The 70,453-nt window shown below is 50.0% G+C and overlaps 1 protein-coding gene across 5 annotated transcripts; it reads right to left on the bottom strand.

Moving 5' to 3' along the window:
• Positions 1-15,280: 15,280 nt before the first annotated feature.
• On the bottom strand, positions 15,281-50,610 carry HERPUD2 (HERPUD family member 2). Of its 5 annotated transcripts, XM_068152763.1 has the most exons (9): positions 50,414-50,610; positions 38,993-39,070; positions 34,606-34,719; positions 30,713-30,864; positions 23,401-23,487; positions 22,528-22,650; positions 20,910-21,233; positions 18,653-18,770; positions 15,281-16,428 (listed from the first exon to the last, which is right to left on the bottom strand). In XM_068152763.1, exons 1-9 carry the CDS (start codon positions 50,558-50,560, stop codon positions 16,267-16,269), a joined length of 1,305 nt encoding a protein of 434 aa, XP_068008864.1. In that variant the 5' UTR covers positions 50,561-50,610; the 3' UTR covers positions 15,281-16,266. The 5 variants fall into 5 exon arrangements, with proteins under 5 accessions (XP_068008864.1, XP_068008860.1, XP_068008861.1 ...); XM_068152759.1 differs by lacking the exon at positions 23,401-23,487 and having other exon boundaries at positions 22,528-22,647; XM_068152760.1 differs by lacking the exon at positions 23,401-23,487 and having other exon boundaries at positions 22,528-22,647; positions 34,606-34,716.
• Positions 50,611-70,453: the final 19,843 nt, after the last annotated feature.

The raw sequence follows: 70,453 nt of genomic DNA, 5'->3' as shown, positions 1-70,453 counted from the left end.
CATTGCCTCTTGTTCTGTCCCTAATTACCTGTGAGAAGAGACCAGCAGCAGCCTCTCCACAATGTCCTTTCAGGGAGTTGTAGACAGCAATGAGGTCTCCTCTCAGCCTTCTCTTTTCCAAACTAACCATCCCCAGCTCCTTCAGTTGCTCTTCATCAGATTTATTCTCCAGGCCCTTCCCAGCTTCCTTGCCCTCCTCTGCCCTGGCTCCAGCCCCTCCACATCTCTCTTGTGTTGAGGTGCCCCAAACTGGACACAATACTCCAGGTGTGGCCTCCCCAGAGCTGAGTGCCAGGGGACAATTCCCTCCCTGCTCCTGCTGGACACAGCATTGCTGATCCCAGCCAGGATGCCATTACACCAGTGCAGGAGAAGCAGAAAGGCCAAGGCAGCTCCTACTCACTCTGCTGTGAGAGACCTTAGGGGACTAAGTTTGGCAGGACAGAAGAGAAGCCACTGATCACAGCCTGGTGCTGATGGATGCAGAGTGCTGAACTCTGGCCAGACCCCCAGGAGGGGCACTGGGTCATTTCAGTGGCAGCCAACTCCCCCCACAGAAAGCCATCTAGATTCCCATTTGGCCCAGACCTTGTGTTTTCAGGGCTCAAATTGATGCCCACGTTTAATGCAGGAACACTGGAGCTGGGATGCCATTTGTGTTTGTGCTTCTAATAGCTACCTAGAAAATATTAGACAATGCCAATAAAAGGAAAAGCTCTCCCTGCCTCTCTCCTGAAACTCCTCTTCAGCATAACCCAATTTTCCAAGTCACTTAGAGGCCTTAAAATGAAATGAAATCCTAATGATGGTGCTGCCATGAATAATTAATTGTAGCAGCACAATCTCTCAAGCAAAATCCATTCTCATTAGATTAGAGGGTTTCTCAAGACCCACGAGTTCATTATGGCATTTTTACATCCTCCTTGTCTCTTGCATTCCTTTGTCTTCCCTCATCTCTGTCTTTTCTCGTTTGTGTCCCAGACCCCACAGCCTCAGCAGCTTCCAGTGCAGCCTATGGCATTCAACAAGTCCAAGTGCCAGGAGCTGCACTTTGGCCACAGCAACCCCATGCAGAGCTACAGGCTGGGGTCAGAGTGGCTGAGAGCTGCCAAACAGAGAGGGACCTGGGTGTGCTGATCGACAGCTGCCTAAACATGAGCCAGCAGTGTGCCCAGGTGGCCAAGAAGGCCAATGGCATCCTGGCCTGTATTAGGAATAGTGTGGCCAGCAGGAGCAGGGAAATCATTGTGCCCCTGTACTCTGCATTGGTTAGGCCTCACCTTGAGTGCTGTGTCCAGTTCTGGGCCCCTCAGTTGAGGAAGGACATTGAGACACTTGAATGTGTCCAGAGAAGGGCAACAAGGCTGGGGAGAGGCCTTGAGCACAAGCCCTATGAGGAGAGGCTGAGGGAGCTGGGGTTGTTTAGCCTGCAGAAGAGGAGGCTCAGGGGTGACCTCATTGCCCTCTACAACTACCTGAAGGGAGGTTGTAGCCAGGAAGAGGTTGGTCTCTTCTCCCATGCAACCAGCAGCAGAACAAGAGGACACAGTCTCAAGCTGTGCCAGGGGAAGTTTAGGCTGGAGGTGAGGGGAAAGTTCTTCACTGAGAGAGTCATTCGTCATTGGAATGGGCTGCCCAGGGAGGTGGTGGAGTCGCCGTCCCTGGAGGTGTTCAAGAGGGGATTGGACGTGGCACTTGGTGCCATGGTCTAGTCATGAGGTCTGTGGTGACAGGTTGGACTCAATGATCTTTGAGATCTCTGATACTGTGATACTGTGATACAATTTCCTGGTCTTGTTCCTTGGTGGACTTCTCAAACTGGCTTGCCCTGGAAATAATCCCCCTTGACCTTCTGCAAACAGAGAAGGTGGTGTGAGGGACTACTGTACTGTACTTCGGCCCCACTTTGGCCTGGGGAAGAGAGCTGCCCACAGCCTGGCACACAGGGGCTGGAGTGCAGTTGTCTGTAGCCCATGGGCAGCCCCACAGACCAAGAGCTTGTTTGGAAGGAACCACAGAAAACATCCTGCTGGAAGAGACCTCCAAGATCATCCTGTCCCACCTTCCACCCAGCACTGAAGGCTCAACAGCAAAGCATGTCACAGAATCACAGGATGGTAGAGGCTGGGAGGGACTTTTGAGGGTGTCAGGGAGGGATAGCACTGGGGGGAATGGAGCAAAACTAGAAATGGGTAGATTGAGATTGGATGTTAGGAAGAAGTTGTTCCCCATGAGGGTGGTGAGAGACTGGCACAGGTTGCCCAGGGAGGTGGTGGAAGCCTCATCCCTGGAGGCTTTTGCAGCCAGGCTGGATGTGGCTGTGAGCAAGCTGCTGTAGTGTGAGGTGTCCCTGGCCATGGCAGGGGGGTTGGAACTGGCTGATCCTTGAGGTTCCTTCCAACCCTTACAGCTCTGTGATTCTAATAACCACAGGAACTGCTCTGTCTACCAGCATTTGGGTAGGCAGAACTTTCAAGACACTCAGAGCTGCATTTACCCAAAGAAACTATTTTGAAGTACAATGGGAGCCACTCAGAGTATGCTCAATAATAGACTTTGCCACAAGAAGTAAAACTTCTGGCCAGACATGACCTAATTTAAAGTGTTGGCATCTAATGCATGTTTTTTCCCCCTGAGCCTCTGACAGTCCAGGCCCACCCAGTGGCTTTTCTTCTTTTGACAGTGACAGTGGTGTAAGGAATGAGAGCTCCCTGAAGTCCCTGCAGCAACTATCATTAGCATTTTGGAAGATGCATGCAAATAAACCCCAGATCACCAAGTGTCTTGGGGAATCTAATTGGCTTTTTCACAGGGACAAGCACTCCATGCAGTGCTGAGGGAGGACAGATTCCAGGTCTGATCTTTCCCCTGCACCTCTCACACGTGCCCTGTGGTTTCAGTGGCATGTGGCATTGCCAAGCCACTTTGGATGCTTCCTCACAGACTGCAGACCCTGCAAGCACAGGGTTACAGGGTGGTGGATCAGAGAACTGAAACAGACCTCTGCCCTCCCATGGGATTCCTCCAGCACCATCCTACATCCACTTGTGGTCTCCATAGAATCATAGAATTGTTAGGGTTGGAAGGGACCTCAAGGATCAGCCAGTTCCAACCCCCCTGCCATGGGCAGGGACACCTCACACTGCAGCAGGTTCCCCACCACTCTTCTTGGGAACTTACCACTTCTATAGTTAAAAATCTTCTTCTGGCCAAGATGTACTCATTGGAGCCTATGTCCATTGCACTTCAGGACAGTTTTGTCCTCTATACCAAAGAGTTCATCTTCCTGTCAGAGTTTCTCCCCTTGATGTATTCATAGGCAGCATTTCTCCTTTCTCAGATTTTCCTCTTCTCCTTTTCTCTTCCTCTTCCTCATGGTCACCCAAGGGTCTCTTCCCTCCACGCCCTCCCTCCCCTGAGGTGAAAATGAGGGACTGGAACTCTACACAGCACTGCACATGACCAACTGTGGAGTTAATAACTCCTTCCCTTCTGCCAGTACCTCCTTGGAGATACCTTAAGACATTAGACTCATAACTACTTTTCTCCTGCTTACTTTGCACCTATGACTCCCTTGTGAACCTCTGATCATCCCATACAGAATCATGGAATCACAGAATGGTTTGGGTTGGAAGGGACCTTTAAAGATCACCTGCAATGAGCAGAGACATAACACAATACAGAATCACAGAAAGATTGAGGATGGAACAGACCCTCAGCATCACCAAGGCCAACCCAGAACCCTACTCTACAAGGCTCACCCCTAAACCATCTCCCCAGGCACCACATCCAAACCACCTTGAAACACAGCCAGGCTTGGTGACCCCACCACCTCCCTGGGCAGCTCATTCCAATCTCTGACCACTCTTGCCATGAAAAAAATGTTCCCTGCTGTCCAATCTGAACCTACTCAGTGGCAGCTTGAGGCCATTGCCTCTTGTTCACAGTATCACAGTATCACCAAGGTTGTAAGAGACTTGTTCTGTCACTAATTACCTGTGAGAAGAGACCAGCAGCAGCCTCTCCACAATGTCCTTTCAGGGAGTTGTAGACAGCAATGAGATCTCCTCTCAGCCTCCTCTTTTCCAAACTAACCATCCCCAGCTCCTTCAGTTGCTCTTCATCAGATTTATTCAGTTTATTTATTCCAGTTCTGGAGCCCCTATTACAAGAGGGATCTGGAGGTGCTAGAAGGTGTCGAGAGAAGGGTCATGAGGATGATCAGAGGGCTGGAGCTGCTCTCCTATGAGGACAGACTGAAGGAGTTGGGGCTGTTCAGTCTGCAGAAGAGAAGGCTCCCAGGTGACCTCATTGTGGCCTTTCAGTATCTGGAGGGGGCTACAAGAAGGCTGGGGAAGGACTTCTCAGGATCTCAGGTAGTGATAGGACTAGGGGGAGTGGAATGAAGCTGGAGGTGGGGAGATTCAGGCTGGATGTGAGGAGGAGGTTCTTCCCCATGAGAGTGGTGAAGCCCTGGAATGTGTTGTCCAGGGAGGTGGTTGGGGCCCTGTCCCTGGAGGTGTTTAAGCCCAGGCTGGACGAGGCTCTGGCCAGGCTGATGTAGTGTGGGGTGTCCCTGGCCATGGCAGGGGGGTTGGAACTAGCTGATCCTTGTGGTCCCTTCCAACCCTGACTGCTACTATGATACTATGATTATTCCCCTTCACCAGCTGTGTTGCCCTCCCCTGCTATCCACCTCCTTTGCTGTTTCCAAGGGCTATGTTCTTGCTTACTAGACGCAATTCTTGTTACTCAACACCAATTTCCTCACCTAGCTCCTTGCCCTGCTGCATTCTCACCAGCTCAGCCCCTGCTGAAGCCCATCACCACTCCCTTTGTGCCGCTGAGGCCTCACCGCTTCATGTCAGGATCAGATTTCGCTCGCACCCCAGAGCCTGGCCACAGACGTGCTCTGGCTGGCAGGATGCTAACCACAAGGCACAGCCTACCCCTGAAAGAGCCCAGGGGAAAGGGCTGCTACCCCATTATCGCCTGGCTGCCCATCCATCTTTAAAACACTGCTAGTTTTTATGAAAGATCATTCAGTGCACTATTCAATATGATTTTGGAGGGTCTTTCTTTTGCCCTAAAGCCTGTTTAGAAACAAGTCTCCAGCCCTGTAATCCCCCTGTCAGCAAAGCTTCCTGTTATCTCCTCTTTAGCTTTTGTATTCTTCCCTATCTTATCCATCTAAACTGATAAATTCCCTCAGAGGGCTATAAAATCTGCTCTGCCAGACATGATGCTTCATGTTCCAGTTGTTTCTGCACTCCCTTCTAAAGCTTTTGTCCTTCAGCCAAAGTGGAGAGAGGTTTGGCACTTTTGATGTCAGCAGCTCCAAGGCTCCGGTAAAGCCCTGAGCTTGTCAGTCCCCCTTTGCAAGGGGAGGGAAGGGAAGGGAAGGGAAGGGAAGGGAAGGGAAGGGAAGGGAAGGGAAGGGAAGGGAAGGGAAGGGAAGGGAAGGGAAGGGAAGGGAAGGGAAGGGAAGGGAAGGGAAGGGAAGGGAAGGGAAGGGAAGGGAAGGGAAGGGAAGGGAAGGGAAGGGAAGGGAAGGGAAGATGAGATTAATCAGGTTGGAAAAGACCTCAAAGATCATCAAGTCCAACCTGTCACCCAACACCATCTAATCAACTGAACCTCTCTAATTTTTTTCCTACATGTCCTAGCAACATCCTTAAACATTTCATGGTTCCTGCTATCAGCATTTGCTTTCCTGAAATAAAGCCAGGCAGAAAGAGACCTGGGGATACTGCTTGATGGCAATGGAAGGCTGAACATGAGCCTGCAGTGTGCTCAGGTGGACAAGAAGGCCAATGCCATCCCGGCCTGCATCAGGATCAGTGCTGCCAGCAGGGGCAGGGAGGTCATTCTGCCCCTGTACACTGCACTGGTTAGGCCACACCTCGAGTACTGTGTCCAGTTCTGGGCCCCTCAGTTTAGGAAGGAGGTTGACTTGCTGGAGTGTGTCCAGAGAAGGGCAACAAGGTTGGTGAAGGGCTTGGAACACAAGCCCTATGAGGAGAGGCTGAGGGAGCTGGGGTTGCTTAGCCTGGAGAAGAGGAGGCTCAGGGGAGACCTTCTTGCTCTCTACAACTACCTGAAGGGAGGTTGTGGACAGGCAGAGGTTATGAAACCAGAGTTCTCCCCCTGTCTCCAAATCTGCTCACTCTGCTTGTGGTTTATGGGATGGGTTCCAGCCTACAAAAACTTTCTGAATGTGAATGCTAAGTGCATGAGTACCTTTTATGCTGTGTTATGCAGCCTTTTGTACTGGAATTAGGCCTGATCCTGCTCTGTGCTTGCTTATCAGAGAAGACCTTTCATTTAAATAATTGTCCCCCAGAGTCTGTCCCAAGAGAGTAGAAACAAACATGACAGGTGGGGCTTGGTGTCCTCCCCCAGGCAACCAGCACCAGAACAAGAGGACACAGTCTCAAGCTGTGCCAGGGGAGGTTTAGGCTGGAGGTTAGGAAGAAATTCTACACAGAGAGTGACTGCCCATTGGAATGTGCTGCCCAGGGATAAATATTTAATCCCATGTGGGACCACTCTTAACCCTTTTTGTTTCTCCATCATCTGTCATACAATGAGCACAGAATTACAATTACTTTTGGCCTTGTTCATCTTCCCTGAGCAGTTCTCCTCTCTGAACACCTGATTTTCTTCTATGAGCTCTGTTCCCAAAGTGCATTTGCAATCCCACTTTGTTCCTTCACCAGTAATTCTTCTTCCTCTGAAGCAATGTTAGTTACACAGCTGTGCTAATGCCCTGCTGGCCTTGGCTCTACACATTCTTTCTATTAAATCAAAGTGCTTGTAGAATCACACATTCCTCTGCACAGAGGCAGTCTTCTGTCCAGTAACTGGCAGATTCCTTCACCAGTTATTAGTCTAATAGGAGTCATCAGTCCTGCAGACTCATCCTGCAGCAGCAGCAGCAAGGATGTCAGCAAAGAACTGGTTAGCAAAACCAAACCAACCCAAAATACAGTCTGGGTCATTTCCCTGACTGGGCTCCCCTGACTCTGCTCTCACCAGAATTACTGCTTAGAGATTTCTGTCTGTCAGCCTCAGTGTTCCTTTATCAGCCACTGTACCCCCTGGATCTCATTTTCCTCCACCAAGCCCCCCAGGTCCTGCTCTCACAGGTGACTCACTGGTGCTGACAGGTTACTCACTGGTAACTCTTCCAACCAGCTACCACAGTGTGTCTAAACACCTTCAGGCCACCAGCAGGCCAGCACTAGCTTGCTTTGCTCAGCCATCTCTACAGTCACAAGGACTCCTCCTGCCCCAGGTTTGGCACCTCACCACCTCCTTCTGCAGGCCACCTCCACCATTACCCCAGGAGCCATCTTTTGTTCTCTTGCTTTGACTTAAATAACAAAGTGCAGCATCCTCACACCAACTTCATGGTTCTGGCTTCTGGGCTCCCCTGCTCTCTACTGGTTTGTCTTTTGGAGAGGTCAGCTCTGAACTATCACTGACACCCAGGAACTGATCACAGAATCACAATCCCAGCATGTAGGGGGTTGGAAGGGACCTCCAGAGATCACCCAGTACAGAGCCAAGGCAGGATCACCTAAGGCAGGCTGCACCAGAACATATGCAGGAAGGTTTTGAAAGTCTCCAGAGGAGACTCCACAAGCTCTCTGGGCAGCCTGTTCCAGGGCTCTGGCACCCTCACCATACAGAAGTGTCTCCTTGTGTTGAGGTGGAGCCTCCTGTGGCCCAGCTTGTATCCATTGTTCCTTGTCCTGTCACTGGGCACCACCAACAAGAGCCTGACGCCTTCATCCTGACACCCACCCCTCAGATATTGATAGACATTGATCAGATCCCCTCTCAGCCAGCTCCTCTCCAAACTAAACAGCCCCAGGGCTCTCAGTCTCTCAGTATCACAGTATCACCAAGGTTGGAAGAGACCTCGAGGATCATCAAGTCCAACCTGTCACCACAGACCTCATGACTAGACCATGGCACCAAGTGCCACGTCCAATCTCCTCTTGAACACCTCCAGGGATGGTGACTCCACCACCTCCCAGGGCAGCACATTCCAATGGTGAATGACTCTCTTGCTGGGAAGAACTTTCTCCTCACCTCCAGCCTAAACTTCCCCTGGCACAGCTTGAGACTGTGTCCTCTTGTTCTGGTGCTGGTTGCATGGGAGAAGAGACCAACCCCTTCCTGGCTACAACCGCCTTTTAGGTAGTTGTAGAGATCAATGAGGTCCCCCCTGAGCCTCCTCTTCTCCAGGCTAAACAACCCCAGCTCCCTCAGCCTCTCCTCACAGGGCTGTGCTCCAGACCCCTCCCCAGCCTCGTTGCCCTTCTCTGGACACCTTCAAGTCTCTCAATGTCCTTCTTAAATTGAGTAGCCCAGAACTGGACACAGGACTCAAGGTGTGGCCTAACCAGTGCTGAGCAAAGGGCAGAATGACTTCCCTGCTCCTGCTGGCCACACTGTTCCTGATGCAGGCCAGGATGCCATTGGCCTTCTTGGCCACCTGGGCACACTCTATTCACAGATCCTCATAGATCTTCATTGGACTCTCTCCAGCAGGTCTCTGTCTCTCTTGAACTGGGGAGCCCAAAACTGGACACAGGATTGCAGCTGTGGTCTCACCAGGGCAGAGCAGAGGGGGAGAAGAACCTCCCTAGCCCTGCTGGCCTTGCTGCACCCCAGGACACCATTGACTCTCTTGGCCCCAAGGGCACATTGGTGTCCCATGGAGAACTTGCTGTCCACTAAGGCTCATTCAGTGGAGTTTAAGGACTCACAATTCCTCTTCCATGCAGCAGATTCCACCACCACATGTTGAGTAGTGGCTGTAGCAGCCTAAATAGGAAGCCCATGAGTACTCCTGTAGCTGAGTGTGAGTGCACATGTGTCTGTGTGAGCACAGAGTGAGTCACTTTGTTATCCCTACAGGGAAGGTCACTGCAGCTATTCCATTACACCGGGCAAAGAAGCCATTAGTGTAGCCATTCAAATCCAAACCAAATTGATTTTCCAGATGATCATTATCCACCTTTGCAATTACAATTCTTTTTTTCCCCCTCAGAAATGGGAAATTCTGCCCAGGCAGAAAGGCAGTGCAATATTTAGAGTTTTCTGTTAAACTCAGGGGAAAAAAAACCCATCGAGATAATTCACCCTTAACGTTCCTTGACCCAATTCCTTTGTCTTTTAGCATCACAGGGGGGCCAGAGAATATTAAGTGGCATCATCTGTGATGTGGATACCAAGGCAACAAGGCTTCCAGTTTAAGGACATTTGTGCTCTAATATATCTGATTTAAAAACTGACCTGTGATTGTGGCTTGAGTATCCTTTGTGCCTTTGGGACACTGAAGACCCCCAGTGACAGGCAAGAGAAAGATGCTCCTCAAGAAACACAGAAACAGAGATTAAGCTGGTGGTTTATAGAAGGGCACAGCCCTGTGAGGAGAGGCTGAGGGAGCTGGGGTTGCTTAGCCTGGAGAAGAGGAGGCTCAGGGGAGACCTTATTGCCCTCTACAACTACCTGAAGGGAGGTTGTAGCCAGGAAGGGGTTGGTCTCTTCTCCCAGGCAACCAGCACCAGAACAAGAGGACACAGTCTCAAGCTGTGCCAGGGGAGGTTTAGGCTGGATGTCAGGAAGAAATTCTTCCCAGCAAGAGAGATTGTCCCTTGGAATGTGCTGCCCAGGGAGGTGGTGGAGTTGCCATCATTGGAGGTGTTTAGGAGGAGACTGGATGGGGTGCTTGGTGCCATGGCTGGGTTGATGAGATGGTGTTGGGTGATAGGTTGGACTCAATGATCTCAGGTCTCTTCCAACCTGTTTAGTTCTGTGATTCTGTGATCTTATGGGAAGTGCTTTCAGAACCTCCCTCTCCATGAGGGGCATTTCCTATTGCCAAATTCTTGACACAGTGAAAACCCATTGGCAAGGCCACTCTTCAAGCTGACACAGAACTGCCAGGAAAGGATAAAAGGGCAAAGGGAGAAGCAGAGATTTCTTTTTTTCCAAGTGATCATTCAGTGCTTTCACTGCATCACAAAAGGCCAACTACCCAGCAGAGCTTTTCAGCAGCAGCTCTGAATGCACAAAAGGGGCCTGGATATTTGTCCACATCAACAGAGAGGCTCTAGAAGCCTGATGAAGCACTGAGCTAGCCCAAGAGAAGTCACCTTGGGGGAATGGAATGGAATGGAATGGAATGGAATGGAATGGAATGGAATGGAATGGAAATGAAAGATAGCCATTGACATCAGAGACTCATGGGATGGTTTGGGTTGGAAGGGACCTGTAAAGGTGAGTGAAGTTCAAATGAACTGTTTTCTTGGGCCTTGCAGTTAAACCTGCAAGTGAAGCTTGAATAAATTGAGCCTTGCAGCTCAGTTTTTCATTACAAGCAGCTTTGATGCCTTGAGGCCAGGGCTTCCCATAGTGCAAGCAGGCCTGAATCCACTCAGCTCACTGACTGGCTTCATAAGAGCACACACATCAGATCAGGAAGAGGGACAACAGCTTTAGGGTTCTGCCTATGTTTTACTCATATATGTTTACCTTGAATTTCAAACCAGCAGCTCATTCCAATCCCTGACCACTCTTGCCATGAAAAAATTGTTCCTCATGTCCAGTCTGAACCTACCCAGTGGCAGCTTGAGGCCATTGCCTCTTGTTCTGGCACTAATTACCTGTGAGAAGGGACCAGCAGCAGCCTCTCCACAATGTCCTTTCAGGGAGTTGCAGACAGCAATGAGGTCTCCTCTCAGCCTCCTCTCTCCCAAACTAACCATCCCCAGCTCCTTCAGTTGCTCTTCATCAGATTTATTCTTCAGGCCTTTCACAGCTTCCTTGCCCTCCTCTGCCCTGGCTCCAGCCCCTCCACATCTCTCTTGTGTTGAGGTGCCCAAACCTGGACACAATACTCCAGGTGTGGCCTCCCCAGAGCTGAGTGCCAGGGGACAATCCCCTCCCTGCTCCTGCTGGACACAGCATTGCTGATCCCAGCCAGGATGCCTTTGGCTTTCTTGGCCACCTGGGCACACTGCTGGCTCCTATTCAGCTGCTTGTCCATTAGCACCCCCAGGTCCTTTTCTGCCAGCAGCTTTCAGCCACACTGCCCCAAGCCTGTAGCATTGCTTGGGGTTGTTGTGACCCAAGTGCAGGACCTGGCACTTGGCCTTGTTGAAGCTCCTCCTGGTAATGTTGGCCATGGATCCAATCTGTCCAAGTCCCTCTGTAAAGCTTCGTTATCCTCATGAATATCAACACTGCACCTAACTTGGTGTCACCTCTGAACTTGCTGCTGCCACACTCTGTGTCTTCATCAAGGACATCAATAAAGATGTTAAACAGAAGTGGTCCCAACACTGAGCCCTGAGGAACACCTCTTGTGCCTGGCCACCAGGACTCGCATATTGCACTCCCAGATCTCTGCAGTTGCTGTCACCTCACTCTGTAAAGGACCTCAGAAGCCCTCTGTCAGTGGCTGTAAGGATTCCAGCTCTCACCAGAGAAACCACTGGCAAAGCAGCTTTAAGATGGCATCAGCTGCCCTCCACCAGCAGCAGCTGGGAAAATTTATTCCGATGTTTTAAGACAAATATTTGCTTCAGCAATTAAAACAAAAGAAAACCTTGCTTGGAGGAATCATAGCTCCTAGCTGTTTGCTAGGAAGAGCCATGCTGCCTTTTGCATTTATAATTAATAGCAGGATGATGAAGAGATCTCAAGACCAAGCCAGGCATGAGCATCTTAATGAATGGTGTTTGTGCTGTAATTTACATGTTGCATCCAATCCTTGCAGCCACGGGGGGATGAAAAATGTGGAAAATCAACAGTGTTGGAAAACCAGCAGGCAAGCCCAGAGACTGATGATCCCCCCAGCTCCCCGAGCCAGCCCTGGGTCACATCATCTGGAGGCTGGTTCTTTTCAGCCGGATGAAGACAGCAGGGTGCCTCACTCGTTACACGCAGCAGCGCTTCCCCAAGCCAGCAGCCTCACCACATGCATCTGAGTGTCAGAATTGCTGGGGAGCAGGCAAGCTACAGGCAGGCAGGGCTGTGTGAAGACAGCCTTGCATGTGAAAGCCCTTGAGCCAGAAGAGATACAACAATGGGAGTCATTCCACATCTCCCTTGTGATACTTCACCCACTTATCTCAAGCAGGAGGACTCAGACCTTTTAGCGGTGGTGGAGTGGTGAATCTTCACGCCGTCTGCAAGAACTTGTTCCTGCTGAGGGTGCTGCAGGAAGGAGGCTTTGGGTTTGTGAGAATTGTTCAGGGGAAAGGTGCCCAGCCTTTCCTGAAAGGTATTTTGCCTGCTGCTAGCAGAGATCATAGAATCACAGCACATTTTGAGTAGGAAGGGACCTTTAAAGGTCTTCTAGTCCAGCCCCTCTTCAGTGAGCAGGGACATCTGCAACTAGGTCAGGTTGCTCAGAGCCTCATCCAACCTCACCTGGAACCTTTCCAGGGATGCTGCTGCTGCCACCTTTCTGGGCAAGCTGGGCCCATGTGTCCCCGCTCTCAGAGAGAAGAGGTTCTTTCTTATGTCTAGTTTGCATCCCCCCCTTTTAGTTTAAAACCATCACCCTTTGTCCTATTGCACCAGGCCCTGGCAACAGGACTCTCCCCATCTCTCTTACAGCCCTGTTCCCTGCAACACCTAAGTGCTGTGTAAGGCAAACCCTTCGTTAGCAGCCTTCGAAAGGGCAGGGAAGCATAGCAGAAAGTCCCCCAGCATGGTAGAGGCAGAAAGAAAGCCCTTTTCACACACATAACTCCCACTTAGGCACCAGAAGCGAAGCGGGGCCAGCCCTCGAGGCAGCGGGCACGGCTCTGGCAGCCGGCGCATCACGGCCCCGACGCCAGCAGGCAGCCCGGGCGGGCGCCGCGCTGGGACTGGGTGGCGGCGCCACCTAGCGGGCCGATGGAGCAGCGCCGCCTGCCGGCGCCGTGCACAGCGGGGGACGCGGAGTCCTGGCCCCGCCCGAACCCCCGTCACAAGTGTCGTGCTGTCTTAATTTGCCGGTTACTCACTTCCTTCATTATCTCTAATTAGCTAATTAGAGCATCGAGTTGCTCATCGGCTACACGAAGGGCTCGTTGCTGTTCACCGCATCGTTTTCTGCCGGCTGGAGCCCCTTACACCAACACAAGGCAATTGTTTTCCCAAGGTGTTTGCTTCTCTTGCAGCATCACCTGTTTCATGCTGCTCAATTCTACACCTGAATTCCTCTTAAAAAAACCCCAAACTATAAAGCAAACATCTTTTTCACCAAGCTCTTGTCTTTTTTCATGAAGGAAAAAACAAGGAGTTCCAGACCTGTCAGCTGGACCTCAGTGCCAGGCAAGACCATGGAACAGGTCATCTTGAGTGCAATCACACAGCACTTACAGGATGGCCAAGGGATCAGGCCCAGCCAGCATGGATTTAGGAAGGGCAGGTCCTGCCTCACCAACCTGATCTCCTTCTATGATCAGGTGACTGCCTGGTGGCTGTGGGGCAGGCTGTGGATGTGGTCTGCCTGGACTTCAGCAAGGCCTTTGACACTGTCCCCAACAGCAAACTCCTGGCCAAGCTGTCAGCTCATGGCTTGGACGGCAGCACTCTGAGCTGGGTTAGGAACTGTCTGGAGGGCTGAGCCGAGAGTGGTGGTGAATGGTGCCACATCCTGCTGGTGGCCAGTCACCAGTAGTGTGCCCCAAGGATCAGTGCTGGGCCCCATCCTGTTCAATATCTTTACTGATGACCTGGACAAGGGGGTTGAGTCCATCTTCAGTAAGTTTGCAGATGACACCAAGCTGGGGATAGGAGTTGATCTGTTAAAGGGTAGGAGAGCTCTGCAGAGGGACCTTGACAGGCTGCACAGATGGGCAGAGTCCAACAGGAAGAGAATTAAGTGCCAGGTTCTATGCTTTGGCCACAACAACCCCATGCAGTGCTACAGGCTGGGGTCAGAGTGGCTGGAGAGTGGCCAGGCAGAGAGGGACCTGGGGGTGCTGGTTGATAGTAAGCTGAACATGAGCCTGCAGTGTGCCCAGGTGGCAAGAAGGCCAATGGCATCCTGGCCTGCATCAGGAACAGTGTGGCCAGCAGGAGCAGGGAGGTCATTCTGCCCTGTGCTCAGCACTGGTCAGGCCACACCTTGAATACTGTGTCCAGTTCTGGGCCACTCAATTTAAGAAGGACATTGAGACACTTGAATGTGTACAGAGCAGGGCAACAAAGCTGGGGAGGGGTCTGGAGCACAGCCCTATGAGGAGAGGCTGAGGGAGCTGGGGTTGCTTAGCCTGGAGAAGAGGAGGCTCAGGGGAGACTTGTCTGACTCAGGACAGACTTGCACATAAGAGTTATAACTCAAAAAACTTTCTATTTAAGCTGTTTAAATTAAAGCTGTTCATAGTTTTCCCCATTTGAGAGTCAATTTTCAGTAAGGAAGGCCTAGAAACCCTGACACATTTCAGAGTATAAACCTCCCCCCACAAAAAATAAGTTTGGGAACTTTATTCCATATTTTAAGCAGTCTGATGTGACAAAGCAAACAATAAACCTGGAGCTCTCTTTTCAGACCTATTTAAGAGCTTTGCTTTGTACCTGGAAAGCTGTCCTGCAGCAAGGGACCTGGGGGTTCTAACCAATGAGCAGCTGAGTATGAGCCAGCAGTGTGCCAAGGTGGCAAAAAAACCCAGCAGCACCCTGGCTTGTAAGCAGAAGGGCAGAGATTATCCCCCTCTGCTCAGCACTGGTCAGGCCACACCTTGAGTCCTGTGTCCAGTTCTGGGCCACTCAATTTAAGAAGGACATTGAGATACTTGAATGTGACCAGAGAAGGGCAATGAGGCTGGGGAGGGGTCTGGAGCACAGCCCTGTGAGGAGAGGCTGAGGGAGCTGGGGTTGCTTAGCCTGGAGAAGAGGAGGCTCAGGGGAGACCTTATTGCTCTCTACACCTCCCTGAAGGGAGGTGGAGCTGGGGGGGTTGGTCTCTTCTCCCAGGCACCCAGCACCAGAACAAGAGGACACAGCCCCAAGCTGTGCCAGGGGAGGTTTGGGCTGGATGTTAGGAAGAAATTCTTCCCAGCAAGAGAGATTGGCCATCGGAATGTGCTGCCCAGGGAGGTGGTCACCATCCCTGGAGGTGTTTAGGAAGAGCCTGGATAAGGCACTTGGTGCCATGGTTTAGCTGATGAGATGGTGTTGGGTGATAGCTTGGACTTGGTGATCTCTGAGGTCTTTTCCAACCTGGTTAGTTCTGTATTCTGCAGACACACCACTTCAGTCATCATGGGTTATGCCACCACAATAACTTTATTCCACTCCAATCAATCATCTCTTGTCCTTAATGATGCACTGCTGAGTTGCTGGCATTCACGTGTGCAGATCAACATCCCAAAGAGTGCCCAGAACAGTTTTTATTAAAAACAAAACCCAAACCAATGTATCTGTGGGGTTTTTTTTTTCCCCCAGTACAGCTATATGTGTCTTAAAAAGTACTGTATGTATCAAACAGTTAAGGTTTATCCCATCACTGTCAATTGTCTTTGAAGAGCTGTCAAACATGTCCAGCTTTAATGAACCTCAGGAATAGAATCAAGCAAAAGCTTTGAGCTTTCTAAAGGTAGGAGGAGAGGCTTAGGTATTGTGTGGCATGAAGGCAAGGTGCCCTGAACAGGTAAGCTTTGTGTTTACAGTATTCTTTCAGGAAATGAGAGGAAGTCCAAACCCCAAGGGATAATTCAGAGCCAACAGGAGATACATTATTGAGAGGAAGAGGGAGCGTTTGGAGAGGTGTCAACATTCATCTTTTCAACAGCTCTTGAAAGAGGTAATGGTGCAGATTAAGTACAAGCCTTTTAGCCTCAGTGTAATACACACCTGAAGCCAGCAAAAGGGAAAAAACACTCAAGCATGGAAGACCAATCTCTTGCCGTTGGAATTCTTCAGAAAAAGAGGAATAGTAAAAACCAAAGAAAAAAGAAAGCATTTAGTAGTCCACTTGTGCTTAAAAGAGTCGAGGCATGAGAAAGCCGGGGGGGAAAGAAAAAAGGGGGGGAGAATTACACATCCTTTTTGTACACCATGATCAAAATAAAAAGCTAACATTAGAAAACTTCCAGAAATTGCACTGTATTTCAAACACTCCCGAGGAACCTGCTCCCGAGGAACCTGCTCCCGAGGAACCTGCTCCCGAGGAACCTGCTCCCGAGGAACCTGCTCCCCCTTCGCCGCCGGCCTGCTGAGGCTGCCTGCCGCCACAGCTCCTCCTCCGCTTCAATTGCCGACCTGCGGAGGCCCCTCGGGGATGAGGGAGGTGAAGAAGGTTGTGATGAAGGACCAAGCAGAAGCCATGAATCCAGGCTGCTGCTCTGTGTTGGCATCGTCGCCGGCATCTTCCCCGCTGTCTTCGTCAAGCCCCTCGTCCATCAGCCGCTCCTTTAAAGAGAGAAACGGAAGCAGTTCAGCCGCGGCGGCGCCGAGCTCCGACAGTAAGGCCACCAGCAGTGATCTTCCTACAGGGAGTGACTCCTCTTGAAACAACCTTCCTGAGGGAAACTAGCAGGAAGAAAGTCTGTCACAGAAGTAGAGACAATCAGACTGGGAAAATAAAGGATTTAAGTAGCAGGCAACCAGCACCAGAACAAGAGGACACAGCCTCAAGCTGTGCCAGGGGAGGTTCAGGCTGGATGGTAGGAAGGTGGTCTTCCCAGCAAGAGATTGGCCATTGCAATGTGTTGCCCAGAGAGGTGGTGGAGTCACCATCCCTGGAGGCAGAATAGGAAAGGAAGAGGAATAGGAAAGGAAGAGGAATAGGAAAGGAAGAGGAATAGGAAAGGAAGAGGAATAGGAAAGGAAGAGGAATAGGAAAGGAAGAGGAATAGGAAAGGAAGAGGAATAGGAAAGGAAGAGGAATAGGAAAGGAAGAGGAATAGGAAAGGAAGAGGAATAGGAAAGGAAGAGGAATAGGAAAGGAAGAGGAATAGGAAAGGAAGAGGAATAGGAAAGGAAGAGGAATAGGAAAGGAAGAGGAATAGGAAAGGAAGAGGAATAGGAAAGGAAGAGGAATAGGAAAGGAAGAGGAATAGGAAAGGAAGAGGAATAGGAAAGGAAGAGGAATAGGAAAGGAAGAGGAATAGGAAAGGAAGAGGAATAGGAAAGGAAGAGGAATAGGAAAGGAAGAGGAATAGGAAAGGAAGAGGAATAGGAAAGGAAGAGGAATAGGAAAGGAAGAGGAATAGGAAAGGAAGAGGAATAGGAAAGGAAGAGGAATAGGAAAGGAAGAGGAATAGGAAAGGAAGAGGAATAGGAAAGGAAGAGGAATAGGAAAGGAAGAGGAATAGGAAAGGAAGAGGAATAGGAAAGGAAGAGGAATAGGAAAGGAAGAGGAATAGGAAAGGAAGAGGAATAGGAAAGGAAGAGGAATAGGAAAGGAAGAGGAATAGGAAAGGAAGAGGAATAGGAAAGGAAGAGGAATAGGAAAGGAAGAGGAATAGGAAAGGAAGAGGAATAGGAAAGGAAGAGGAATAGGAAAGGAAGAGGAATAGGAAAGGAAGAGGAATAGGAAAGGAAGAGGAATAGGAAAGGAAGAGGAATAGGAAAGGAAGAGGAATAGGAAAGGAAGAGGAATAGGAAAGGAAGAGGAATAGGAAAGGAAGAGGAATAGGAAAGGAAGAGGAATAGGAAAGGAAGAGGAATAGGAAAGGAAGAGGAATAGGAAAGGAAGAGGAATAGGAAAGGAAGAGGAATAGGAAAGGAAGAGGAATAGGAAAGGAAGAGGAATAGGAAAGGAAGAGGAATAGGAAAGGAAGAGGAATAGGAAAGGAAGAGGAATAGGAAAGGAAGAGGAATAGGAAAGGAAGAGGAATAGGAAAGGAAGAGGAATAGGAAAGGAAGAGGAATAGGAAAGGAAGAGGAATAGGAAAGGAAGAGGAATAGGAAAGGAAGAGGAATAGGAAAGGAAGAGGAATAGGAAAGGAAGAGGAATAGGAAAGGAAGAGGAATAGGAAAGGAAGAGGAATAGGAAAGGAAGAGGAATAGGAAAGGAAGAGGAATAGGAAAGGAAGAGGAATAGGAAAGGAAGAGGAATAGGAAAGGAAGAGGAATAGGAAAGGAAGAGGAATAGGAAAGGAAGAGGAATAGGAAAGGAAGAGGAATAGGAAAGGAAGAGGAATAGGAAAGGAAGAGGAATAGGAAAGGAAGAGGAATAGGAAAGGAAGAGGAATAGGAAAGGAAGAGGAATAGGAAAGGAAGAGGAATAGGAAAGGAAGAGGAATAGGAATAGACCAGACCAGACTGGAAGAGACTTTCAAGGTCATCCTGTCCAACCTATCATCCCACACCACCTAATCAACTAAACCATGGCACCAAGCACCCTATCAAGTCTCCTCCTGAACACCTCCAGTGATGGCGACCCCACCACCTGGCTGAGGCACTTGGTGCCATGGTTTAGTTGATGAGATGGTGTTGGGTGATAGGTTGGACTCAGTGATCCCTGAGGTCTTTTCCAACTTGGTTAGTTTCATTCTATTCTGAGGACCACAGTGAAAGCTTTTTGTTTGGTTAAAAGACTGCATCTGATAGGAGCTGACTTGGGGTCCAGGCATTGCAGTAGACACAACAGCATACAGGAAGCTCAGCAGACAGCTCTGCTCCTCCTCACCATCTCCTCCAGATCAGCATTATTTGCATGTTGCCCATCCCGGTGGTTCACTTCCGCGTTGTTGGCCGCCTGCTGCTGGCCTCCCTCTTGCCTGAAGGGGAACCATCCAGCCTGGTGCCTACAAAACACAACGGAATAGCTGAAAACCCTTCTGAAAGGAACAACAAGGATTTCCTGCTACTGCAGGGAGTTCTACTCAGCTCTGGGGAGGCCACACCTGGAGTATTGTGGCCAGTTTTGGGCACCTCAGTACAAGAGAGATGTGGAGGGGCTGGAGCCAGGGCAGAGAAGGGCAAGGAAGCTGGGAAGGGCCTGGAGAATAAATCTGATGAAGAGCAACTGAAGGAGCTGGGGATGGTTAGTGTGGCAAAGAGGAGGCTGAGAGGAGACCTCATTGCTGTCTACAACTCCCTGAAAGGACATTGTGGAGAGGCTGCTGCTGGTCTCTTCTCACAGGTAATTAGTGACAGAACAAGAGGCAATGGCCTCAAGCTGCCACTGGGTAGGGTTAGGCTGGACAGTAGGAAACCTTTTTTCATGGCAAGAGTGGTCAGGGATTGGAATGAGCTGCCCAGGGAGGTGGTGGAGTCCCCAAGCCTGGCTGCGTTTCAAGGTGTTTTGGATGTGGTGCTTGGGGCTCTGGTTTAGGGGTGAGCCTTGTAGGGTAGGGTTGTGGGTTGGCCTTGGTGATGCTGAGGGTCTGTTCCAACCTGAATGTTTCTGTGATTCAGTGAAGTGCTTTCAAATGAATGAAGCTACACTGCCTGGCTTGGCTTTGATGGCTGGGTTAAGAAGGGTCTTGCTAAGAGCTGTTCTGTGAGTTTCCCAAGTGCTGTTCACAGCCTCCTGTTCCACCAGATGAGTAATCTACCAGAAGTAAGCAATTAAATAAGTGGAATACTTTTTTAGGGCGTCTTCCCCACTTAGAAGCTCTTTAATTGGATTAATTTTCAAAGGTAGCCTTAATTTTGTCATAGTTTCAAGCTGACTTTCTGTGGGGAAACAAAAGAAAGAAAGAATTCAAACTTCAACCAAGGCTTGGACCACAGTCCACTGTACACTAAACAAGCCTCTCCTGTGTTTTTCAGTGCCTATATTCTGATTCCAGGCATCCCTATTCTGCCTCAGCTGTTGCATTTGGCTGATTTTTCAGTTTAAATGGATTATAAACTAGCACACACTCTACAGAGCAGATTCACAGGTGGCATTGTGTTGGGAGGGACCCTCAAAGGTCAGCAGGGACACCTCCACCTAGAGCAGGCTGCCCAGGCCCACTTCCTGTCTCATCTTGAATGTCTCAGGGCCTCAACCACATCCCTGGGCAACCTGTTACAGTATTTTACCACTCTCACTGTAAAGAGCTTCTGCTGATGTCCAACCTAAACCTACCCTGCTCCAGTTTCAAACCACTGCCCCTTGCCCTATAGCAATAGGCCCTTCTAAACAGTCCCTCCCCAGCCTTCCCCTTCAGATATTGCAATGTAGTTAACCGACCTCCCCAGAGCCTTCTCCTCTCCAGGCTAAACAGCCCCAACTCTCTCAGCTCACCTTCATGGGAGAGGTGGCCCAGCCCTCTGACCATCTTTGTGGGGCTACAAGTATGCTGGGGAGGAACATTTTAGGGTGTTGGGTAGTAACAGGACTAGAGGGAATGGATCCAAACTAGAGGAGAGCAGATTTAGATTAGATGTTAGGAAGAAGTTCTTCCCCATGAGGGTGGTGAGACACTGGCACAGCTTGCCCAGGGAGGTGGTGGAAACCTCATCCCTGGAGGCTTTAAGGAGGACCCACCCTAAAAATCTCCATTCCAGAGAAAAAGAGTTGGCAAATTCCTGCAGAGCTCTCTAGTGCATGTTGAAGAGCACTGCTTATTGGTGACTAAGATGGAGAAATAGGTGTGGTTGACCAGTGAGTGGTCTTGCCTGTTTGTATCCCCCTGTGATGTTCTGCAGCTTAAAATGGGAGACGTTGCTCAGAAGATTCAGATTGGATGTTAGGAAGAAGTTCTTCCCCAGGAGGGTGGTGAGAGACTGGCACAGCTTGCCCAGGGAGGTGGTGGAAGCCTCACCCCTGGAGGTTTTGAAGGCCAGGCTGGATGTGGCTCTGGGCAACCTGATCTAGGGGAAAGTGTCCCTGCCCGTGGCAGGGGGGCTGGAACTGGATGATCCTTGGGGTCCCTTCCAACCCTGACACAACTCTGTGATCATGTGGACCCACTCCAGCAGGTGTGGGAGCTGTCCTCCAGTGCTGTACTCACAAATAAACCAGCAGCATGGCTCCCATGACCATGACAAAGCGACTGAAGGAAGAATAGAAGTACACAATGCTGAGGAGGATTGCAGCCCTGGAGAAGGTGTACATCCAGTCCAGCCAGTCCCGGTTGAAGTCCTCTTCATTCACTACTGGGCCACCCTGTGCATTCATCTGAACATTGGGGTTCACAGGCCTGTTCTCCTGCACAGCTACATTGGGTGCTGCTGCAGGCTCGTTTGCAGGAGCACGCTCTGAATTCACAGCCTGGCCAACTGCAGACCTCACTGGCTCGGTGCTGGCAGTCACTTGGGCTGAAACAGCAGCTTGGCTGAAAGAAAAACCAAAGGGAGCAGAAAATTAGTTACTCAAAAGGAAAACAACCCCATTGTGGCAGTTCAGGCTGAGTGCCACCTCTTCCTGCCACATGAGTTACACTTCTGGTGTCCCGAGGGTCCAACCCAGGAGGTAGACACAGGAAGCTGCATATTGCATATCCATGATATCCTGCACCCTATAAATCCATCTGCAAAGTCATTCTCTTCCTCTTTCCTCCCTCTCTGCTCCCATGGGAGATGCTCCCTATCAGGTAATGCTGAGGGAGTTATCTCAAGGCCTCTCAGGCCTAATGGCAGGAGGAGAATGAGGGGGAGTCTCAGACCTGGCCAGCCTGAGACCAGCCTAGCAGTGGGGGGGGGGGGGGGGGGGGGAAGAAAGAGCCCTGGGGGTTTTTGGGTACACCTTCAGGTAGGGAGAAGGGAAGTGTTGGGGACCTTTGAGTATGCTAGAAGGGACTGTGTATGCTTTGGGGTACCTTTATCACTGTGCTTATAGTTTCTGTAAAACACTAACTGCTTTTCCATGTAAACTTCCCATCACTTCTGCAATCCATTTGGGTGATGAGTGTCATTCTTTTGCCCCTCTCAGGGGCAACAGAGAATCTGTCTGGCCCCAAACCAGGACACCCATGCACTAAAATTTCTAAGCCAATTCTTGTCTTCTTTTCTACACAAAGAAAAACAAAGTTTCATGTGCACAACATGTCAAACCCCCTCCATTTTCCCTGAAATCTCTACTTGTTAATACATTTAGCCTGCAGAAGAGGAGGCTCAGGGGAGACCTCATTGCTCTCTCCAACTGCCTGAAGGGAGGCTGTAGCCAGGTGGGGGTTGGTCTCTTCTCCCAGGCAACCAGCACCAGAACAAGAGGACACAGTCTCAAACTGTGCCAGGGGAGGTTTAGGCTGGAGGTGAGGAGAAAGTTCTTCCCAGCAAGAGAGACTGGCCATTGGAATGTGCTGCCCAGGGAGGTGGTGGAGTCACCATCCCTGGAGATGTTCAAAAAGGGACTGGATGTGGCACTTGGAGCCTTGGTTTAGTTAGTCAGGAAGTGCTGGGTGAGAGGTTGGACTTGATGACCTCTGAAGTCTTCTCCAACCTTACTGATTCTATGATTCATTCCAATCCAAAACTGGGTTTCACCGCTTGCTGGGTAAAACTGGGTGCAAGAGAGCACAGCCAGACAAAACAAACTCAGACATTTGGAGCCTGCAAACAACATTTAAGCTTTTAACACCTTCCTTTCCTTAGTGGAACCCAGTGCTACCTAAGATAATGCAGACTTACTATTGCATGTAGTACTGACGTGCATACACCTGTTGCCACCAGATCATCTGTAAGGGGCTGAATGCAGGGTACACAGAAAATCCAGCAGGAACACCTTGGCCTGGAAACTGGTTCCCTATACTGCTCAAAAGAAACAGAAAGAGATGGAAAGAGTTGTCAGAGTTGTACAATGCAACATTAGGACGAGCATTAAAAAGAAAAAGGCAACAAACAAGCAGCACTTTTCCACTCATTCTGTCCCCCTACAACAAGGCACTGAAGTAACACTGAAACGTGGAGTGAGATGATCCAACCCACTCCAAAACAATCCACTCTGTTCTCATACAAGGAATTATTTCCACAGGAAGAGGATGTGTCTTTAGTTGGTTTACTTCCCCCCCCACCCCCCAACTTATTTGCCACTAACTGCATCTCTGAGACCAAACCATGCTGAAAAGCTTCCAAAGTTCTACACAGCTGTGGAAATTTTCCCCCTTCCCCCCCCCCCCCCCCAAATTCCTTTTAAGTTCAGAGGTTAAGTTCAGCACCCTTAAAGGTGCTGCAAAGGGAAAATGTACTCTCTAGTGCAGCTTTCTTTTAGAAGCAGTGCCACTGAACATGCCACTGTGGTCTGAGACAGCAAATTACCCGGAGCAAAGACAACAAATTCATCTTTCAGACACAGCTTCCAGATTATTCACTGAATTATTTACTCCTAATTATGATTTACTAAGTTATTTACTCCTCCCCAGCCCCTCCAGTATTTTGAGCATTAAGTGATTCTCCTCCCTGGGGGCTTTTAACTTTGGCTCACATGCAAGGGATTCATCAAGCTCCTCTGCAGAGGTGTTAGGTTTGGGTTTGTCTGCTTTTAAACTTCTTAGCCTCTCTTACCTCCTAGAGCATATAGCATGTTTTGGCAAGATTTCCAACTCTTTCCCCAAAGCTTTGGATGTAGGGAACTGTAGTAAACCAGGACATCTTTCAGGACAGCATGACAGTACAAAGCATGAAGGAAAAGTTTATTCAGACTGCAGGCAGCAAAAGCTGAGACTGCTGTAATTGTACTGCAGACTACACCTGTCCCCTAAGTAAGGCACTCCCTGCAAAGATATCACCAAGAGATTTCATTAGTCTACCAGGCATTCAGATATAAAAGACATGCCCAGAAAGAAAGATGGGAGGAAGACATTAAAATCCTTTCTTTCCCCCACTTGTTCCACATGAGTGTTTCACTGCAATTCTGGATCAGAGCCTGCCATGCAACTCCATGCCCTCTGCTAACATTGTTTGTGTTTGTGTTTAGCCAGAACCTGGTTTGACAGTAGGTTGGGGGTGGGGGGAAAACCACAACACAAACAGAACCCCAGCAAGCCCACAAGAGCTACTTTCCAGATGCCACACACACACACCCCCTGTGATGAACACAAGCAATACTCCAGATGTCTTTCCATAGTCACAGCCCTGTTGTTGCCACTTATTTATCCATCATGAACAGGTGGGAACAGCAAAGCTGTCGAGCTGCTAGTGAAAAACATCAATCACGCTTCTACCTTGATGGCTCCAAGCTTTAAGAATGTGTTTTGCTAGCCCCTGGCCTGGCAAACACTTGGGAGTTATAAATAGGACTCTATAAAAGGTTTGACCCTCAAAAGGTAAAGATGAATCAATTATTGAGCAGGGGTATTGTTAAGTACTGCACTGTGACCAATCACAGAATTGTCAGGGTTGCAAGGGACCCCAAGGATCATCTAGTCCCAAACCCCCTGCCATGGGCAGGGAACACTCAGACTAGATTGGGTTGCCCAGAGCCACATGCAGCCCGGCCTTCAAAACCTCCAGGGGTGAGGCTTCCACCATCTCCCTGGGCAACCTGTGCCAGTCTCTCACCACCCTCATGGCGAACAACTTCTTCCTAATATCCAATCTGAGTCTACTGAGCAATCACTGGAGGTGTTTAGGAAGAGCCTGGCTGAGGCACTTGGTGCCATGGTTTAGTTGATTAGATGGTGCTGGGTGACAGGTTGGACTTGATGATCTCGAGGCTCTCTTCCAACCTGGTTAATTCTATTCAATGTCTCCATTTTAAGCAGCAGAACATCACAGGGGGATACAAACAGGCAAGACCACTCACTGGTCAACCACACCTGTTTCTCCATCTCAGTCACCAATAAGCAGGGCTCCTCAAAACTTGCCCCAGAGAGCTCTGCAGGAATTTGCCAACTCTTTTTCTCTGGAATGGAGACTATTAGGGTGGGTCCTCGTGAAAACTGAGCTAAACAACAGTCGAGAGGCACCAGGCTAACAGCTCTCCCTCACAGCTACGTCTTCAGAGGCCCCAGGCTGACAGCTCTCCCTCACAGCTATGTCTTTCAGAAACATTGCAGGATTTGAGCCTCTGTTTTCTTTCAAACCCGTTTGATAGTTGCTGTCTTGCTGTCTTCAAGCAGAATAGGAGGCTAAGAAGCCAGTCACTCAAGGCAAACCACAAAAGACCTCAGTTATGTCAGGTTCTTCCCTTTCTCATTCAAATATTTCAGTGGTTGCTTTTCCTTTGTTTCCCCCCCTCCCCCTCCCCCTTTACCAACGTTTTCTTCTTTTTCTTTTTGAGCAGCACAACTTAACTCTTCCAGATCTGACTTAATAATGAGAAAAAGCAGACATCAACATTCAAGAACTGGCTTCTGGTTTCAAATACCAACTGGCACAGCAGTGTTTTGTTTGCTCTTTGAAAAAAAAAGATCAAAATGAGGCAGATGTTGTCAAGTTTACAGCCACTAGAGCTGCCAGGATATTAAATTAGCTTATGAAAGTCAGGAACAACTCTAAAGAGCAAGTAGAATTCCCCCAGAGAAACTCTTCCCAGCAAAGCTGTTAGAAGAACAGGAAAGCTGCATGTGCCTTCTCCTCATCTTTTATCCAAAGGGAGGAGAAAGAGGTAGGGAGTGCAGTATTGCAACAGCACAAGAGCAGAGGAGCAAATCAGACACACACAGGCATTCCACAAGTGGAGAACAAAACAGAGCAGACAGTAGGAAAAAAGCTCAGGTAAGTCAGAAACCAGTTTAAGAGGTAGTTGCAGAATATTCTTCAAAGCAAGAGGCAGAAGTAGCTGGAAAGCTCAGCTGCTTTCTTGGATCTATGGAAGACACTTAAAAGAAGCTCACTGGGATTCAGCTTAAAGGCAAGGTCCAGACTAGTGCCCACACCAAGATCCTGCTCACCACTAGTGGAAAGATAAGGCTTTACATCCAGTCTCTCATCCTCACAACTGACAAGAGTTGCGGCTGCTTAATGACCTTGACCCCCAGAGACATCCCACTCAGTGTTTGTCTCCTAGGAGCCTGGGTTATCAGCTTCAGGTGATACTTCAATGTCCTCCACTGTGTTATTTGCTGCTTAAACAAAAAGGAAAGAAGAACTATAGTGAGGAGAGGCTGCTGCTGAGGCAGGGGATTTATGTGCTGGAACATAACTGCACACTGTCAGCATGCCATTTGGTTGTTCCCTTCCAAACGTGACTCTGTACACAACACCGAAACACTCACTAGATGGGCTGCCCACACTTGACAAATCACCTGGCTGCCTTGATGGTTTGTGCCTGTTTACTGCTTCCCAGCACTCCCCAGTCTGCAAGGCAAGTCATTTCAGGACTGAGCCCAGCTGTTCTGGCTGTACCTGCCTTGCACAGCGGGGCCCCGACCCACGACTAAACCCACAGGAGCAAACAATGCTGTGCTTTGCTCTCCACAGCAAGACAAACTTGGGGGAGATTTAAGCCACCTGTCCAGCCCCACCTCAAGTCCAGACTTTTACAAAACAGCACTTACAAAAAGCTCAAAAGCAACAGAAAGTTTTCAGTGGCTTTCTCTGTAACGTCTGAGCAGCCTGCATTAGCTGTTTTCCCAAAGACCATCCAACTCACAGCCTGAAGCTCTGTGCCAGGAACTGAAAACTCACCAAAACCACCAGTCAATCACCTGACCTTCGTGGTGCTTATTTGTACAAGTGACTTCACTCATCAAAAGGTTGCAAAAGGCTCAAAAACAGCATGCTGGAAGGTGTCCAGAGAAGGGCCACAAGGATGAGCAGAGGGCTGGAGCACCTCTCCTGTGAGGACAGACTGAAGGAGTTGGGGCTGTTCAGTCTGGAGAAGAGAAGGCTCAAAGGTGACCTCATTGTGGCCTTCCAGTATCTGAAGGAGGCCTACAGGAAGGCTGGGGAAGGACTTCTCAGGATCTCAGGTAGTGATAGGACTAGGGGGAATGGAATGAAGCTAGAGGTGGGGAGATTCAGGCTAGATGTGAGGAGGAGGTTCTTCCCCATGAGAGTGGTGAAGCCCTGGAATGGGTTGTCCAGGGAGGTGGTCGAGGCCCTGTCCCTGGAGGTGTTTAAGCCCAGGCTGGATGAGGCTCTGGCCAGGCTGATCTAGTGTGGGGTGTCCCTGTCCATGGCAGGGGGGTTGGAACTAGATGATCCTTGGGGTCCCTTCCAACTCTGAATGAAACTATGAAACATTTTCAAGCATCTGGAGGCCTCTCCCCATCAGCAGAGCCTGCAGCTCAATGCACAGCTGGAACAAAAGTGTTAGGTCATGAAACTAAGCCCCAAATTTCAGCTCTGAATCTTCATTGTCCCTAACAAGTCTCAGTCTGGGTGTGAATTACATGAAAGCCAAGATTTCACTGCCCTAAATGATGTTTAAGAGAGCAGCTAGGAAACAGAAGGCATTTCTTACTGCTGGAACAGAAGCAGCAGTGCCCTGAAGCAAAAAAAACCAGATGCATCTGAGATTACTGAAAGCATTATAAAGGGTTTTTCACAGCCTGCAGGCTACAGCACTCACTGGCACAGACTATTTGCAGTTAAGCAGAGCCAGTGTCCAGCAGCATGCAAGGAGAAGTTAAGGTAAATCTTTATGTTCCATTAAATTACTTACACACACACACAAAAAAAAAAACCCTAAGCTTATTTAGGGTTCATTTCTTTTGCTATTTCTGTTCAGATCAAGAATGCACTTATGAAACAGATCTCCAGCCACTTCCTCTCACTCCAGTGCTGTTTGCACCACAGAATGCTCTTGGATCCCCAGCTGCATTCCTTTTGGATTACACTAGCACTGAAAGATGTTATTTAGATGCATGGCTAATGCACCTTAGTCACAAGTGGGTGACCAAATTCTCTTCAGTTAAGATGGAAAACCCTGGATTATGGGCAGTGTTGATGTCAGGGTCTCAGCACCTCTTTCAGTTTACACATCTACTCCTCTCAACCCATTAAAAAGAGACACAGAGTAACTTTAAAACATGAAACTACTGCCTTTATTTCAAGCACAGCAATGCCTTCCAAGCTGACATTTTCTACTCTAATTATTTCAGGCAAAAGACTGAACAAATGGCTCTGGGGCCCTTTTGAAGGCCAGAGCCTACTAACTGACCACACATACTGACAAACACCTCACCCTGAGTATGATAGAATAGACCAGACCAGACCAGGTTGGAAAAGAACTCAGAGATCATCAAATCCAACCTATCACCCAACACCTCCTGACTAACTAAACCATGGCTTCAAGTGCCACATCCAAGCCTTCTTTGAACACCTCCAGTGGTGGTGACTCCACCACCTCCCTGGGCAGCACATTCCAATGACCAATCCCTCTTGCTGGGAAGGATTTCTTCCTCACCTCCAGCCTAAACCTCCTCTGGCACAGCTTGGGATTGTGTCCTCTTGTTCTGGTGCTGCTTGCCTGGGAGAAGAGACCAACCCCCACCTGGCTACAACCTCCCTTCAGGGAGTTGTAGAGAGCAAGAAGGTCTCCCCTGAGCCTCCTCTTCTCCAGGCTAAGCAACCCCAGCTCCCTCAGCCTCTCCTCACAGGGCTGTGCTCCAGACCCCTCCCCAGCTTTGTTGCCCTGGACTCAATCCCCTCATCCAGATCATCAATAAAGATATTGAACAGGATGGGGCCCAGCACTGATCCCTGGGGCAGAGCACTAGTGCCTGGCTGCCAGCTGGATGTTCACCTGAAAAAGATCACAATTTCTGACTGAGTTAAGCTACACACCACACAATAACCTGCTTCCAGAGATTCATTTACATGACACCAAGCAGCAGTCATTACAGCCATCCTAGTGTCCCGTGGCTTTGTCAGAAAGGCTAAGCATAACCACTTCTGCAAAGATAGACAGCTGGCCTGCAGAGCTGGCAGAAGGAGCCAGGGAGCTGCACAGTTTCCCTATGTTCCATGAGCAGATAGTTGGAACTCTCCTCAGCAGCCTGGATCCCCACAAGTCCATGGGACCAGATGGGATCCATCCTAGGGTGCTGAGAGAGCTGGCAGAGGAGCTGGCCAAGCTGCTCTCCATCATTTTTCAGCATGACTGGCTCACTGGAGAGGTCCCAGAGGACTGGAAGCTGGCTAACATTGTTCCCATCCACAAGAAGGGCTGGTTGGATGAGCCAGGGAATGATAGGCCTGTCAGCCTGACCTCAGTGCCAGGCAAGATCATGGAACAGGTCATCTTGAGTGCAATCACACAGCACTGACAGGATGACCAAGGGATCAGGCTCAGCCAGCATGGATTTAGGAAGGGCAGGTCCTGCCTGACCAACCTGATCTCCTTCTATGATCAGGTGACTGCCTGGTGGCTGTGGGGCAGGCTGTGGATGTAGTCTACCTGGACTTCAGCAAGGCCTTTGACACCATCCCCCACAGCAAACTGCTGGCTAAGCTGTCAGCCCATGGCTTGGACAGCAGCACTCTGTGCTGGGTTAGGAACTGGCTGGAGGGCTGAGACCAGAGAGTGGTGGTGAAAGGTGCCACATCCAGCTGGAGGCCAGTCACTAGTGGTGTGCCCCAGGGATCAGTGCTGGGCCCCATCCTCTTTAACATCTTCATTGATGATCTGGATGAGGGCATTGAGTCCATCTTCAGTAAGTTTGCAGATGACACCAAGCTGGGGGCAGGAGTTGATCTGCTGGAGGGTAGAGAGGCTCTGCAGAGAGACCTCGACAGGCTGGACAGATGGGCAGAGTCCAAGGGCAGGAGATTGAACACATCCAAGTGCCAAGTTCTGCACATTGGCCACAACAACCCCATGCAGTGCTACAGGCTGGGGTCAGAGTTGCTGGAGAGCAGCCAGGCAGAGGGACCTGGGGGTGCTGGTCAATGGTAGGCTGAACATGAGCCTGCAGTGTGCCCAGGCAGCCAGGAAGGCCAATGGCATCCTGGCCTGCATCAGGAACAGTGTGGCCAGCAGGAGCAGGGAGGTCATTCTGCCCCTGTACACTGCACTGGTTAGGCCACACCTCGAGTCCTGTGTCCAGTTCTGGGCCCCTCAGTTTAGGAAGGAGGTTGACTTGCTGGAAGGTGTCCAGAGAAGGGCAACAAAGCTGGGGAGGGGTCTGGAGCACAGCCCTGTGAGGAGAGGCTGAGGGAGCTGGGGTTGCTTAGCCTGGAGAAGAGGAGGCTCAGGGGAGACCTTATTGACCTGAAGGGAGGTTGTAGCCAGGTGGGGGTTGGTCTCTTCTCCCAGGCAAACAGCAGCAGAACAAGAGGACACAGTCTCAAGCTGTGCCAGGGGAGGTTTAGGCTGGAGGTGAGGAGAAAGTTCTTCCCAGCAAGAGAGATTGGCCATTGGAATGTGCAGCCCAGGGAGGTGGTGGAGTCACCACCACTGGAGGTGTTTAAGAGGAGACTGGATGAGGCACTTGGTGCCATGGTCTGGTTAATTAGGTGGTGTTGGGTAAGAGGTTGGACTGGATGATCTCAAAGGTCTTTTCCAACCTGGTTAATTCTATTCTACTGCTGAATCCAACAAGGAGAAGTGAAGAGCTGCATCTCTTCTATGTCAAAACCATCAGACTCTGGTTAATAGTCTCGTGTTGACTGCAATAAAGGATAGAAAACACACCCAGAAGCAATAATTTTATCAGTTACATTCCTAACTTCATCAATATTACATCTGCACCTATCAACAGAAAATTGAGGACAGAAAGCATGAACAATAAAACCACAGCCTGAAGGGGAGCTCCAAGAGCACCTAACTGATTGACTCCTGGCTAAAACAATCAATACTGATATGAAAGATGTTTCTGATGCTTCAGTTTAGCCAGCCAAATCATTTTGCAGATGGTGAAACAAACACAGCTACAGCTGAACATTCAAAGCACTTTAAAGAGCTGAGAATTGCTTCCATCTCACTTACCCTTGCATTACATAAGGGAACTGGTGGCTCGGTATGGGATTGCTTTGTGCTTGGGGAGGATTCCGATGCCTCACTCCATCTGTACTACTGCTCAGAGGGGCAGAGGAAGCTTCTTGGGTTGGGGGGGAGGCAGCAGCTGATCCAGAACGGTCCTTAAAAAGAAATACAGTTGAGACAGTTGAGGTTGGGGCATCCTTTTGCCACAGTTACAAGACTCACCAAGTGGGTCAGAGAAAGCTCTGTGCTTCAACGTTTTGGCTCAAGTTTCATTGGAATGGAATGGAAGGGAAGGGAATGGAAGGGAGCAGGTTGGAAGAGACCTTTGAGATCATCACGTCCAACCTATCATCCAACACCACCTAATCAACTAACCCATGGCACCAAGCACCCTATCAAGTCTCCTCCCGAACACCTCCAGTGATGGTGACTCCACCACCTCCCCAGGCAGCACATTCCAATGGGCAATCACTCTCTTTGTATAGAACTTCTTCCTAACCTCCAGCCTGAACCTCCCCTGGCACAGCTTGAGACTGTGTCCTCTTGTTCTGGTGCTCCTTGCCTGGGAGAAGAGACCAACATCCACCTGTCCACAACCTCCCTTCAGGTAGTTGTAAAGAGCAATAAGATCTCCCCTGAGCCTCCTCTTCTCCAGGCTAAGCAACCCCAGCTCCCTCAGCCTCTCCTCACAGGGCTGTGCTCCAGACCCCTCCCCAGCTTTGTTGCCCTTCCCTGGACACCTTCCAACAAGTCAACATCTTTCCTAAACTGAGGGGCCCAGAACTGGACACAGGACTCAAGGTGTGGCCTAACCAGTGCAGTGTACAGGGGCAGAATGACCTCCCTGCTCCTGCTGCCCACACTCTTCCTGATGCAGGCCAGGATGCCATTGGCCCTCTTGGCTGCCTGGGCACACTGCAGGCTCATGTTCAGCCTACCATCCACCAGTACCCCCAGGTCCCTCTCTGCCTGGCTGCTCTCCAGCCACTCTGACCCCAGCCTGTAGCACTGCATGGGGTTGCTGTGGCCAATGTGCAGAACCCAGCACTTGGGTGTGTTCAATCTCATGCCCTTGGACTCTGCCCATCTGTCCAGCCTGTTGATGGGCAGAATCCAACGGCATGAGATTGAACACATCCACAGAAGAATATCCATATAAGAATGTCAGCACCAGGCAAGTCTTGGAGTTTTACTGCTTCTAGGAAGCCTCTAGTGAAAATAACAATTCAAAATGGCACTCAGCTGCCCCTGTGAGAAGAGTGAAGACTCAAGAGAGGTCCCAGAGAAAACCTAGTCCCCCCCCAGGTGACTGGGAATCCAAGTTTCAAAAAGCTGAACCAAACCAAACACTTCACCTAAAGAATGTTTAACAGCAGCAGAAATTCTAGCAGAAATTCTGTTAACACAAGTAACTTGAACCTCAGGACATGACTTTGTACTCAGACACAACAGTGCCTGCAGTGGCCCAAAATCATAGTAGTATCATAGAATCAGTCAGGGTTGGAAGGGACCACAAGGATCATCCAGTTCCAACCCCCCTGCCATGGGCAGGGACACCCCACACTAGATCAGCCTGGCCAGAGCCTCATCCAGCCTGGGCTTAAACACCTCCAGGGACAGGGCCTCAACCACCTCCCTGGACAACCCATTCCAGGGCTTCACCACTCTCATGGGGAAGAACCTCCTCCTCACCTCCAGCCTGAATCTCCCCACCTCCAGCTTCATTCCATTCCCCCTAGTCCTATCACTACCTGAGATCCTGAGAAGTCCCTCCCCAGCCTTCCTATAGGCCCCCTTCAGATGCTGGAAGGCCACAATGAGGTCACCTCGGAGCCTTCTCTTCTCCAGACTGAACAGCCCCAACTCCTTCAGTCTGTCCTCATAGGAGAGGTGCTCCAGCCCTCTGATCATCCTTGTGGCCCTTCTCTGGACACCTTCCAGCACCTCTACATCCCTCTTGTAATAGGGGCTCCAGAACTGGAGGCAGTACTCCAGGTGGGGTCTCACCAGAGCTGAGTAGAGGGGGAGGATCACCTCCCTTGACCTGCTGGCCACACTTCTCCTGATGCAGCCCAGGATCTGATTGGCTTTGCGGGCTGCAAGTGCACACTGAGAGCTCATGTTGAGCTTTTTGTCCACCAGCACCCCCAAGTCTCTCTCCTCAGGGCTGCTTTCCAGCCAGTCACTGCCCAGCCTGGATTTGTGCCTGGGATCGCCTCGACCCAAAAATGCCACTCCACTACCTTTGTCTTCAGTTTCCTCTCCTACTCATCCTCTTCACTGTGCCAGCTGCCCAATTCAAACTGCTGTGCCCACTGCTGGGAAGGTTTGGGGCAGGAATAGGATAGTAGCGAGGAACTGCTTGGGCTCCCAGCAGCACACCTACCAGGAGCGTGTCAGACTGCTTTCCAAGATCAATACTTCACCCTGGAAGCAGGACAACAGCTGGCTCTCCTCCACTGTTTATCACCGTAACAAGACTGCAATTTGGCCCTGGAGATGCATTATGTTAATGTTTTAGTGAGTCCCCAAATCCTGTTGCTAAACATTACTGTAGTGCTGATGCAGTCGAAATCCTCAACTTCCACAGCTCAGGAAGTGAGGAGGTGCAATTACTTAAAGACATCCAGATCCCATTTCTCCTACAAAGGAAAACAAGAAAAATTTCTCTCTAGAGAATGGGGGGAAAGGGGGAGAAGAAGAAAAACCAAATGGAAAACAAAAAGGCCATTCAAGCTTTGGCCTCAGGCTGTTTCCGTCGAAGTATTATGAACTTAACACCCTGCATACTGACTCCTTCCATGGTCATTAAGAGTCATTTAAAGGCAACAGTTACATCTGATCTACATAACAATACAAAGCAGGGCTCCTCTCCCTGTCCTGCTTGCAAACAGAGGTATAAATACAGCCTGTGAAGAGACAATGTAATGCCTGTCCACTCTCTACTACTGCTTCAACTGCTCCCATTTCTGATTGCCACACAGCAGTCTGGAACAGCACCCCAGCAACAGCAGAATGAAGACAGATAGCTTGATACTGGAAGGTTATTTCCCCTGTGCTGATAATCAACACCCCCTGCTGAAAAGCACCTACATTAGGACTGTTTACATTCCTTTCTGACTAACCTGCCAGGGTTGCTTAGTGATAACTGCCAGCTCCGGCAAAAGCCAAGAGAATGACAGCCATGAAGACCAAATGACAGCCATGAAGACCAAATGCACAGAAGCATGCACTTGCACTTCTGTGGGAACACCAAGGACTGCATCATTTCTGGAGGATCTGAAGAGGGGAAGGCTCAGAACACCCTAAACCAGCTGTTCACATAATGTTCTTACCTAAGGAAACTTTTAATGTAGCTTCTACTTCTGTCTCTCAGACACTGTGACTGTCTTGAAGCTACCATCTAAGCACTGGCCAATTCCAGCCAAAGGAGAAGGAGCACTGGCCAAGCTCCACCTGCCTGTCTCCCAAGGGCACTCATTTGAGTAGTCTCTCTGCAGCAGTACAAGTTTGCACAAAGGAAAATCAGAGCCTCGTTGCTAAAGAACAATCCCAACATGTTGCTCAAACTGCTGCTCAAAGACCCAGGGAGATGTAGGGAAAAGGGAATTTGGGACAGTGTTAGAAAGAACAGCTTAGAAAGAGTGGTGCTTTATCACCTAATAAACATAACTGTGCTACACTTTGGGGGGGAAATACATCATCTTGGTTTAAATAAAGCTCCACCCTTAAATAATCCAATCTAATGGCACGAAGCCGTGCAGCACGCTCTCCTTTCACCACACTATTTCAGAGACACCTTTTTAGAGTGAAAGAGAACTTTCAGGAAGGCTTCCTCAGTGCAGAAGAAAGGTGTGTCCTGTGCATGATAAAAAAAAAAACCCAAAACCACTCACTGAGCTACTGCTGGAGGTTGCAGCTCCGTGGCCTTCTCTGCTGGTGCTGGGTTTTGGAGAACTCGGGGGTGTCCGAGAGGTACAGACCAGATGAACCATGTGATACTCATCCTGCTGAAAGTGAGAGACATGGAAGTGCTAAAGTCACAGCAGTTGAGAGATTTAGAAGCAAAACCAAATTAAAACCCACCCCTGTCTTTAAGAATCCACTTTCTAAGTGGCACTGACAATCAGTAAAGGCACACTGGACAAAACAGAGAGACCACAAAGCCAAACCTGAGCCCAGCACAAGAGAAAAATCTCTTGGTTCACAGTTAATGTTTTCTTAGCAGCTGGCCACAATCACATATTGAATGCTCATTTAATTCCAGTCTTCCCCAGACCTGCAGTTAGAGCAGGACCAATGGAAGACCACACAGAGAAACAGCAAACAGCATTACCACAAGCTTTAAACTTCTCTTTTGGAAGCATCTCAAACCTTTCCCAGGACTCAGTTGCCCTTAAGTTAAAAGTGTGCATTGAGCTCTGATGAAGAGCAGTATTTCCCCTGTACTCAGCACTAGTTAGGCCACACCTTGAGTCCTGTGTCCAGTTCTGGGCTCCTCAATTTCAGCAGGACATTGAGACACTTGAACATGCCCAGAGAAGGGCAACAAAGCTGGGGAGGGGTCTGGAGCACAGCCCTGGGAGGAGAGGCTGAGGGAGCTGGGGTTGCTTAGCCTGGAGAAGAGGAGGCTCAGGGGAGACCTTCTTGCTCTCTACAACTCCCTGAAGGGAGGTTGTAGCCAGGTGGGGGTTGGTCTCTTCTCCCAGGCAAGCAGCACCAGAACAAGAGGACACAGTCTCAAGCTGCACCAGGGGAGGTTTAGGCTGGAGGTGAGGAGAAAGTTCTTCACTGAGAGTCATTGGGATGTGCTGCCCAGGGAGGTGGTGGAGTCACCATCCCTGGAGGGGTTCAAGAGGGGACTGGATGTGGCACTTGGTGCCATGACCTAGTCATGAGATGTTGGGTGAGAGGTTAGACTTTATGATCTCTGAGGTCTCTTCCAACCTTGGTGGTACTGCAACAGGGATGGTTTTGACTGTGTATTCAAATTGCACACCCAATAACCAACTTTGGATCAAGCAGAGCCATAAAAAACACATAGCAGAATCTGTCCTCTTCTGAAATCAGTGTGGTGCAGTTTTTAATAAGAAGGCATTTGGATACATTAGGTTTGAGGGTTGTTTTTTCATCAACTATTAAAACCCCAAACCAAACAACAAAACCACCACACACATTTACTCACTTTCAAGTTTGACTCACTGGGAACAAAGAAAATTGGGTACTTGGGCACCATACAATATTGCTAGCATAGCCTATCCACATCCACATTCATTCCAGTTCCTCTGCACAGACCAGTTGCTAGCCACTCACTGTTCCATGAGGGACAACTTAGCAGCCAGGGGCAGTGAGCAAGGATCAGAGAGCACTGAATGCAGCCATCAGCACTCTGACCACATCAAAACCTTTTAACCATCTTCCTTGAGAAGAATCTCATGCCACTCAGAAAGGCAAAGGAAGCTGGGCATGCAGCTTGCAAAGCTTTACTCAGAGTGACAGTTCATGGTAATGTATTTCTTCCCAGCAAGAGAGATTGGCCATTGGAATGTGCTGCCCAGGGAGGTGGTGGAGTCACCATCCCTGGAGGTGTTAAGAGGGGACTGGAGGAGGTACTTGGTGCCATGGTTGAGTTGATGAGATGGTGTTGGGTGACAGGTTGGACTGGTTGATCTCTAAGGTCTTTTCCAACCTGCTTAATTCTATTCTATTTGTATCTGTGTTAGGCATCACTATGCTTGAAGAGTGGCACAACTTCCAGCCTCCAGGTATTTGGTATTGGTGAAATGACACTGCTTAGTATCAAAGAGCAAGTATCATTAAAACTGCACTGAGAGACAGCCAACTCTCAAGTAATATCAGAAATTGCTAGCTAATCAAGTAGGGAGAACGTGGCACAGAAGGAGACTGAACTGAAAAACAATCCTGCCCTTTTTCTTTCCCCCCAAAAAAGCTCCTGAAGACTTGAACATAAACTTCTCTCCTTCCAAACACCAAGTTTAGAACTTAGTGCTAAGACTGATGAGAGTGTTTCTGAAGTCACTACATCTAATGAACTAAGGCCTATAGCTACTAAAACGCCTCTGAAGTCACTGCCCCTGCACACTGAAGGCAGACACCACTTGGCAGAATTTCTCCTCTAGCACACAAGCATGGCTTGAAAGTGTGTGCCTTAGACCTCTCCTGCTGTAAGCAGGTCATGGGAATGTAAGGGATTCAGGCTTCACTTTGTCCTCAAAAAGCAGAGCCAAGCTTTGAGGTAAGTTACACAAGCATTTTAATGAACTTTTAAGTGGCAGAGGCCGTAAGCCTGGCTGGCAACATTCCAGCTCCAGTGGGCTAGTAAACCTAGACACTGTAAGTATTTTGGTAAGCAATTAAACCCAATGGAGTAAGTCTGTTTCAGAACTAATACTACAAAGTAACAGCAGTGTTTGGCTGCTCAAGCAACTACGCAAGATTCCCCTGTCCTGGCTTCTCCATACAACACTGAACTTCAGCTGCCCACAATCACTAAATCCTCTCCTTTAGAGACTTAGCTCTCAACATTAAGATGTAGCCTATCCACTCTTGCAGCCTTTAACCTCATTTTTACCTCAACAGGTATCATGACCAAGACCCAGGTACTCCATGAGAGAATTGGCCTATTTCCTAAGACAAAAAGCCTGCAGAGCTGTTTAAGGACCTAAAGTATTTTCCAACTAGTTACTGAGGCAGCCTGGTCTGGTTAGAAAGAGTTATAGTATCATAGTAGCAGTCAGGGTTGGAAGGGACCACAAGGATCAGCTAGTTCCAACCCCCCTGCCATGGGCAGGGACACCCCACACTACATCAGGCTGCCCAGAGCCTCATCCAGCCTGGGCTTAAACACCTCCAGGGATGGGGCCTCAACCACCTCCCTGGACAACACATTCCAGGGCTTCACCACTCTCATGGGGAAGAACCTCCTCCTCACATCCAGCCTGAATCTCCCCACCTCCAGCTTCATTCCATTCCCCCTAGTCCTATCACTACCTGAGATCCTGAGAAGTCCCTCCCCAGCCTTCTTGTAGGCCCCCTTCAGATACTGGAAGGCCACAATGAGGTCACCTCAGAGCCTTCTCTTCTCCAGACTGAACAGCCCCAAAGAGCTGAAAGATGACCCAAGGCATGATTCTTTTGGTACCCTCAACACTGCAACAACAGTTCTTGAGAAGCTGCCCTAAATACCACCTTATTCTAGGTGCTCTTAAGAGCTTTGATGCTACCAAATCAAAGGCACTGCAAGTTTGCAATCTCAACTATTTTGAGAACCAAGTGCATGTAGCTCAAGATTTCCTGCAAGAGAGGTCATGTGCATTTGGGACTTGGATTTCATTTAAATGCTGACTGAGGAGTCCAAAGTCAAATTAGTCACATTACTTTTGGGGATTTTACCAAGAGGAACCACAGGAGTTAAAGGAAAAAGACACTGCAATAACCAACAAGCTTTCAGACATCATCAGGGACAGCTGAGAGTTGACAAATACAGGCAAGGGCTAGGAAAGAAGGGTTTTTACACTGAGAATGGTGAAACACTGGCACAGGGTGCCCAGAAGCCTGTAAACACTTCAGGCCAGGCTGGACAGGGCTCTGGCACTGGCACAGGTTGCCCAGAAGCCTGTAAACACTTCAGGCCAGGCTGGACAGGGCTCTGGCACTGGCACAGGTTGCCCAGAAGCCTGTAAACACTTCAGGCCAGGCTGGACAGGGCTCTGAGCCACCTGATCTAATTGAATGTGTCCCTACTCACTGCAGAGGACCTTTAAATGAGTTTTAAAGATTCCTTCCAACTCAAAACATTCTACAACTCCACAAATGCAACCAGGACAAGAAATAGCTTGCCTAGCAAAGCCATGGAGGAACTGAAAACCCTGGGTGGGCATAGAAGTAGAATAGATTTGCTCAGCCCAGTGCCATTTGTAACCCAAATGCTTGGATTTAAGTGTGTAAGAGAAATGAGATGATGGCCCAAGCCAACACAAATCTGTTGCATGCCTCCACTTCTGTCACAGTGGGAGCTGCCCAGAGGAGTGACACTACATATCACTTGTCTGGGAGTCATGCAGCCCATTTGCTCTCCCAGCAAGTGGAAAGCTGCCTCACTCCACAAGCTTGACAGTCCCATAGGCCAGAATGGATCACCATGTTGTGGTGAGACCTCAATACAACAATGAAACATTGAAGCTGCAGGACATACATCTAAGTTTCCTCTTTCCCCCCAAGGACTTTTGGTCAAAGATGATATGGTGTTGATAGAAAGCTTACTTTTCTGAGCACATCTTTCAGCTGGAGATGATCAGGAAGCAGTCTGCCAGAATACACCAGTCTCTGATCCTTTGTTGACTAGGAGATGGGACAAAGAAAGGAATTTAGCTTTTCCCTGCTGTACAGACACACATTTGCAGATGAGAAAATCCCTTCCAACTCCAACCACCACCACCACCACCACACAGCCTTAAAAGCAAACACTGTAGAGCCTTCACAAGTCCCATGGGGAAGTTCTCCCTGAAAAAGAACTCTGCTGCTGCATGCTCAGCACAGGTGCTGCAACAACTGACACCACCTACATGCTGCTCAAGCAAACTGCCAGCTCTTTTCAGCAGTGCCCCTCTTTCCAAGGCTTGCTCTTCATCCTGCTCACACTGCTTGGCACCTGATGAAAAGGCACATGGAGGAGTGGCTAGGGCAAAGAGAGCCAGCAAACCCAAAACTGAAATCAGTGAGTAGAGCAATGGGAAGGCAATTAAACAGACAGCAGGAGGACACAAACTCTCCATCTTTTTTTGACAAGGAAATTCACTTATCAGTCCCTGCACCCATCTCCAACACCTCCCCTACCTCCCTCCTCCCTCCCCTTCCCCCCCCCCCAAAAAAAAAAACCCCAAACATTTACCAGGGCAAACAAGGAGGAAAGCATTAACAAGCATGAAGCACTGAAAGGTTCAGCCCTCAAACTTTGGTGAGCTTTCTTTGCCTGTTCTGACACTTCTAGAGTTTAAAAGACTTCTGCAATGCAAACAGGGATTGATTTTGATTATTGCTTTGTGGGTACCATATCATTTCTTCACCAAAATAAACCCCAGCCCAACAAACAAGCCAGCAAGCAAAAACCTTCTCACTGTTCTGCGTGGCAGAGATAGTAACTGCATGCTTGTGAAAAGGAAACTCTTGGGAGCACCTGTCTAGAAGGTGGTGAGCAGTAAAGCAATGGTTAAAGAACACAAACACAAATCCCAGCCCCACTCAACTCACTTGAGCCCGTCAGGAAGCTGTCAATGGTTCTAAGCACTAGGGGGTCACCAACATGCTGCAACTCTGGGAATAAACAGCTCTTTCCTTCCCCCTCCTTCCCCTTTCCCTCTTCCCCCTCCCCCTCCTCCCCTATCCCCTTTTTTCCTTCCTCTTTTTCTTTCCTTCCTTCTTTATTTGTCTTCAAAATCCCTTGCACATTCACTCCTCCTGGAAAGCATTTCAAAGAGGATCCAACTGTTACATCACCTCAGCTTAACTCCTGCTTGCCTACTGAAGGCATAGTGTTTACCACTTGAAAGGGAACGCTGGCATCAGCAAATGCTGCATGAAGAAATCTAGCCTCACATCAGGGGAGCAGGCACACACTATCAGCATGAAATGTTCAAAGCAGTTCCCTGTCCTGCAACCAGCTCATCTTACAACAGCTCCTCTTTCTCTCCCAGCTCCAGCTGCCACTCTGCAGTCTTACCCACGTGAACACCAGGACACAAATAGAGCAGGGGAAGCTTGCAAAGACATTTCAAGGCTTTTTGTTGTTTCCTTGCAACAGCCTTTTACAGATCCCCAAGAACTTAGCAGAATGTAGAAGAGCTGCTGGACAAAAACTACATCTGGGTATTTCACTAGGGGGAAAAAATAAATTAGACACTCTAAGCCCCAGGGAGCCTGGGGGGACTGCTTGATAGGAGGCTCAACATGAGCCAGCAGCCTGCCCAGGTGGCCAAGAAGGCCAATGGCATCAGAAAGAGTGTGGCCAGCAGGAGCAGGGAAGTCATTCTGCCCTGCACTCAGCACTGGTTAGGCCACACCTTGAGTCCTGTGTCCAGTTCTGGGCCCCTCAGTTTAAGAAGGACATTGAGAGACTTAAAGGTGTCCAGAGAAGGGCAACAAAGCTGGGGAGGGGTCTGGAGCACAGCCCTGGGAGGAGAGGCTGAGGGAGCTGGGGTTGCTTAGCCTGGAGAAGAGGAGGCTCAGGGGAGACCTTCTTGCTTTCTACGACTCCCTGAAGGGAGGTTGTAGACAAGCAGAGGTTGGTCTCTTCTCCCAGGCAAGCAGCACCAGAACAAGAGGACACAGTCTCAAGCTGTGTCAGGGGAAGTTTAGGCTGGAGGTGAGGAAGAAATTCTTCTCAGAAAGGGAGATTGCCCATTGGAATGTGCTGCCCAAGGAAGTGGTGGAGTCATCATCCCTGGAGGTGTTCAAAAAGGGATTGGATGTGGCACCTGGAGCCATGGTTTAGTTGTCAGGAGGTGTTGAGTGATAGGTTGGACTTGGTGATCTCCAAGGTCTTTTCCAACCTGGTTAACTCTGTGTTCTGTACCAAGTCCAACCTGTATATTAAAAACTTGGTGCTTTAGAATGACCACTGGGGCCAGAAGAAAAGTCCCAGAAACCTTATTTCTGGGTCCTGAGATTGATTATCTGGAGATAATTAGAAGAGATAAGCAGCTCAAACAAGCAAAACCCCAAACTCCAAATGGTTGTTATCATCACCCAACAGGGCAGTGGGGTCCACTTTTACAGAATAAACCAGGTTGGAAAAGAGCTTTGAGATCATCCAGTCCAACCTATCACCCAACACCATCTCATCAACTCAACCATGGCACCAAGTGCCTCAGCCAGGCTCTTGCTAAACACCTCCAGGGATGGTGACTCCACCACCTCCCTGGGCAGCACATTCCAATGGCCAATCTCTCTCTCTCTGAAGAAATTCTTCCTACCTTCCAGCTTAAACCTCCCCTGGCACAGCTTGAGACTGTGTCCTCTTGTTCTGGTGCTGCTTGCCTGGGGGAAGAGACCAACCCCCACACCTGGCTACAAGCTCCCTTCAGGTAGTTGTAGGGAGGTTTGTCTGTCCCACTCTTCACACAGTCTTCTAGCTGGCCAACTTCAGCTCCTTCTCTGCAGCACCCCATAGATGAGCCTCCCCTTAACCCCATGTAATTATCTTCTCAAGCATGATACAAGCAGCACAAATTATTTTTTAATATGAATACATTACAGGCAAGGAACTGCTAGACTACAATGACTGCTCCAAGCTGACAGCTCCATTGCCTTGAGTAACATGTTTCAGCTCCCTACAAAACCACAAGAGAAAAGGTTACACACACACACAGAGTACTGTTAATCATATTAAGCTGCAGAGATTAAAGGGGGAAAGATGAAGCCTTAGAACTCCATCCTCCTGCCTATGCAACTCAAATACCTAACTCTACACTACAGAAGTATCACTTCCAATGCTCAGGGTGAAAGCCATCCTGGCATTCTGAAGTGCTGGGTTGTTTTTAATGCAGCTGGAAGAAGTGACCAGGGTAAAAACATATTCACATACATGCCAAAGTAAAGAGAAAAGGCATGCAACTCATCCCCTGCCAAAGGAGGTTGGCTGTCACACCTCCTGCTTCAAGGAGCAGCAGGCCCACTGCTAGCCCAAACACTGAACTGTGATGGAAGAGCACTTGGAAAAATAAATACTGAACAGAAGCAATCAGATTGTCCTCACTCTCCAAAGCAAGCACACAGCATCAGACCAACCAAAGCTAGAACCTGGAGTTTAGAGGGAGCTGGAAGACAGCTTTCAGATCCCAATCCAAAAGGCACATACTTGAAATGAACAACTCAAAGGCTAATGTTGGTTTATTCCCTCCTAGTTTTCAAGCAAAACTCCTTCTACAATGCTTAGTCCATGCCCAGCTCATTAGCAAAATAGAATAGAATTAACCAGGTTGGAAAAGACCTTGGAGATCACCAAGTCCAGCCTATCACCCAACACCATCTCATCAACTCAACCATGGCACCAAGTGCCTCATCCAGGTTCCTCTTAAACACCTCCAGGGATGGTGACTCCACCACCACCCTGGGCAGCACATTCCCATGGCCAATCTCTCTTGCTGGGAAGAACTTCTTCCTCACATCCACCCAAAACTTCCCCTGGCACAGCTTGAGACTGTGTCCTCTTGTTCTGGTGCTGGTTGCCTGGGAGAAGAGACCAACCCCCACCTGGCTACAACCTCCCTTCAGGGAGTTGTAGACAGCAATGAGGTCTCCCCTGAGCCTCCTCCTCTCCAGGCTAAGCAACCCCAGCTCCCTCAGCCTCTCCTCAAACCTCTCCAAATGTAAGCTAATGCAGCACCATCCACTAGAAGCAGAGCCAACCTCAGGGCTATCCTATTCCAGCTGCAAAACATTCACTGTTTTGGGTCACTCCACCTCTCACCCAATCCTCCATAGAAAATAAAACTCCAAACCACCCAGGGTGGCTAGAACTGTAGGCAAAGTATATGCTAGATGGAAGGCACTACAGGAAATGAGGCACAAGCCTGGAGGCTGTAGCCAGGTGGGGGTTGGTCTCTTCTCCCAGGCAAGCAGCACCAGAACAAGAGGACAGAGTCTCAAGCTGTGCCAGGGGAGGTTCAGGCTGGATGTTAGGAAGAAATTCTTCCCAGCAAGAGAGATTGGCCATTGGAATGTGCTGCCCAGGGAGGTGGTGGAGTCACCATCCCTGGAGGTGTTTAAGAGGAGCCTGGCTGAGGCACTTGGTGCCATGGTTGAGTTGATGAGATGGTGCTGGGTGATAGGTTGGACTGGATGATCTCAAAGCTCTTTTCCAACCTGGCTAATTCTACTCTAAATTGATGTTTAGGTGTGCAATCAGTGCAGTGGTTGACAATCAAAGGCCAGGATCTGCCAGACTGATACAGACAGGCTGATTTTCCCAGGTTTTCTAACACCAGGATTTGATTTAGGGATACTACACCTGCAGTACTCTGGCTAGGAAAAACTGGTCCAGTCAGGGTGGGGGTGGGGGAAGAAGCAAACAGTGATGGGTGTGAACTTTAGTTTAGACTCATAAACTCATTTCATACAGTTGTAAAACTCATTTAGCTCATTCAATGACTCTACTAAATATCTCAACTTTAATGGTGATTAAACCAACCTACATCTGCCTATGTACTTGGAATTTACACATTTAGTTGTTTACACAAATTAATTAGGGGGGGAAAAATATCACAGGCCTCAAGGCCTAGCTTCTCCTTGGGATATTTTAACCATCTCATTTCCAGAAGATATAAACTCCTAATAAACTGCAAATTTCATGACAGTTGCCATATGAGGTATGGTAATGAGAGGTGGAATGAGGCACAAAAGAAACTTTGTATAGGCTTCTCTTGGATGAGAAGCTCAACAGGAGCCAGCAGTGAGCACTTGTAACCCAGAAAGCCAACCAGAGCCTGGGCTGCATCATAAGAAGCAGAGCCAGCAGGGTAAGGGAGGGGATTCTCCCCCTCTGCTCTGTTCTGCTGAGACCCCACCTGGAGCTCTGTGTCCAGTTCTGGAGCCTCTATTCCAGGAAGGATCTGGAGGTGCTGGAAGGCGTCCAGAGAAGGGCCACCAGGATGAGCAGAGGGCTGGAGCTGCTCTGCTATGAGGACAGACTGAGGGAGTTGGGGTTGTTCAGTCTGGGGAAGAGAAGGCTCTGAGGAGACCTAATTGTGGCCTTCCAGGATCTGAAGGGGGCTACAGGAAAGCTGGGGAGGGACTTTTGAGGGTGTCAGGGAGTGACAGGACTGAGGGGATGGAGCAAAACTAGAAATGGGTAGATTCAGATTGGATGTTACCCATGAGGGTGGTGAGAGACTGGCACAGGTTGCCCAGGGAGGTGGTGGAAGCCTCATGCCTGGAGGTTTTGAAGGCCAGGCTGGCTGTGGCTGTGAGCAAGCTGCTGTAGTGTGAGGTGTCCCTGGCCATGGCAGGGGGTTGGAACTGGCTGATCCTTGAGGTCCCTTCCAACCCTAACAATTCTATGATCCTATAATAGCAGTGAGAGCAACTGGTTTCTATTTTGCATCCTTGACTTCAAGAACACTCCAGTACCTTGCAGAGCATCTGTGTTCTGATGTACTCCTGCACTCTTAAAATAGCATTGTAACAGAAGTTATTTCCAGGACCTACCATCCTCAGGGAATACAGAAATCTGATCAACAAGCTTTGGCTACTGATGTGGTTTAGGGTTCTTTTAAGAGAGAGGGAAAACCTGGACAGGCTGGAGAGGTGGACAGAGAGAAACCTACTGAAGTTCAGCAAGGGCAAGTGGAGTCCTGCACGTAGGAGGGAATGATTGCATGCAGCAGTGCAGGTTAGGAGTTGACCTGCTGGAAAGGAACTCTGCAGAGAGGGACTTTGGAGTCCGGGTGGACAAGTTAACCATCAGCCAGCAATGTGCTCTTGTGGCCAGGAAGGCCAATGTTATTCTGGACTGCATTAAGAAGAGTGTGAACAGCAGGTCAAGAGAACTTCTCCTCCCTCTCTACTCTGCCCCAGTGAGGCCACATCTGGGGTACCCTGTCCAGCTCTGGGCTCCCCAGTTGAAAAGAGAGGAGGAACTACTGGAAAGAACAGGACAGACTGAAGGAGTTGGGGCTGTTCAGTCTGGAGAAGAGAAGGCTCCCAGGTGATCTCATTGTGGCCTTCCAGTATCTGAAGGGGGCCTACAAGAAGGCTGGGGAGGGACTGCTCAGGATCTCAGGTAGTGATAGGACTAGGGGGAATGGAATGAAGCTGGAGGTGGGGAGATTCAGGCTAGATGTGAGGAGGAGGTTCTTCCCCATGAGAGTGGTGAAGCCCTGGAATGGGTTGTCCAGGGAGGTGGTCAAGGCCTTGTCCCTGGAGGTGTTTAAGCCCAGGCTGGATGAGGCTCTGGCCAGGCTGATCTAGTGTGGGGTGTCCCTGCCCATGGCAGGGGGGTTGGAACTAGATGATCCTTGTGGTCCCTTCCAACTCTGACTGATACTATGATAGAATCCAACAGAGGGCTACAAAGTTGATGAGGGGACTAGAGCATCTCCCTGACTGTGAAAGGCTGAGGGATGTGTGGCTGTTCAGCCTGCAGAAGCTGAGACTGAGGTGGAATCTCATCAGTGCTTATCAACATCTAAATGCTGGGTTGTCAAGAGGATGCAGCCAGGCTCTTTTCAGTGGTGCCCAGAGACACGCCAAGGGGCAATGGGTACAAGCTGGAACACGAGAAGTTCCATCTAAACACATGAAGAAATCTCACTCTTGTGAGGGCAACAAAGCTGCCCAGAGAGGTTATGGAGTCACTCTCCCCTGGACACTTTCAAACCCTACCTGGATACATTCCTGTGCAACCTGCTCTGGGTGAACCTGCTTTAGCAGGGGGGTTGGACCAGATGGTATCCAGAGGTCCCTTTCAAACTCTACCACTTGTGAGCAAAGCTCCTAAAAGCAGAGTGATTTAAACAGATGAAAATCAACATAAAATCAAACAAAACTAAACAGGCAGAAGCACTCACTATAAAGAGCCTGGCAAGCCAAAAATGCAGCTTGTGATTTTACTATAGGCAGGAGACAGCCTTTTAAATGTCTTTCTCCTCTCCCACATCAGTACGTCAACCTGAAAGGCTGTATGAAATGGTATCATAGTATCAGTCAGGGTTGGAAGGGACCACAAGGATCATCCAGTTCCAACCCCCCTGCCATGGGCAGGGACACCCCACACTACATCAGCCTGCCCAGAGCCTCATCCAGCCTGGGCTTAAACACCCCCAGGGACAGGGCCTCAACCACCTCCCTGGACAACCCATTCCAGGGCTTCACCACTCTCATGGGGAAGAACTTCCTCCTCACATCTAGCCTGAATCTCCCCACCTCCAGCTTCATTCCATTCCCCCTAGTCCTGTCACTACCTGAGATCCTGAAAAGTCCCTCCCCAGCCTTCCTGTAGGCCCCCTTCAGATACTGGAAGGCCACAATGAGGTCACCTGGGAGCCTTCTCTTCTCCAGACTGAACAGCCCCAACTCCTTCAGTCTGTCCTCACAGGAGAGGTGCTCCAGCCCTCTGCTCATCCTCGTGGCCCTTCTCTGGACACCTTCCAGCACCTCCACATCCCTCTTGGAATAGGGGCTCCAGAACTGGAGGCAGTACTCCAGGTGGGGTCTCACCAGAGCTGAGCAGAGGGGGAGAATCACCTCCCTTGCCCTGCTGGCCACACTTCTCCTGATGCAGCCCAGGATCTGATTGGCTTTGCGGGCTGCAAGTGCACATTGAGAGCTCATGTTGAGCTTCTCCTCCACCAGCACCCCCAAGTCTCTCTCCTCAGGGCTGCTTTCCAGCCAGTCCCTGCCCAGCCTGGATTTGTGCCTGGGATTGCCTCGACCCAGATGCAGGACCCTGCCCTTGGTCTTGTTGAACCTCCTGAGGTTGGCTTGTGCCCACCTCTCCAGCCTGTCAAGGTCCCTCTGGATGGATCCCTTCCCTCCAGCCTGTCTGCTGCACCACACAGCTTGGTGTCATCAGCAAACTTGCTGAGGGTGCACTCAATGCCACTGTCCATGGCACCCACAAAGATGTTGAACAAGCCTGGTCCCAGGACTGATCCCTGAGGGACTCTGCTTGTCCCTGGCCTCCACTGGGACATGGTGTTCAGTTATTGTTGTAACTGCCAACACAGCAAATCTAAATTAAATGAGGATCACTGAGAGAATTTTCACTACAGAAAAAAAAAACCCAACCCCAACCCTCCCCATTCTGTACTCCAGAACAAGCTGGGGGATTCTCACCTCGTTGTTGAGCCTAGCATGAGGCACACTGAGGAGCCCATTTCAACAGGAGAAAGATGTGCCAGCAAACTTCAATTCCATGTTACACTGCTGGCTACAAACCTACAGTGCAACAGGAAAACCTCTTCTTCATTCAGGTTGCTGCTCAGAAGCCAAATTTAGCAAGATCACAGGATGAGTCAGAAACCCAAAGTTTAACACAAATACGTCAGAGGAGGACATTCTACTGAGGAGGAAGCAGCCACAACCAGCTGAAGTCACGTTTTTGTTTCCTTCACTGCAGATAGGCTCTCTCGGCAGTTACTGAGCTCTCGCAGCAGAGAGTTACTGGCAACAGTAACCAAATCCACACATAGAATACACATAGAATAAACCAGGTTGGGAGAGACCTTTAAGATCACCATATCCAACCCTTCAAGCAATCCAACCTACCTAAACAACTAACCCATGGCACCAAGCACCCCATCAAGTCTCCTCCTGAACACCTCCAGTGATGGTGACTCCACCACCTCCCCAGGCAGCACATTCCAATGGGCAATCACTCTCTCTGTGTAGAACTTCTTCCTGACCTCCAGCCTAAACCTCCCCTGGCACAGCTTGAGACTGTGTCCTCTTGTTCTGGTGCTGGCTGCCTGGGAGAAGAGACCAACACCCACCTGCCCACAACCTCCCTTCAGGTAGTTGTAGAGAGCAAGAAGGTCTCCCCTGAGCCTCCTCTTCTCCAGGCTAAGCAACCCCAGCTCCCTCAGCCTCTCCTCACAGGGCTGTGCTCCAGACCTCTCCCCAGCTTTGTTGCCCTTCTCTGGACTCATTCCAGCAAGTCAACCTCCTTCCTAAACTGAGGAGCCCAGAACTGGACACAGGACTCAAGGTGTGGCCTAACCAGTGCAGTGTCCAGGGGCAGAATGACCTCCCTGCTCCTGCTGCCCACACTCTTCCTAATGCAGGCCAGGATGCCATTGGCCCTCTTGGCTGCCTGGGCACACTGCAGGCTCATGTTCAGCCTGCCATCGACCAGTACCCCCCAGGTCCCTCTCTGCCTGGCTGCTCTCCAGCCACTCTGACCCCAGCCTGTAGCACTGCATGGGGTTGCTGTGGCCAATGTGCAGAACCTGGCACTTGGATGTGTTAAATCTCCTGCCCTTGGACTCTGCCCATCTGTCCAGCCTGTCCAGGTCCCTCTGCATTCTCAAACACTGCTTGATTTGAAGGTACCACTGACACACCCTAAGTTTTGTCCTGCTTGAGTTGATGAGATGGTGTTGGGTGATAGGTTGGACTCAGTGATCCCAGAGGTCTTTTCCAACCTGGCTGATTCTATTCTCCAAAAGGCAGAAAACCCCTTTGAGACATGAAACTACTCATTTGCCTTCCCTTCACACACACACAAAAGTAATTAAAAAAAACTAATCAACCATGCCAGTAATTCTTCTACTGAAGCAGGTGCACACTAATCTACAACCTCAATGGAACCTTTGTCTGATGCTTTCTCTGGCAAGGCCTAGGTGCCACATGCTGCTGCAGTGCGGAGGAAAAGTCCTCACAGGATGTTAGGGGTTGGAAGGGGCCTCCAAAGATCTTCCAGTCCAACCCCCCTGCCAGAGCAGGACCAGAGAATCCAGCACAGGCCACACAGGAACACATCCAGACAGGGCTGGAAAGGCTCCAGAGAAGGAGACTCCACAACCTCTCTGGGCAGCCTGCTCCAGGGCTCTGTGACCCTCACAGGCAAGAAGTTCCTCCTCACGCTGAGGTGGAACCTCCTGTGCTGGAGCTTATAGCCATTGCCACTTGTCTGATCACAGGGTGCCACTGAGCAGAGGGTGTCCCTGTTCCTTCCATCTTGACCTCTAGCCCTCAGGTATTTACAGACATTGATCAGATCCCCTCTCAGTCTTCTCCTCTCCAGACTAAACAGCCCCAGGGCTCCCAGCCTTTCCTCACCAGGCAGTGCTGCAGTCCCTTCAGCATCCTTGCAGCCCCGTGTTGGACTCTCTCCAGCAGATCCCTGTCCCTCTTGACCTGAGGAGCCCAGAACTGGATGCAATATTCCACGTGTGGCCTCACCAGGGCAGAGTACAGGGGAAGCAGAACCTCCCTGGATCTGCTGGACACACTCCTTGCCTTTTCTGGGACAAACATTCAAATACCTAACTGCCATTCTCAAGAGCTACATTATGATCTTTCTATCATTAGCTGCATTTCACAGTCTCTGTCCAATTGCAAATGTAGAGCTTAAAAGGGATTACAAACACACCACATTTTCATCATGAAACACCCCCCCCCCCCCCCCCCCCCAAAATGAAAGCTACAAGTCTTTACACTAAGCTTAAAGGCACAGCCACAAATGTCATGTGAGTTTGTAGAACATCTGACAGCAGACTTCTCACCACAACCTCCAAAAATGGCTTGTCTAAGAAGAAAAACAGGGTGGGGGAAAAGAGTAATTCTGAAGGTGGTTCAGTTGCATGTTTCACGTGTTAGGAATAAACATCTGCCCCACAGCTCAGGCAATGGCAGCTTCCCCTATCCTGGTTATGCTGCGATGATTCAGACAGAACTCTTACCTTTGCAGAGCCTCAGTTAACACAGGTGTCTAATCTCCAGTCCCTACACAAGTTAAACCAAGCATTCCTAAGCGCCTCCAGTGCCACCACCTCGGGGGATGCCACACAGCGACCTCCTCCAGCCATTGCAAAGGGCAGCTGCCTGCACAGCCACTGCCGCTGCAGCCAACTCTTCGGCAGCAAGAACTCTTCCATTTGTTCGGCAGGGCACCTAAGGGAGGTCCTGGCCCTGCAGGACCAACCTTACCGACAAGGGGAGGCAAAAAAGGGTTGGCCGACCACTCACCGGCTTGCTGGGGTAGACTTTAGAGAGGTGAGACTTCAGCTTGCCCACAGTCCAGTCCAGAAAGCAGTTAATGGTCTGGTCGGTGTACTTCTGGTTGGGGGCCTTGATGATGAGGGTCACCGGGTGATCCACGACGCTCTGCTCCATGCTGCTGGCAGCGGCGCCCGGCCCGGCCCGGCCCTGCCCTGCTCCTCCCTCTCTTCTCGCCGTGGGAGACGAAGCGGCCGGAGCCTGCGGGCGGCTTCGGGCGGGTTCAGCGGCCGGGGCTGAGCTTCCCGGGGCAGCCCATCGCCGTGCCGCCGCTCACACCGCCGCCAGGGCGCTGCCGCCGGACGAAGCCTGCCTGGCGAGCGGGCGGGAGCAAGCAGACAGAGGGGCGGCTCAGCGCGTCACACACGAACGACCCCCCTGCGGTAACCACGGCGACGGGGGCTCCCGCGGACCCCCACCCCCGCCCCCAGCCCGCCCCCGCGCTCACGGAGGAGGAAAGGAGACGGGAACCGTCCGGTACCCAAAACGCGCCCGGCCGGGCTCGGCCCCTCCGCCCGCGGCACCGCCTCGACCTCCGGCCCGCTGTCGTCCGCGTAAAATGGAGACCGGAAGGGCGGCCGCATCCCTCCTCCCTCCGCGGCGCCCCGCAAGCGCCGCTGGGGGGCGCCCGCGGGACGGGCAGTCCAGGCGGAGCGGTGTAGGCGGGGCGGTGCAGGCGGGGCGGGGCGGCGCAGGCGGGGCGGTGCAGGCGGGGCGGTGTAGGCGGGGCGGTGCAGGCGGGGCGGGGCGGCGCAGGCGGGGCGGTGCAGGCGGGGCGGGGCGGTGCAGGCGGGGCGGGGCGGTGCAGGCGGGGCGGGGCGGTGCAGGCAGGGCGGGGCGGTACAGGCGGGGCGGTGCAGGCGGGGAGGTGCGGCACAGGCGGGGCGGGGCGGTGCAGGCGGGGCGGGGCGGTGCAGGCGGGGCGGGGCGGTGCAGGCGGGGCGGGGCGGTGCAGGCGGGGCGGTGCAAGCGGGGCGGGGCGGGGCGGGGCGGAGCGGGCAGCGCTCCGCCTCCGAGCGGGGAGCGGGGTTATGACGTCATGCGGTGTGGAGCTTGGGAGCGCAGGCTTGACCTGGGCTGGAAGGGAGTTCAGCAGACCCTTGAGGGGCTGGTGCGAGTCCTAAGAAGGGCAATGAACCTGGGGAAGGGTCTGGAGCACAAGGCTTGTGCAGAGCGGTTGTTTATAGCCTGAAAACATTGTCCCTATCTTTCTCATAGGTTCCCTTCAAGTGCTGCTGTGAGGTCTCCCTGGAGCCTTCTCTTCTCCAGGCTGAACAATCCCAAGCCTCAGCCTTTTCTTACCGCAGAGGTTTTCCAGCTTTCTGATCATTTTTGTGCCCTGTGGGCCCGCTCCAACAGGTCCATGTCTTTCCCGTGCTGAGGACTCCAGAGCTGGGCACCGCACTGCAGCAGGGGAGCTCAGCAGAGCAGAGAGCAATAATCACCCTCAACCTGCTGGCCAGGCTGCTCTCATCTGGGCTGTGGGTGCACATTGCTAGTGCACATCTAGCTTTTCATCCATGAGAAAGGGAGGATGGCTTCCCCACAGAGGCATGAGGCTTCTTCCAGTGTTCTGCTGAAGACATGGTGAAGAAAGGGAGGGGGGAAATGAGCTGGAAGAGCAGGGCTGGGGCATTTTGAAATGATGCTTTGTACCAGAGTTGTGTGGGGGGAAGAGCATGAAGTGCACCAGGGGAAGTGCAGGTCCTTATCTCCCCAGGATGTAGGGTGTCCTCCAGTTTCTTGTGTCAAGATACCAATTACCACAACAACCTCAAGTTTGAAAACATTAAATACTTCTTAGCAAGGGCATTACAACTTCATTACTTGTTGTGTGTCTTGCCTCCCTCTCCCATCGTGTGGGAGGCACCTCGATGGATTCATCCCTGATACCCTTCTGAGATCAGGCAATGCTATTTCATAACCAGAACAGAGGCACAGAGAAAGGAGTTTACCTTATGTTGCACCAAAGACCTGTCTAAAATGATCAAGCAGTTTCTGCAGTCCCATTCTAGCCCTGCGAACTTCTGCTCATTCTATCTTTTCACTTATCATAGTATCATAGTATCAGTCAGGGTTGGAAGGGACCACAGGGATCATCTAGTTCCAACCACCCCCCTGCCATGGGCAGGGACACCCCACACTAGGTCAGGCTGGCCAGAGCCTCATCCAGCCTGGGCTTAAACACCTCCAGGGATGGGGCCTCGACCACCTCCCTGGACAACCCATCCCAGGGTTTCACCACTCTCATGGTGAAGAACCTCCTCCTCACCTCCAGCCTGAATCTCCCCACCTCCAGCTTCATTCCATTCCCCCTAGTCCTATCACTACCTGAGATCCTGAGCAGTCCCTCCCCAGCCTTCCTGTAGGCCCCCTTCAGATACTGGAAGGCCACAATGAGGTCACCTCGGAGCCTTCTCTTCTGCAGACTGAACAGCCCCAACTCCTTCAGTCTGTCCTCATAGGAGAGGTTGCTGAGAAGAAAATCCTTTCAGGAATGAAATAAGGGATGAATAAGGGAAAAGTTCAGCTCAGGAGACTTCTGCTGAAGATCTTTGCAGTGAAAGTTGGCCTCATTAACTTGGTAAAAACAATAAGCTGCTGGTAAAAAACAAAATACTTGAAGCTGTCTCTTGAAAGGAAACAAGAATCAGCTCTTTCCTTCTCCTTCCTCCAGCCTTCAAATGCTTTAGGGAGCTACAGGGAACAAGAGTTTCAAACAGGTTTGATATCCCAGTGTCCCTTTCCTGCCAAAGAATCATACCTTTCATGAAGCTCTGCAGGAGGAAGGAGGAGTGAGGCAAGGACAAGTTTGCTAATCAAGAGTGAACTGTAAGGAACTCCAGGTTCTTAAGATAAAAAGAAGAGCCTGAAGGGATATTGTTAGCATGCAGGACCTGATTCTTCCTCATAAATAAAGCCTGGGTGCAGACAACAGCTGATGTGAGAATTTGCAAGAAGCAAATAGTCTTAACTTTTATGTTTATTGGCCTCTAATTATTTTTCTGCTCCAAACCTCGTGTTTGAGATGGAGCATGGGAGCTCTGTGTTTCTACAGCCCTTGCTGTCCTTGAAGTGGCTTATCACATTGTAAATGTGGAGACCTGGTCCTTGACAACACCTTCCAATGTAATGTTTGACATACCCACAGCAGTTTCCTGCTTCCCTCCCCAGTGATGTAAGAACAGCTATTTGCACTGTGACATTCTGAACATGCTGTCACTTACCAGAGCAGGTCACTTGAAATTCCTAGGAACTTCCAAGAACGGACTAGGATTTCCAAGCACTGGGCAAATATTTGTGCATAGGATGATGCACCAAAAGGGATCGGCTGGGCGAGCCCTTGCAAGCATCAGTACCCCAAAACGAAGGCAAATGGTGAGTCTGAAACTTTGCATTTCAGGTAGCTGCAGTTTTTCCCTTTGCCAGTTTGGAGGCCAGTGCCCAGAGCATTTCCACAACACACCCCTTAGCTACAGAATACAGAATTAACCAGGTTGGAAAAGACCTCAGAGATCATCCAGTCCAACCTATCACCAACACCATCTAATCAACTCAACCATGGCACCAACTGCCTCATCCAGGCTCTTCTTAAACACTTCCAGTGATGGTGACTCCACCACCTCCCTGGGCAGCACATTCCAATGGCCAATCTCTCTTGCTGGGAAGAATTTCTTCCTCACCTCCAGCCTAAACCTCCCCTGGCACAGCTTGAGACTGTGTCCTCTTGTTCTGGTGCTGGTTGCCTGGGAGAAGAGACCAACCCCCTCCTGGCTACAACCTCCCTTCAGGGAGTTGTAGACAGCAAGAAGGTCTCCCCTGAGCCTCCTCTTCTCCAGGCTAAGCAACCCCAGCTCCCTCAGCCTCTCCTCACAGGGCTGTGCTCTAGACCCCTCCCCAGCTTTGTTGCCCTTCTCTGGACACCTTCCAGCAACTCAACATCTTTCCTAAACTGAGGAGCCCAGAACTGGACACAGGACTCCAGGTGTGGCCTAGCCTTGAGTACTGTGTAGCTAGTGTACAAACCTCTAGGCTTGGAGTGATGAAGGAATCCAACCTGAGAACAGTGAGATCTCTTCTGTGGTCTCACTTTGGAAGCTGCTACTCATTGTTCCACCTGCACAAGCAGATTATATTGTGCTGTGCACTGGCCCTCAGGCATCAGAACTACACTTGCAGCAATCTCATTTTAGGGCTAAAACTTAAAAGCTGGTACAGTATCACAGTACCACCAAGGTTGGAAGAGACCTCGAGGATCATCGAGTCCAACCTGTCACCACAGACCTCATGACTAGACCATGGCACCAAGTGCCACGTCCAGTCCCCTCTTGAACACCTCCAGGGATGGTGACTCCACCACCTCCCTGGGCAGCACATCCCAATGGTGAATGAGTCTCTCGGTGAAGAACTTTATCCTCACCTCGAGTCTAAACTTCTCCTGGCACAGCTTGAGACTGTGTCCTCTTGTTCTGGTGCTGGTTGCCTGGGAGAAGAGTCCAACACCTTCCTGGCTACAATCACCTTTCAGGTAGTTGTAGAGAGCAATGAGGTCTCCCCTGAGCCTCCTCTTCTCCAGGCTAAGCAATCCCAGCTCCCTCAGCCTCTCCTCTCCTCACAGGGCTGTGCTGAAGGCCTCTCCCCAGCCTTGTTGCCCTTCTCTGGACACGTTCAAGGGTCTCGATGTTAGCTTACATCCCAGAAAACATTTTATGAGTACACATTCTGAAGCATCAGAAATGATCACACCAAGAGGGCCACTGGATATTTGGGCATGGAAGAAATGCTGTCCTTGTTCCAAATGCTTGTCTGCCTTGACATACCTTGACAAATCCTGCACACTTGAATTGTCTGTGACATTCCTGGTAGGTCAGAGGAAAAATTAGGGCAAATCATAGTATTATAGTATCAGTCAGGGTTGGAAGGGACCACAAGGATCATCTAGTTCCAACCCCCCTGCCATGGGCAGGGACACCCCACACTAGATCAGCCTGGCCAGAGCCTCAGCCAGCCTGGGCTTAAACACCTCCAGGGACAGGGCCTCAACCACCTCCCTGCACAACCCATTCCAGGGCTTCACCACTCTCATGGGGAAGAACTTCCTCCTCACCTCCAGCCTGAATCTCCCCACCTCCAGCTTCATTCCATTCCCCCTAGTCCTATCACTACCTGAGATCCTGAGCAGTCCCTCCCCAGCCTTCCTGTAGGCCCCCTTCAGATACTGGAAGGCCACAATGAGGTCACCTCGGAGCCTTCTCCTCTACAGACTGAACAGCCCCAACTCCTTCAGTCTCTCCTCATAGCAGAGGTGCTCCAGCCCTCTGATCATCCTTGTGGCCCTTCTCTGGACTCCTTCCAGCACCCCCATATCCCTCTTGTACTAGGGGCTCCAGAACTGGACACAGTACTCCAGGTGGGGTCTCACCAGAGCTGAGCAGAGGGGGAGAATCACCTCCCTTGACCTGCTGGCCACACTTCTCCTGATGCAGCCCAGGATCTGATTGGCTTTCCTGGCTGCACATGCACATTGAGAGCTCATGCTGAGCTTCTCCTCCACCAGCACCCCCAAGTCTCTCTCCTCAGGGCTGCTTTCCAGCCAGTCACTGCCCACCTTTAAGAATGCCAAAAGTTTATTAATTTTTGTTTTAAATAAAAGGATTCATGCATTAAAATGTCATGAAAGACTGAGGATCATCTTCTGACACTTGCAATGCCTGCAACAGGGAGTTTAGGCTTCATATAGAGCCTTTAAACTACCCAAGGGAAACTTCAGAGCATGGAAGATCCTACATCTCTGGATTCTCAACTAAGTTAGGCACAGAACAGATACATTGCTTGATTAATTTATGCTGATAGCTATTTATCATAGAACCATAGAATGGGTTGGGCTGGAAGGGACCTCCAAAGGTCATCCTGCAGTCAGCAAGGACATCCTCCACTAGATCAGATTGCTCAGAGCCTTGTCAAACCTGACCTTGGCTATCTCCAGGGATGAGGCCTCAAACACGTCTCTGGGCAAGCTGTTCCAGTGTTCCACCACCCTCGTGGTGCAGAACTTGTTCCTCACATCCAATCCAAATCTCCTCTAATTTCAAACCATTGTCCCTCATCCTATCCCTGCAGGCCTTTGCAAACAGTCCTTCTGCAGCCTTCTTATAGCCCCCTCCAGGTACTGGCAGGCTGCTGTTAGGTCTCCCTGGAGCCTTCTCTTCTCCAGGCTGAACACCCCCAGCTCCCCCCAGCCTCTTTGTGTAGCAGAGGTGCTCTAGTCCCCAGACCTTTTTTGTGGCCCTCCTCTGGACCCTCACCATCAGATCTATGTCCTTCCTCTGTTGAGGGCTCCAGAGCTGGCTGCAGTACTCCAGTTGAGATCTTACCAGAGCAGAGTATGAACTTGCAATGTTCCCCATTAGTTTGTTTCAGGGAGGCGAGTATCAGCTTGGAATAGATCCAAATGTCACATTTTTGCCAGTCAAAGAGCTTCTCTGATTCCTGAGTATTTTAATTCATGTGTTTATTTTCTGAGGGGGTGGTGAATGTGCAGTCTGAAAACTCTGGATCACCTCTTCCTTTTCCTCCTCTGCACAAACCAGCAGGGCTCAGCCTGGGCGCTGTGAAGGGCCAAGGAAAATCACAGCAGTTAGGAGCTGGGTTGTAGCTAATGACTTCAGCCTCTTCTGCTATTTATCCTAAGAGCTGGGGTCATGTGAAATCACTGACCTGCATGTGGGATGACATCCAGAAAGAACTTGAGAATCTGTGTGCTCAGACACACAACAGTTTCCTCCAAGACTTTTAAAACAGCTCTGCCTTGCCATGGAATGATGACAAAGATCCCCAACATTCCTTCTCCAGAGCACACAGCTTGGAGAAAATCAATCCTCCAGCCCCTGCCAGCGTTTTCTGTTCTGAAGCACAGAACTGGCATTTCATTTAATGATCTGGAAAACTTGTTGCACAGAGAGGAAGAGGTGGGTTCGAGCTGATTGTGCTTCCTTCAGTTGTATACATGAGGCCAGAGAGGGTTATTCCTGAAGAAAACTGAGGGAAAGGTCATGTTCACATGGGTTTTCTCACTCTGGGAGTGCGTGCTATCTCTGGGGGACTGGAAGTTTTGCTAATTCCCAGCACTGCCATAGGAAGAGAGGGGATTTTCCCCCTTTATTCTGCTGTTGTGAGACCCCACCTCAAATGGTGCACCCAGTTCTAGTGTCCCCAGCATAAAAAGGGACACAGAGCTGTTGGAGTGAGTCCAGAGGAGGGCCACAAAGATGATCCAAGGGCTGCAACACCTCTGCTAGGAGGGTAGGCTGAGGGAGCTGGGGGTGTTCAGCCTGGAGAAGACTTAGAGCTGCCTTCCAATGGCTGAAGGGATCCTGCAGGAAGGCTGCAGAGGTACTCCTCATAAGGGTGTCTAGAGGCAGGACACGGAGGAATGGTTTGAAGCTGATGGAGGGTAGGTTTAGACTGGATCTTAGGAAGAAGTTCTTCAGTAGGAGGGTGGTGAGACACTGGAATAGGCTGGTCAGGGAGGCTGTGGCTGCCTCCTTCCTGGCGGTGTTGAAGGCCAGCTTGGATGAGGCCTTGAGCATCCAAGTCTAGTTGAGAGGTCTCCCTGCAAGGTTGGAACAGATGATCTCTGAGGGCCCTTCCAACCTGAGCCATTCTATGGTTCTATGATAATGGATTCCCGTGAGGAAAAATGGGCTCTGGAAGCCTTGTTGTTGCCAAATGAGCAGCACTGACAAACAGGTTTGACTACCTGTCTTTCACCAAGAGGAATACAGTTTGTCAGTCCTGATATTTCTGTAAGCAAGCAAGCTGGAATGAATGCCTGTCTAGGTATAACAATGGGCTTCTCAGTTGCTTGTCAGAACCTACACACTCATGTTGTCTACACAGACCACTCAACCCTCCCCCTCAGCTTGGAGCCCGGTGCCCAATTTCCATCACACTTCAGAAGGATTTTACAGTACTGAAGGTTTCAACAGCTAAAGGACTACTAAGGGATGGGGAGCAAGACCTTCCAAGCAGATCCACTGAGAAGAAAGCTAAAAAGCTTTCTCACCAGAGAATTCAGAGGGAGCAGACTGAGAGGAAAATAAGAGTTTCAACAGGTGACTACTGGAATGAAGTCCTGCAAGAGCAGTATCAGGTTCCAAGCAGGGCCATGAAGATGATGTATTGGCAAATCCTTAAAACACTTAATTCTGGGTGCAGAGGTACTGGCAGTGGTAATCCAGTTGGCACCATGCCTAAAGAGTAACTTCTTGAAATGGTTACCTGGAAATCTGATTCATGTGCAGCTATTTTTGCCTTGATGCTATAGCTTCAAGACTGAAGAGCAGTAGCAGTTACCCAGAAATCTTTCCCTCTGACGTGTGAGATGCTTCAAAACGGATGCACAGGTAAGAGAGTGTCTTGGGACCTTCTGGTTTCATGGAGAATCAAACAGTAAAGCAGGTGGTTAAGCAGCTGCAGGGCTAGAAAAGGTTTAGGTGAGGAGTAGGGGTTTTGGACATGGTTTGTATGAACCCTCCTGTAAAACTGCAGTGTGAAAGGGGCAGAAGGCTGTGTTGGCTGCTCTCAGACTGTGTAGAATGGATTTCTGCTTACAGATTTGTGGCCAAGAGGGTCAATGGGATCCTGGGGTGCATTCAGAGGAGTGTGTCCAGCAGATCCAGGGAGGTTCTCCTCCCCCTCTACTCTGCCCTGGTGAGGCCACACCTGGAGTGTTGCAGCCAGTTCTAGGCACCCCAGCTCAGGAGGGACAGGGATCTGCTGGAGTGCTGGAGAGAGTCCAACAGAAGGCTACCAGGATGATTTAGGGACTGCAGCACTGCCTGGGGAGGAGAGGCTGAGAGCCCTGGGGCTGTTTAGTCTGGAGAAGACTGAGAGGGCATTTAATCAATGTCTATCAATATCTGAGGGCTGGGGGTAAGGAGGGAGGGGACAGGCTCTGCTCAGTTGCACCCTGGGGTAGGACAAGGGGCAATGGATGGAAACACCAGCACAGGAGGTTCCACCTCAGCATGAGGAAGAACTTCTTCACTGTGAGAGTGACAGAACCCTGGAGCAGGCTGCCCAGGGGGGTTGTGGAGTCTCCTTCTCTGGAGCCTTTCCAGCCCTGTCTGGATGTGTTCCTGTGTGACCTGTGCTGGATTCTCGGGTCCTGCTCTGGACTCAATGATCTTTGGTGTGATCCTATGTGATGCTGTGATTTAACATAGAGTTTTATTTGCTATTACTCCTCCCTAAGCATGGGGGGGGTGGGGTGGGGTGTGTGTCAAGTTAGACCCTGTTTTTTTCAATGATTTCTCATCCATTTTAAGCATTCTGTGACTCATCAGAGCCCTGGTGAAAATGATTGTAACTTGTTTTGCTGTGGCAAGCTAAAGCAACACGATGTCAAATGCTTAAATGAGGAGAAATTGCCAAGAGGGCCATGGGAAATGTAGCAAAATCAGGTACAATTGTGATTTGGGGGTTGTGGGTTGTTTTTTTTCTTGCCAGAGGAACACTGGTCTGTATTTGCATTTAGCTAATCCCTTGTCTTTTTAACTTTCAAATGAGAACCTTGCCAAGAGTAATTGGAGATAAATTAGCATTGCCACAAAGGAAGATCTCTTTTGCAAAGCAGGGGATAAAAGAAAGTCTACAAATATAGCTGGGGCTTAGCTTTCAAAAAGCTTTTCACCTTCCTACCCAAAAGAGCCTACTAACAGGATCATAGAATGGTTTGTGGTGGAAGAGACCTCCAAAGGTCACCTAGTCCAACTTGCCTGAGGTGAGCAGGGACATCTCCCACTGTATGAGGTTGTCCAGAGCTCAGCTGAGCCTCACCCTGAATATCTCCAGGGATGGAACCTCAACCACCTCCCTGGGCAACCTGTTCCCATGTTCCACCACCTTCATGGTGCAGAACTTGTTCCTAACATCCAATCCAAATCTGCTCTCCTCTAGTTTGAAACCACTGCCCCTCATCCTATCCCTGCAGGCCTTTGTAAACAGTCCCTCTGCAGCCTTCTTGTAGCCCCTTTCAGGTACTGGCAGGCTGCTGTTAGGTCTCCCTGGAGCCTTCTCTTCTCCAGGCTGAACACCCCCACCTCCCCCCAGCCTGTTTGTGTAGCAGAGGTGCTCTAGTCCCCAGACCTTTTTTGTGGCCCTCCTCTGGACCCTCACCATCAGATCTATGTCCTTCCTCTGTTGAGGGCTGCAGGGCTGGCTGCAGTATTCTAGGTGAGGTCTCACCAGAGCAAAGTGGCAGAATCACCTCTCTTGACCTGCAGGCCACGCTGCTTAGGATGCAGCCCAGGATGCAGTTGGCCTCTTGGGCTGTGATCCAAATTCTGCCTTGATCTGTAGCATTCCTTATTCATGTGATGTGCCATTCACATTCAGGGACCTAGCAATCTGCCCACATGAAGGGAATTGCAGTCATTTTCTACACAGACACTGTCAAGGTGATATATCATCAAGTGGCACTGACACCTGCAATAATACTCATCACTTGCAGGGTTTCCTTGTGAGGTTGTAAGCCCTGTGGAGCAATGCCCACACTCCACAGTGCCTAGCTGGAGCCCATTGTGCTTCATCTAAGTGCCAGGATCTACACATTGACCACAGCAACCCCATGCAGTGCTACAGGCTGGGGTCAGAGTGGCTGGAGAGCAGCCAGGCAGAAAGGGACCTGGGGGGTACTGGTTGACAGCTAGCTGAACATGAGCCAGCAGTGTGCCCAGGTGGCCAAGAAGGCCAATGGCATCCTGGCCTGCATCAGGAACAGTGTGGCCAGCAGGAGCAGGGAAGTCATTCTGCCCTGTGCTCAGCACTGGTTAGGCCACACCTTGAGTCCTGTGTCCGGTTCTGGGCCCCTCAGTTTAGGAAAGATGTTGAGATGCTGGAAGGTGTCCAGAGAAGGGCAACAAAGCTGGGGAGGGGTCTGGAGCACAGCCCTGTGAGGAGATGCTGAGGGAGCTGGGGTTGCTTAGCCTGGAGAAGAGGAGGCTGTAGCCAGGTGGGGTTGGTCTCTTCTCCCAGGCAAGCAGCACCAGAACAAGAGGACACAGTCTCAAGCTGTGCCAGAGGTGGTTTAGGCTGGAGGTGAGGAAGAAATTCTTCCCAGCAAGAGAGATTGGCCATTGGAATGTGCTGCCCAGGGAGGTGGTGGAGTCACCATCACTGGAGGTGTTTAAGAAGAACCTGGATGAGGCACTTGGTGCCATGGTTTAGTTGATGAGATGGTGTTGGGTGATAGGTTGGACTTGATGATCTCTGAGGTCTTTTCCAACCTGGTTAATTCCACTGCTGAATCCAACAAGGAGAAGTGAAGAGTTGCTTCTATTCTATTCCATTCCATTCCATTCCATTCCATTCCATTCTATTCTATTCTATTCTATTCTATTCTATTCTATTCTATTCCATTCCATTCCATTCCATTCCATTCCATTCCATTCCATTCATAGTGATGTATGAATCAAGGTAGATGCATAACTGCAGAGCCAGGACTCATCTGTGGCACAGTTCCTGCTGCCCCAACACCCTGGGTCTCATAACTGTAGAAATACTCAGTCCTAAAGTCTATCTTTACAAAGTGATACTTAATTAAACCAAGAGGAAGGGGGGGAAAAAGGTTAAACCCAATGCAACCCTTTTTCTTAGCTCTTTTTCCAAGGGCTTTTATATTAGTCCATGGCATTTCCTACCTGGAATACTGCCAAGCCCCAGTGTTGGGGGCAGTGTCAGGAAGGATTTAGTAAGGGAAAGACCCAGCTTAAAGAGGGAGTGGAGAAACTACTTGCACATCTAAGAGGTGCCCAAGTGCAGTCTGAAAAGATGAGATGCCTGTTGCATTCTCTACAATATACAAGCTAGCTTGAGCCATTGCCTGTAAGGGCATCACCCCTTGCACAGGCTAAGCAACCCCAGCTCCCTCAGCCTCTCCTCACAGGGCTTGTCCTTCATGCACCTCAGCTATTTTGCCTGCAGTTCTTCATGCCTCAGCTTTTGGGTGTCCTAAAAATTGCAGAGAATGATTTCAGCCTCTGTGTTCTGGAAGCAAGAGGGATTAAGCATAGTTAGAACTGGATTCAGGGCATGCTGAAGTGGTTGCAAGAGGAAGGCAGGCCAAGTTTCCTCCTAGTGACACATCAAAGAGTGTGCATTCCTCACAGAGACACATCTTGGTGGTGTAAATCTGGCTGCTCCAGTTCCAGCAAGGGCAGGAATCAGAAGGGTGCATGTAATCAGCCTTCTGCCTGCAGAGCTTCAGTGCCCTCATGGCAGCTTCCAGGGCTCCTCCTAAACCTAAAGAGGGACTGCCCTCACCATTTGTCAAACCCATGCTCTGTGAGCAGCTGTGAGGCTCCTTGTGCAGGGCTGGTTGCTCTGGTCAGTCTTGGTCCCTGCAGTCACTGCTTTGACAGTGTGATACTGGGGTTTTATTGACACACAGTCTGCTGCCTCCCTGTGTTTCCATGAGTGCCTTTGGGGCTGCTCAGCCAGCTACTTGTGCACCAAGTATGCCAGGTATTTTTTCCCCTCCCTGCTGAGCCTAATGTGATTATTAACCAGCACTTTGTTTTCCTTTAAGGATTACAAAAGCCTTTGGGGAAAAGGGAGCTTCTTGCCATCCATGCAGAGTCTTGGTGTTACTGTAATGCCAGCTGCCTCTGAACCCAGCATTTCAGCCACTTCTGTTTCCATTTCCACATCTTTTGTTGTAGAATCATAGCGTGGTTTGGGTTGGAAGGGACCTCCGAGGTCATCCAGTGCAACCCCCCTGCAGTCAGCAGGGGCATCCTCAGCTAGGATCAGGTTGCCCACAGCCTTGTCCAGCCTGGCCTTGAATATCTCCAGGGATGGGACCTCAAACACCACCATTGTGCTAAAGAACTTGTTCCTAACATTCAATCTAAATCTTCTCTCTCTTCTCCATTGCCCCTCACCCTATCACTGCAGGGAAACAGTCCCTCTGCAGCCTTCTTGTATCCCCCTTCAGGCACTGGCAGGCTGCTATTAGGTTTCCCTGAAGCCTTCTCTTCTCCAGGCTGAACACCCCCAGCTCCTTCAGCCTGTCCTAGTAGCAGAGGTGCTCCAACCCCCTGATCATTCTAATTTCCCTCCTCTGAACCCTCTCCATCAGGGCCATGTCCTTCCTGTGCTGAGGTCTCTAGAGCTGGCTGCAGTACTCCAGGTGAGGTCTTAACCAGAGCAGAGCATGAACTTGAAATGTTCTTCATCAGCTTGTTTCAATGAGAAGCATTGAAACATTCTGTGGCAAGGCACAGATTTCCTTCAAGTCTCCACTGTCTTAGGGCATGTGAGACCTGCAGTCATATAAACCACAGTGTATTAGTCTGCAGGCTCCATTTTCAAACACCTGCATCATGATCCAAGCCAGGAACAGCTCTTAAACACAAATATGCTGAATAATTCCTGAGTCAAAGACTCCCACCCCCTTATTTTGCTTGGTGGTTTTGTCAACACTGTGCTGGCATCCAGAGTGTTTCTCTGGCTTACACAAAGTGGTAAGTGTTCAGAAAACACGAACTTGAGGTGTCAGAAGGGGAACAGGACAGCCACAGACATCAGGGAGCCTTCTCTCATTCTTCAGTGGAAATGTACAGAATACAGAATGCAGAATTAACCAGGCTGGAAAAGACCTTTGAGATCATCCAGTCCAACCCATCACCCAACACCATCTCATCAACTAATCCATGGCACCAAATGCCTCATCCAGGCTCTTCCTAAACACTTCCAGTGATGGTGACTCCACCACCTCCCTGGGCAGCACATTCCAATGGCCAATCTCTCTTGCTGGGAAGAACTTTCTCCTCACCTCCAGCCTAAACTTCCCCTGGCACAGCTTGAGACTGTGTCCTCTTGTTCTGGTGCTGGTTGCCTGGGAGATGAGACCAACCCCCACCTGGCTACAACCTCCCTACATGTGTTGTGATGATGATTGTCTCTGAGCCCCACACAGCAGCAGAGACGTGGGAATGAGCCCTTTGCATGCCCAAAGCAAGGTGTGATGGCATCTTACACCTGAAAATATATGGCATATGCTAGGAGTGCTTGTACCCACAGCTACCTAACCAGATGTCAGAGCCATGAGTAATAAGGAGAGTCATCGAGTTACTAACCAGCTATGAATTGTATCCTTCACTAATTGGCTTCTGCTGAAAACCAGTTTTCCACGGGCCAAAATGTTAGGATGGAAATAAGAGAGCAAGTTCGAATGAGCAGCACACAAACAGCCTGTGGTTCACCGTGTCAGTCAGTAGATGGCTGTATTGCTTCTAGCCATCTTCAGGGATGAAATCCGTGCTCCCATGGCCAAGGCAGAGCCTTTCCCCAGGGATACAAGGAGCCACTGACAGCGCAGGCAGACCTTGGCACTGTGTGTTTTAACTGGTTCAGTCATTGCTGCACCCCTCCTTCATTTGATGGTTAGATTTGTTGGTTGCACAAAACCTTTTATGTTAGGATGACAGGAAGAAATTCTTCCCAGAAAGAGAGATTGGCCATGGGAGTGTGCTGCCCAGGGAGGTGGTGGAGTCACCATCCCTGGAGTTGTTTCAGAAGAGCCTGGCTGAGGCACTTTTGCCATGGTTGAGTTGATGAGATGGTGTTGGGTGATAGGTTGGACTGGATGATCTCAAAGGTCTTTTCCAACCTGGTTAATTCTATTCTATTCTATTCTATTCTATTCTATTCTATTCTATTCTATTCTATTCTATTCCATTCCATTCCATTCCATTCCATTCCATTCCATTCCATTCCATTCCAATTCTTTGTGACTCTCTGGCCCAGAAGTCCGTCTGTTGCTGGTGTCTACAGCTGAGCAGAATCATGGTCTGCTCTTGACAAAGCTTTTCATTTCACCACAACAGGTTGTGAAATCACAAGGAAGCCACCATGCACCTTGAGTCCTGTGTCCACTTCTGGGCTCCTCAGTTTAGGAAGATGTTGAGTTGCTGGAAGGTGTCCAGAGAAGGGCAACAAAGCTGGGGAGGGGTCTGGAGCACAGCCCTGGGAGGAGAGGCTGAGGGAGCTGGGGTTGCTTAGCCTGGAGAAGAGGAGGCTCAGGGGAGACTTTCTTGCTCTCTACAACTCCCTGAAGGGAGGTTGTATCCAGGTGGGGGTTGGTCTCTTCTCCCAGGCAGCCAGCACCAGAACAAGAGGACACAGTCTCAAGCTGTGCCAGGGGAAGTTTAGGCTGGAGGTGAGGAAGAAATTCTTCCCAGCAAGAGAGATTGGCCATTGGAATGTGCTGCCCAGGGAGGTGGTGGAGTCACCATCACTGGAAGTGTTTAAGAAGAGCCTGGATGAGGCACTTGGTGCCATGGATTAGTTGATTAGATGGTGTTGGGTGATAGGTTGGACTGGATGATCTCCAAGGTCTTTTTCCAACCTGGTTAATTCTGTTCTATTCTAGGTGCAGGAACTGAGCATTTCATCTGTTTAAAAGTGGGCTCTGAGTTTCTTCAGCTGTGTTACAGCCTTGCTCTGGTCCATATCCATAGTCACTGTCCCAATTCCTTCTCATTCTCACCTGGTGGCCCAGCAACTGTACATGTGAATGGTTTCCTGCTGGTTTAAAACATGCTGGTGCTCACATCACCAAGAAAACACAATTACTTCATTGATCAGCCCCAGCAGTGGGAATGAATGAGCAGAGAGTCTGAGCCACTCTTCCCTTCCAAACACAGTCACACCAAATTGGAATCGCAGGAGCCTGCCAGAGCATCAGGAGGAAGCTTGCAGTGTTAGCCTCTCTCTATTCTGCAGCTAGAAACAACATTTCAGTTACCCAGGAAATCTATTAATGAGTTTTCTCATGCATTAAATGACCACACAAAACCCTCTGCCCTAAAAAACAGAAGCCAGCATGAAGCCAGAGGAGCTCAGCGGTGGAGGGATTTGCAGTGGCCATTGTATTGGCTGCAATGGAAAGACATTTAAAAGGAGGCAAGTTGAGTCTCTGGCAGTTCTGGGCAAGTACATGAGAATAAGGAGTGGATGTAAAAAGTCTGGCAAAAAAAGAGCCCCAAACAAAACAACACAGCAAAGGCTTTCAGACACAGGTGGGTTTGTGTTCAGAAAATGGTTCTGGGAGCTTTGTCACAGCAGAAGCAAAGGTGTCTGTAGGCAGGACCTGCAGTTCTCTGAAGGCACTGGAGTGTTTTTATGGGTTTCAATAGCCCACAGAGCAAGAGAGCTGCCAAATGTCATGCATTTCACTCAGGCTAGTGGAGACCTTCTCATGCTGGCCTGGCTCTCAGCTGGATACTCAGGCTGGTGGTGGGAAAATGTGGCAGACTTTTGGCTTACAGTTCTAGTTTGGGGCTGCTAGGTGCCCCTGTGGTTCTTTTCCCAGGACACATAATTGTGTCCTGCCTCTAACTGGATCATGGCCCAAACAGTAAACCTCATCCAGGCCAAGGGAACCAGGCTAAAGAATCTCAGGCTGACAGGTCTATAGCCAGCTATGGCAGAATCCCCCCCAACATTTTGCTCCCTTGTGGTAAAGCAACTTCCACCTGTAGGAAGTCCAAGGCTCAGAGGATCTACTGCCTTCCCAAAACAGCAATATCTTATCTGTCCTGCAACTTTGTGCCACTGAAATCATCTGAGTCTGGCATCTCTCTGTTTTCCCTGTCAATGATAGTGTCACCCTTGGTGACCATCTCTCCCAGTCAATCCCCTGGTGACTTCCCAGCAGCATCCATCCAGGAGCCTTCTCCATTACTGTACTACCCCAAACCCCTGCTCTGCCATGGCTTAGGCTAGTGTCTGTTGCTCACTAGTTTGAAACTTGTTTGCAGGTCTATGCAAAATTGCACACAGTGAGTGGGGCACATGATAGCAGCACTGCTTCAGTCCTAGTGGGAGCCAATATAGTGAGGAGAACAATAATTACAAAATCAAAGAAACAGCAGTAGCTGAGGCACGTCAAAAATCATGACACTTAACACACCTAAGTGCCAGGTTCTATACATTGGCCACAACAAACCCCTGCACTGCTACAGGCTGGGGACAGAGTGGCTGGAGAGCAGCCAGGCAGAAAGAGACCTGGGGATACTGGCGGACAGCAGCTGAACATGAGCCAGCAGTGTGCCCAGATGGCCAAGAAGGCCAATGGCATCCTGGCCTGCATCAGGAATAGTGTGGCCAGCAGGAGCAGGGAAGTCATTCTGCCCTGTGCTCAGCACTGGTTAGGCCACACCTTGAGTCCTGTGTCCAGTGTCCAGTTCTGGGCTCCTCAGTTTAGGAAAGATGTTGAGATGCTGGAAGGTGTCCAGAGAAGGGCAACAAAGCTGGGGAGGGGTTTGGAGCTCAGCTCTGTGAGGAGAGGCTGACGGAGCTGGGGTTGCTTAGCCGGGAGAAAAGGAGGCTCAGGGGAGACCTTCTTGCTCTCTACAACTCCCTGAAGGGAGGTTGTAGACAGGAGGAGTTTGGTCTTTTCTCTCAGACATCCAGCACCAGAACAAGAGGACACAGTCTCAAGCTGCACCAGGGGAGGTTTAGGCTGGAGGTGAGGAAGAAATTCTTCCCAGCAAGAGAGATTGGCCATTGGAATGTGCTGCCCAGGGAGGTTGTGGAGTCCCCATCCCTGGAGGTGTTTAGGAAGAGCCTGGCTGAGGCACTTGGTGCCATGGTTTAGTTGATGAGATGGTGCTCGGTGATAGGTTGGACTTGATGATCTCCAAGGTCTTTTCCAACCTGGTCTATTCTATTCTATTCTATTCTATTCTATTCTATTCTATTCTATTCTATTCTATTCTATTCTATTCTATTCTATTCTATTCTATTCTATTCTATTCTATTCTATTCCATTCCATTCCAATCCTGTCCTATCCTATCCTATTCTATCCCTATCCTATTCCTATCCTATCCTATCCTATCCTATCCTATCCTATCCTATCCTATCCTATCCTATCCTAGCCTATTCAGCTCATCCTATCCTATTTCAGCTCATGGAAAATGCCTGCAGTCAAGGAATGACTGCACAGCATGTGGAAATGAACAAGCAAGGCCTGGAACAAGACAGTATTTATATTGCCCTAGGCTCTCTCCTGGATGGCAGAAAATGGCAAACAGATCGAAGTAGCAGGGGAATTTACCTAGGAAATGCTGCCTTTCAGGGCTGTGAGAACGTAGAACATCAAAACTTCACACTCAATGAGGGGTCAAGAGAGTTATTTAACCTTCTCTGGACTGTACACATAGCCAAACCCAGTGGTAGAGATGGCTGCAGGCTTTGAAGGAGGTTGACCCATTTTGCTGTTTAAAATACTCTGAGACTTCCATGGGAGTCTCACATGGTGCCACCTACATGTAACGACCCAGATTTTACACACAGCTGGGGAGCAGACGTCTGGGAACCTGCTGTGAAGTTGTAAGCTTTTGCTTACAAGGATCAAATGTAAACTTGCAGTTTCCTTTGGCTTCAGAAAGACCAAAATCCTTTGAGGACTTCTCAGCTTGCAGAGGTGACCACGAAGTGACAGCAGAGCCATCCTTGCCCAGCCACCAGCAAATGAAGCAGTGAAGAGAATGAATGCCTTTGCCAGGAGGAAGCACTTGGAATGAAGCAGACACGTGATGATCAGGATGAAGCCATTTAAAGGATGGCTTCCACTCTCCTTGGATTAAGCAGGCTTCAGTCTGCAACTTTGTCCTCCCAGCTCTATCCTCTGCAACTCACTCAACCATCCCAAGCATGGACTATGTGAAGTGGCATTTCTAGGGTTCAGCAGGCAGGCTGCCAAAAGAATCTCCTCTAGCCCTGTTTGAACATGCATCTCTGTGAGCTGGAGATGTAAAGTGAAGCAGTTGTATAAGAGGGAATTTATGGAAGAAAAAATTTAACAGGGACTTCTGTGAGCTGCAGAATTAAAATGAAGCAGCTGAATAAAAGGGAATTCATGGGAGAAAATATTTAAGATGAATTTCTGTGAGTTGGGGGAATAAACCCAAGAGGTTTTATGAAGGGGAATGAATGGCAGAAAATATTTGAGATGAGTTTCAGTGAGTTGGGGAAATAAAATGAAGCAGTTGTATAAAAGGGAATTTGTGGAAGAAAATACTTACTGTGAGTTTCTGTGAGTTGGGAACCTAAAATCAAGCAGTTGTATACATGGGAATTCATGGGAGAAAATACTTAACAGGGACTTTGTGAGCTGGAGAATTAAAATGGAGCAGTTGAATAAAAGGGAATTCATGGAAGAAAATGTTTAAGATGAATTTCTGGAAGGGGGGGAAATAAAATCCAGCAGTTGTGTAAAAGGGAATTAGTGGCATGAGATTGAACACATCTAAGTGCCAGGTTCTGCACATTGGCCACAGCAACCCCATGCAGAGCTACAGGCTGGGGTCAGAGTGGATGGAGAGCAGCCAGGCAGAGAAGGACCTGGAGGTGCTGGTTGATGGTAGGCTGAACATGAGCCTGCAGTGTGCCCAGGCAGCCAAGAGGGCCAATGGCATCCTGGCCTGCATTAGGAATAGTGTGGCCAGCAGGAGCAGGGAGGTCATTGTGCCCCTGTACACTGCACTGGTTAGGCCACACCTTGAGTCCTGTGTCCAGTTCTGGGCTCCTCAGTTTAGGAAAGATGTTGACTTGCTGGAAGGTGTCCAGAGAAGGGCAACAAAGCTGGGGAGGGGTCTGTAGCACAGCCCTGTGAGGAGAGGCTGAGGGAGCTGGGGTTGCTTAGCCTAGAGAAGAGGAGACTCAGGGGTGACCTCCTTGCTCTCTACAACTACCTGAAGGGAGGTTGAAGACAGGCGGAGTTTGGTCTCTTCTTCCAGGCACCCAGCACCAGAACAAGAGGACACAGTCTCAGGCTGTGCCAGAGGAGGTTTAGGCTGGAGGTTAGGAAGAAGTTCTTCCCAGAGAGAGTGATTGCCCATTGGAATGGGCTGCCCAGGGAGGTGGTAGAGTCACCATCACTGGAGGTGTTCAGGAGGAGACTGGATGGGGTGCTTGGTTGCATGGTTTAGTTGATTAGG

The sequence above is a fragment of the Melanerpes formicivorus genome, unplaced genomic scaffold (assembly GCF_026170545.1).
Source record: "Melanerpes formicivorus ecotype bairdi unplaced genomic scaffold, bMelFor1.0.p_v2 SCAF_24, whole genome shotgun sequence".
Lineage (NCBI taxonomy): Eukaryota > Metazoa > Chordata > Aves > Piciformes > Picidae > Melanerpes > Melanerpes formicivorus.
Note: the sequence above shows the minus strand (reverse complement) of the source record. Positions and strands in the feature narration are given on the sequence as shown.

What these genes read in the sequence shown, in the direction of transcription:
- HERPUD2 (XM_068152763.1), bottom strand. Translation starts at nt 50,560, where the DNA reads ATGGAGCAGAGCGTCGTGGATCACCCGGTGACCCTCATCATCAAGGCC. An exon ending in TGAAAGATGTGCTCAGAAAA is followed by an intron (nt 34,720 to 38,992) that starts GTAAGCTTTCTA and finishes TCTCACTTTCAG; the next exon opens with CAGGATGAGTATCACATGGT. An exon ending in ATGCTGATCTGGAGGAGATG is followed by an intron (nt 16,429 to 18,652) that starts GTGAGGAGGAGC and finishes CTCTCTTTAAAG; the next exon opens with GAGCGGCTGATGGACGAGGG.